The sequence below is a fragment of the Pleurodeles waltl genome, chromosome 8, assembly GCF_031143425.1.
Source record: "Pleurodeles waltl isolate 20211129_DDA chromosome 8, aPleWal1.hap1.20221129, whole genome shotgun sequence".
Taxonomy (NCBI): Eukaryota; Metazoa; Chordata; class Amphibia; order Caudata; family Salamandridae; genus Pleurodeles; species Pleurodeles waltl.
In genome coordinates, this window is record NC_090447.1 from 498,799,100 (window position 1) to 498,871,188 (window position 72,089).

Below are 72,089 nucleotides of genomic sequence, written 5' to 3' on the forward strand. Positions count from 1 at the left end.
GATCAGGTTCAGGGGGTAAACTCTGACCTGATAGGGGGTAGGTGTGCTCCCAAGGAAGTCCTGGTGTGCCAGGCAGTGGTTCAACCGCAGGGTGGTGACCCTGGGTTGGATGACCAGGTTCAGAGGGTAAACTCTGACCTGGTAGGGGGTAGGTATGCCCCCCAAGAAGTCCTGGTTTGCCAGACAGTGATCCAGTCTGTGGGTACAGGCCCTGGATTGGGAGGCCAGGTTAAGGGTGTCCCCCCTGACCTGGAGGAAGGGGCTACTGCTAACAGTGCCCCTACCATGTTGTCTTCTGGGGGGGCCGCTCCTAGTTGGGTGGTTCAGGACCCCAGAAGAGAGGGCAGGGGGAGGGAAGCCTCACCCCTGGCCCTGGTCCAACCTGAAGGTACAGACCCCAGGTTGGAGGATTAGATGCAGGTTAACATCCCTGCACTGATGGAAGAATTGTGCAGGACTGCTTCTACAAGCACCCTGACAGTTTTGGACTCTGGGGGTGCCGCTTCTGCAGGGAGGGTACAGAGCCCCAGAGGGGAGGACCAGGGTCAGGTTGTCATCCCTGACCTGGTGGAAGAGAGAGTGGTCAAAGGGTGCCAGGCACCTGGGGCTACCACCCCCGACTCTCCACAGTCACAGTGGTTAGAGAGGCCTGAGGTCGGGCTCTCATCCCTGACAGTTGTCTGGGGCCACTGTGGCTTGCTGTCCTGGTGGACAGAGTTGCCCCTGGGGGGGGGAGGACGAGAGTCACACCCCGGGGGTGGAGTGGGCAACACCACTGTGTTGGCCCTGGTGGTACTATCTGCCCATTGCAATACATCTGTGAGCAAAGTAAAGTTAGGTGTTGCACAGATGGTGTCTGTAGATGTGGAGAAGGGTTCCCCATGGGTTAGCTTAGTGGGCCCTGAGAGTATGGACAGAGGGATCCAACTGGAGTCAGGAAGGCGTAGAACTGGAACATGCCCCTGCTGTTGTGGGCCTGGGTCCTTGTTCTATCGCCCCAATCAGGGAAGTACATCAAGGTATTGATTGTTCTCCCCTGGCTTTAGGCTGGTAGGGGGTTGTGTTGGACTTTTGCTTTTGCAGGGTCATCCCCAGACTTTTTTGCCTCCTGCCTCCTATATTTTTCTGACATGTTGCTGTTGGCTTTTCAACTCTGAGCACTTTACCACTGCTAACCAGTGCTAAAGTGCATATGCTCTCCTGTTTAAATTGTATGTAAGTGGTTTATCCATGATTGGCATATTTGATTTACCAGTAAGTCCCTAGTAAGGGGCACTAGAGGTGCCAGGGCCTGTAAATCAAATGCTACTAGTGGGCCTGCAGCACTGGTTGTGCCACCCACATAAGTAGCTCTGTAATCATGTCTCAGACCTGCCACTGCAGTGTCTGTGTGTGTATTTTTACACTGTAAAGTCGACTTGGCAAGTGTACCCACTTGCCAGGCCTAAACCTTCCCTTTCCTTACATGTAAGGCACCCCTAAGGTATGCCCTAGGTAGCCCCAAGGGCAGGGTGCAGTGTATGGATAAGGTAGGACATATAGTAATGTGGTTTATATGTCCTGACAGTGAAATACTGCCAATTTCGTTTTCACTGTTGCAAGGTCTGTCTCTCTCTCATAGGATAATATGGGGGCTACCTTTAAATATGATTAAAGTGTAGATTCCCCTAGAGAAGAGATGGACAGGTGGAGTTTGGGATCCCTGAACTCACCATTTAAAAATGCATCTTTTAGTAAAGTTGATTTTGAGATTGTGAGTTTGGAAATGCCACTTTTAGAAAGTGAGCATTTTCTTGCTTAAACCATTCTGTGACTCTGCCTTGTTTGTGGATTCCCTGTCTGGGTCAGTTGACAGTTGGGTTGTTTTTCACCTCACACCAGACAGTGACACAAAGGGAGCTGGGGTGTGATCTGCATTCCTGATTAGCCATCTCTGCTAGGAGGGAGGGGTGGAGTGGTCACTCTCATCTGAAAGGACTGTGCCTGCCTCTGACAATGCTGTCTCCAGCCCCCTGGTGTGTGTCTGAGGCCTTGCCTGGGCAAGGCAGGATTTCACAAGAAGGTGTGAGTCCCCTTTGAAGGAAGGTGACTTCAAAGACTAAAATGGGTATAAGAAGGGCACCCAAACTTACAAACTTTAGAAACACTTCTGGAATCAAGGGGAACCTCTGCCTGGAGAAGAGCTGATCGCTGAGGAACAAGTGCTGCCCTGCCTGTGACTGTGCTTTGTGGAGCTTTCCTGCAGTGCTGCTTCTGCCAGAGTAAGAGGGCAAAGACTGGACTTTGTGTGCCTTCCATCTTGAAGAAGAAATCTCCAAGGGCTTGATGTAGAGCTTGCCTCCTGTTATTGAAGTCTCAGGGATAGCAAAGACTTCTTCCTGCCAGCACCTGGAGTCTCTGGAGAGACCCCTACTCTGCTCTGTGGTGCCCTTCCAGTTCCTGGGACCCTGAAAGGAGAGGCTGGCAGCCTAAGGACAAAAATACATGCACCGAGCGCCGTGCGGAGAAAAGATCGACGCGAATCCGATCGCGGCTGAGAAAACGACGCGACGCCGGCTCCGCAGCTGAGAAACGACGCCGCAGGAAACGCGACCGGAGAATCGACGCCCGGAGCAGGAGAAACGACGCGCAGCATCGCTGACGAAGGCTGAGAGATCGCAACCTGCGCCGCGGGACTTTCGGACCGTCGCGTGGCTGGCTGTTTCGACGCGCATCGCCGTGCCGAGTTGTTTTCGACGCATATAACCGTGCAGGGTTATTTTCGACGCGCACCGCCCGTGCGGGGTTATTTTTGACGCAAACCAGGTACATTTACACGCTAGCAGCGCTAGTGTGTTGTTACAACTACCTAAAGACTCTTTTTATTTTAAACCTTTAAAAAATCATAACTTGACTTGTGTATGTTGGATTTTTGTCGTTTTGGTCTTGTTTTGTCTAGATAAATATTTCCTATTTTTCTAAACTGGTGTTGTGTCATTTTGTAGTGTTTTCATTAAGTTACTGTGTGTGTTGGTACAAATACTTTACGCCCAGCACTCTGAGGTTAAGCCTACTGCTCTGCCAAGCTACCAAGGGGGTAAGCAGGGGTTAGCTGAGGGTGATTCTCTTTTATCCTAACTAGAGTGAGGGTCCTTGCTTGAACAGGGGGTAACCTGACTGTCAACCAAAGACCCCATTTCTAACAAAGTGGAACACTGCATTAATTCCTACTTGTCTGTTGACAACCAGCCCTTCGTTGTGTCCGACCGTACCTATGGCCACCCTGGGTTTAATGAATCTTAGTAACCAGGCTACCATACGTTCTGGCTTATCACCTTCAGTGTGCTGCCTAGCAAAGCATTCCTGGTATTCTACTTTGCACATTCTACTTTGTACTGCTCTATAATCTGCCCAAACATGTGTCAATTGATGCCTGGACTGGCCATCTGTGAGTGAGTTAATTTCCAATGTGTGCATCCATCCTTACATATCTATTAGTTCTTCCCGTAATGTACATTCAACCCCATATGTAGCTCTATTACAAAGGCCACAAAGTAGTATTTTGAAAGGTGTTGGATGCCTCGTCCTTCTTCTCTTTGGAATACTGATCTATGTGATACACCACCCTAGAGTGGAAAACATGATCATGGAGGGTATCCCAGTACAGCTTCCAGGTGGGAACAAATGATCGTAGGTGGTCCCATGTATAGGACATCTTTAGAGGGCAGTGGTCTGGAAGCATGTGCCCTAAGTATTCTGCATCGGCCACCCTTCAGCTACTACCATATTGCAGTGGATTAGGTCTATGCACATATGTAGGGCATGGATCCCCAAGAGGAACAAGTACTCTTGACAGTCAGGGTGAAGAGGGTGTCATCCATCGAGCAGGTGAATGTCCCATGCCCATTGTTGAAGGTGTCTTGAGGCCACGATATGTTGAGTTCCCAATAACAGCGGCATGGAACTGTACATTGAGACTCCTACCATATAATCAATGCCACCTCCCCAGATGGAAGGAGCCTGTAGGTTCATCAGTAGGGATGTGGAAAGAGCATTCAAGAATGTGGACAGGTCTGTCTTCAGTGTGTAGACAGCCAGCAGTGAGAGGAGAGCCCATCTAGTACCCTTCAATAACTAGATACCTATCCTCCAGTTCTACCCTCTTGTTATTCCCCAGAAGACACCCATTATTAGCACCCCTCTGGCATAGCTCGAGTAAGTCATACCCACTAATGAGCACTCACCAATTTGTCTGTAGTTTGGATAGCTCATGGGCCTTTAAGTGTGTCTCTTGTAGGCTTGTAAAAGGCATTTGGGCCCATATTTATACTTTTTGACGCTAAACTGCGCTAACGCAGTTTAGCGTCAAAAAATTTAGCGCCGTCTAACGCCATTCTGAAGCGCCATGCGGGCGCCGTATTTATGGAATGGCGTTAGCCGGCGCTAGCAGACCGGCGCTGCCTGGTGTGCGTGGAAAAAAACCACGTAGACCAGGCAGCGCCGGCGTAGGGGGAAAATGGCGTTAGGGCGTCTTAAAATGGGGCAAGTCAGGTTGAGGCAAAAAAATCGCCTCAACCCGATTTGCGCCATTTCTTTCGACGCCCAGACGCCATTTAAATGACTCCTGTCTTAGTAAAGACAGGAGTCATGCCCCCTTGCCCAATGGCCATGCCCAGGGGACTTATGTCCCCTGGGCATGGTCATTGGGCATAGTGGCATGTAGGGGGGCACAAATAAGGCCCCCCTATGCCACCCAAAATTTTTTTAAAAAATAAAAAATTATACTTACCTGAACTTACCTGAATGTCCCTGGGATGGGTCCCTCCATCATTGGGTGTCCTCCTGGGGTGGGCAAGGGTGGCAGGGGGGGTCCCTGGGGGCATGGGAGGGCACCTGTGGGCTCATTTTGAGCCCACAGGCCCCTTAACGCCTACCCTGACCCAGGCGTTAAAAAGTGGCGCAAATGCGGGGTTTTTTGCCCCGCCCACTCCCGGGCGTGATTTTTGCCCGGGAGTATAAATACGACGCATTTGCGTCGCCGTCATTTTTTTAGACGGGAACGCCTTCCTTGCATCTCATTAACGCAAGGAAGGCGTTCACGCAAAAAAATGACGCTATTTGCCCATACTTTGGCGCTAGACGCGTCTAACGCCAAAGTATAAATATGGCGTTAGTTTTGCGCCGAATTTGCGTCGAAAAAAACGACGCTAATTCGGCGCAAACGGAGTATAAATACGGGCCTTGATGTCTCTTTAGGTAAGCATGTATTCTGTAGCATTTTGTGAGAATGTCCATGCCCCTAACATTGCAGGCCAGGGCATTATAACAAGAGGAAATGCCACTATCAAGCCATGTCATAACTCATAAGAAGAAAAGAGAATCAATACCTGTATACCCCTCCACCCCACACCCACCACAGTCGACATGAAACAACAACACAGTGGTCAATCGTGGCTCAGCAAATTGAAAACCCCAAACTCCTCATCCCTGGCAGGGGCTACAGAACTCACCTACCATGAAATGCACATGAACAAAACCACTGTAAACTAGTCCATATGAGGGAGTGAGAGATGTGAACTACAGAAACTGTCATAAATTAGAAAACCCACTCTGAACTGCCCTGTCAAGCAAGGGCCAACTCCTCCTCCCACTTACAGACACGTGTTTATAAACTAGTCAGCAATCCTGGTTCATAGAGAGCACCGGCCTCCCCCATTCGCAATGTTGGAGGAACTGAAGCTAGGAAGGGGGCTGGAATGGGAATGGGGGGAGGTGACACCTCTATTGACAGTCATCAGACTATAATGTCCTCAGACATTGGTGTGAGTTATGGGTCTTGTCTTAAGGCATCCACCATGTCCTCCATGCCCATTCCATCCGTGTCTTGGTAGGGAGCCTCATCCTCTCATGCAGGTCCTGTCTGTAGATGGTTTTGTGAACCCAACTCCTCCACTACTGTGTGCCATGGCAGTCTGTTCTTTTGAGGGTCTGCTCCACGCTCTCTTAGTGGATTTAGGTCTGTGTCTTCAAGTCTGCCATCCTCTCTCAATGTCAGATTGGTCTGTCGACTTTGATTCCCCCTTTGAGTCGAGCCACGTCCAGGCATCAGCTCAGAACATTTAGCTTAGCTGGGAACATCAGTGAACGTTCACCTGGTTGAGACACCTCCTGACCTCCATGGATGATTCACGTCTCCTCTGGACCTCTGTTGTGTAGTATGGGAAAAGGTGGACTGTAAATTTTCAACAGACTTGAGACCTGCAGTACGTGATCTCTGTCACTATAATTAAATATCCTCACTACCACAGGTCTGAGGAGGTGCCCAAGGGGAGGTGGGTGGCTCTGGACCCTGCGGATACATTCTACAGAAAAGAAAGTTATGTTTTTTACCCATCAACACCATGTATGCCAACCAGTCGTAAATGCTGGGACCCTTCACCCTCTCTGATTCACTGTACGTATATTATTTTTACAAGACCGTCCCTTGGGATCATCTGCGTTTAATTTTAGATATTGTACCCAGCTGCTTATTGACTGGAGTTACTCCTGCATTTCCCACACAGAGGGGCACATCGATGTCAGGGCAGATTCATTGGTTCCCAAGCTGTCTGAAATGTTTTGTGGTCCACTCTGAGCAACCCCACGTTCACAACAACAGTATAAATTTTGAGCTATAGTGTAGATTTACATCAATAATTGCTTGAAGGATGGCCTTGAAATTACCAGTTTGCACCTTAACCATCACTGCAACCACTTTAGTAGGTCAGTTGATGATTATTCGCCTCGGCCATGGAGTAGATTTCACCCAGCTGACCCACCCCTAGGGCAACTAGGCTTGCACATGATTGTGTACTCAAAACCCCTGTGTCCAATCTCTAGTGCCTCATGTCACCGCTAATGGGGCCCCTTGTGGCTAGGAAATAATCCAGGAATTTCCTGTAGGTGCCCAAAAATGAGTGTGGATGTTAACATAATTTTCCCAAAAAATGTTAAAGGGTTAGGAATTACAAAGTGGTCGGTCCACTCAAGAGGGATGGGTGGTTTGCGGTGAATTGTTAGGATAGTTTAGAGGCATGGTTGAGGAAGTTGCCTTTGCAGTCTGTTGATTGTGTGACATGCTATATTGTATCACATTAAAGTGTGGCGATGAAGTTGAGGTGAGTGTCTCTTTTTTTTAGCTTGTGTTGAAGTCACTCAAGAGTGTAGTGTCAGCATGCTGGATGGAGGATATGGTGAGGAGATCTAAGAGCTGCTCCATGTGGTATTTCTTCTTCCTGAGAGGTCTGTAGAAGAGCGGGAAGGTAGTGGTCTGAGTTGCAGAGAGTGGGACATAGCATGCCAGCAACTCCATGCAGATGAGTGTTACTTGCTTACTCAGGGCAAAGTATCAGAAGGACTTATGGATGACAGCGAGGCCTCCTTTCTTCAATGGATTTTGTAGCCTGTGGACAAAAGTTTGTCTTGGGTGTGGAAGGATGTGGAGTTTAACCATATTTCTGTGAAGGAAAGGGCATTAAGCTTATGATACTTGATAAAGTCTGAGATGACTAGTGCTTGGAGTACTTCAAAGTTATCATTAATAAGCATGAGTTGGAATATTTGATCTGCACTTTGAGAGTGTGATAGTTAGTGGGATGTGTACGAAAGTAGATCTATGTGTTGTGCAAATGCTGTGTGAGTGTTTGGGTCATGTAGGACTGGGTCTGATTGTGGAGATTGGCATATAGGGTTCTGGGTGAGGCAGATTACTATATCCAGTGCTTAATTTGTAAATACAAATGTGCCAGTGCCCAAAGCCCTCCTCTTAAACATGCGGCTGCTGCAATTAAATGTGGGAACACGGAATACTGAGGCAGCACAAGCCTGAAGCCATTTCGGGCCTCTTCAGTTTATCTAAAGCTACTCCCTGCCCGTCAGCTCACTTTTGCAGCTTTCTGCTTTCTCCCTTTGTGACGCTTTTTCATTTTTCTCTTCCTCCGTCTTTCCCATATGTGTGTTTTGGTCACAGCAAATGCTTGAGGCAGAAGAAAATATGCATTTTTAATGAATAGTAAATAGTACAAAGCCTGTGGTACTAATATCTGCTGAAGCTCCTACTCACCCAATTAACATTAAGGAGAGTCAACTTGGTGAAAATCCTGTGCACTAATGGGCAGCAAAGACCTCTAAGGAAAAATGTGCACAACTAGGCTTCTTACGGTTCACAGTTTGTAGATGTATTCAAACATCAAATTAATTATCACATAATTTAAGAAGTTGATTAGAATTAGAAGCTAATTCGTTCATAAATGCAATAATGTAATGTCTTTTTTAGAAATTAATGAACCACAACACATAAGATAGTAGTAAAATTTGATAACAATAAGCCCCTAATGTAAACATTAAATTTGACTATGGACAAAAGGACCACACACATCTAGCCTTCTCAAGTACAACAGCAAAATGCTAAGTAACTTGGATAAGCCGAATGAATGAGTGCATTGAATTAACTCCTCCCAAACAGCACATCTTTTTTATGCTCTAGACAATGAAAGCATAGTTTAATAGCAATGCTAAATATTACTTGCACAGCAAACTGATCAAACTATTCGTTTTCAATCCACTATAAATAGCATCTACTTGCACATAATTTTCATTAGCTACTAACGTGCTCGATTTTGTTGCACCAAGGAAATAAACAAGAAATGCAACTTAATACAACTACAGATTCTGCACGACCATATCGAAAAAAGCAGCTGCAGGGATTCAGCACATAACCCAGAAATGTTTCAAAATACACCCTTCAGCCTAGCAAACCAGAAAAAATGGGAAAATGTTATTTTACATGTACAGAGGCAGAGCGTGACTACAGCTGAAGTTTGTTGATTTTCTGAAAACACAAATGAAAAACAATGCCTGTTCACCGCATTTAAAGCCACACTAATATCATGCAAAATAATATACCTTGGTTATGCTCACTGAACCAAACCTACATTAAGCACTATTTTCTAATATTTCCATTACTATAAACCTTTCATCAGAACAGGCAGCTAAATATTTTCCAGTAATGACGCATAGTATCACAGTCTTAGATAAATTTTGTCAGTCAGAAAAAAAACCTAGGAGCAGCCAGTTGATGATACACACCCATGTAATACAGCAAATGTGGTTTGCCCAAAACACCACCAACTAATGGTTTGCTGTACTATGCTGTGGTGGTTATAAGACTGATGTGTTTGCTATGCTGAATAATTTCACAACATCTCTATTCAGAGGTTAAATGAAAGAAGCAGTAGTGAATCAAGTGAGGTGGTGATGAAGGGGCAGATAAGAGTGGGGAGGCTATAACAGTAAACTTTATGTTCTCAATTCATTCCATCCCAGCTACGACAGAAAAGTAGCACTGGCTGCAGGGTTCAGTGTCAGAATGTAGATGCACACAAAATCGATATAAAAATATCAGAAATTCAACATTGTTAACAAAAATATTGCTTTCCTATATATAACTAATAAAACCACAAATATTGGGAATAAAAATATCGGTGTTAAAAATGTTGTTTTTTACTTATATCAAAAACAAAAATACCAGAGCCAAAAATTTCATTATTTTTAAACAAACATATGGTTAGTCAGAATCAGAATCAGATTGATGTTTATTCACAGCATTTCTGCCGCATAAAAGAATATATAAACATACAGATAAAAATCCACTGTAAAAACAATAGTAAAAACAAAGAAAAGACGGCAACCAGGTGTCAATGCATTATATCGGCCATTTTCATACAATTATAAATAAAATGGGGGAAAATTCAGTTCCTACGGCCACAAAGCAGTGTGCATTGATTGATAGACTAAGCCTCCATACCACCTATCTGCAACTGCACTCTTCCTTGTTTTCATTGTCTTCCATATACACAGTGCCACAGTATAGCAGATCAAGAAACCGCGCAGTTGCTGCAGAAAAAGTAGGGCCGGCCTGCACTGGCGGAAACAAGGGTAAAATCAAGTTCCTCCTAGTCAGTTCATAGAAAGTGAAAAAGAACATGATGTGCAAATTAGGCTGGATTGACAGCCTATCGCAGGGACAAGGGCCTAGATCTGACTTTGAGTAGCAGCCAGCAGGGTAGCAAACTATGAGAGGAACTATAAAGCAGAGTCTTGTTAGGACAAAGCGATGTTGCTGGTTCTGGATTAATAAGAGGTAAGGTTGAAGGCTATCCTAAAAGGAGACCATCGCCTTAGGCCTATCGGATCTCACTCCCATTGTCTCAGCATTAGCAACAAACAATCTCTCAGCTTTGCCTTAGAGCAGTCTTTGCAGGAGACTGTGGAGGTGAATAAGTCCGCTGGCCCAATTTCCTCCAACGTTGCTCTCACATAAGCAAACCATGGGTTGTCATCAACTGCATGCAGTGTCAGGCTGTCCTCAATGATAAGTCTATTAAAGGGATGGACTACCTTACCCAAATGGAATGCCAGAGCAATAGGGGGGCTGGTTTGATTTTATCTGCTATATAGGGAGCACCCAGCTCATTATGTATCATGGAGTTACGAGAACTACTTGAGACCGCTAAGAGCTTTGTGAAGACACTATTTTCTACTAATTGAATGTGGTTTATATCACCCATGCCCCAGACCGTCGCCTCGTTTGTGGCAATCGCCACTGCTTTAGTAGTGTAGATGGTAAAGAGTTCTTTTAGTGATTTAGAGCCTACTTTTTTGCATAATCTCTGTAATCTCATGTTTGTTTTCTCTAACATAGCACATCTAATTCCAGTCATTGCTGTCCATGAATATTTACTATCAAATAACACCCCAGGCAAGAGAAGGAGGTGCTATCCTTCACTCACATACTATTCACAAAATGTACTAGTTGCTCCTTGGGCCCCTTCCCACAGATCATCATGAAGGTTTTACTTTTATTTACATAGAGACCCAAATCATGCATAAAGATAACATAATCATCCCCTTACCCCCATCATGTGTGTGCCGTAGCTAAGATACGGTGCACCATGGTGCAGGGTAGGGGGCAATAGCATCATTTTTCATGACGCTATTGATGTACTCTGCAGGAGTAGTGCCAAAATATTGGTGCTACTCCTGCAGAGTACATAGGGGCCCATTATAAATAATGAAAGCCCCCTTTTAATGTCTGCTCTGAGCAGGTGTTAAAAGTGGCATACAAAATGACACAAGGAAATCTGTTAGATTTCCTTGTGCCATTTTTTCAGCCTCCCTATTGGGGGAATGCCCCTTTTGAAGACAAAATGCCTGGGCCAGGCAGAATGTAGCGCAAAGGTTTACAATGCATGCATTGTGCCACTTTATAAATATGGCATGAGGATTTTGGCCTCGATGAGCCACATTACCGTAAAAAAAATGACACTAATTTGGCACGATGTGGCACTAGGGGCTTATAAATATGTCCCTTATTCTATTGTAGACATACAGTTTACACCCATAATTTTCTTGGCCAGCCTTCCCCCTAAGCACACCCACCTTGTTCATCATCAAGAGTTTAGATTTTATCAAGGTAGAGTTGAGTGTGCTACCATGAGTATCATGTGAAAAGTAGGTAAGGGGCTCTCCTTTGTTGTCTATTATGCCACAAACTGATTAGGCAATTATTGGGCAAGAGTGGACACTAAGATCACCTACCCAGAGGGGCTCCTTGGGCTTATAGTGGGTATTCGTGATACCATTGATCACTCCCTCAAGGGCTGTCACCACCTATGGAGGCTTCCCATCAAAGCAGTTGTTATAATAATGAATAATCAACAGATCCCAGTTGCTTGAGAAATCAAATAACAAACAATGATAGAATTCTGAGTTGTTATAGAATTGTAGGCTCTCTCCCAGAAAATAATTTATAACAACAGTAACCAGACCCCCCCTTGGCCCTGCCAGCCTTGTATGATTAGCCATCAACTACAATAATATCCCAATCATAATTCCATTATCATGATTAAACATAGAAATAATTTGTTTTTTATGCTAAACAAAATATTAAAATAAACAGTAAAAAATCTATACACTCATTCTTACAAAACAAATTACATGCCAAAATAATTATAAATCACCCTAAATAAAAATATAAAACAAACATACATAAACTGCATTTATAAACATCATGCATCTATATATATATATATATGTATATATATATATACAAATATATCTAGAAAAAAACAGGAATGTAAAAAATGGGCGATACTCAAGCCCCAGCCATGCACAGTTTTATCTTCAATATTTTTACTTCTAATGTGTCATTGATATTTTTATTGATGTTATAAATGTTATCATGAGTGCTGTAATATCTGGGGTAATTAGCAGTGCACGGGAAAGGCACGAGTTAAAGTTACCTTAGGCCACGAGTTATAATTACTAGAAATAACTCTAACTATATAACTACTGAATTTCTCTGGTTTTGTGTGAGTAAATTCAGAGCCTTACTATAAAGCCCCCTTAATTATTTTAGTTCAACCCCAGGGAGGGAATTTAAATGAATAGCCCTGGGGATTTAGTGGTCCCCGGGACTGCTGGGGGGGCACTTTGATTGTTTAGCCCCCTAAGGTAACTATAACTCCAGCCTTCACCATGCACAGCTAATCACTCCACACTGATGAGAACTTGTATGGCATCTTTGATATTTTCACTGCAACATTTGAAACAAAATTATTGATAAGAAAACTGTGCATGGCAAGGGCACGAGTTATAGTTGTCTTAGGGTGTGAGTTACAGCTACTTTAAAGAAGTCTATAACGTCCCTGTAACCTTTGTTTTTTCAGTAAAAAAAAAATATATATATATATATATCCTGAAACAAAAATGGTCTGAAAGTTGCTGGGCGGCGCACTCCACTGCCAGTTCCAGTGACGGAGAGGACCAGTCTCGAAGAATACAAATCACCAAAAGTATTCACTGCACTCCACAAAGTTTCAATAGTGCATATTTATTCCAAAATAACAACCACCAACGCGTTTCAACTCCCTCAGGAGTCTTGTTCACAGTGAGTGAGTCCCTTTTCCCTTTTACTATTTATACCCCATGGTGTTACATCATACACAATGCTTTATGGATAGTGTAGATTCCAATTAAAAATAAATTTTATTTTTTTCTAAATTTCAATTAAAAATAAAAAATAAAAATACCATTCTCAATGTATAGTGCTCTTTACGTGTGTTCTCTTATGTGGTGCTATTCCTTTCTGATTCATGATTTCTTACTGATTACATTTGCTACTGATTAATTACTTCACTATGATTATTGAAGCTGTACATGTATGACAATATTAACCCTTTAACATCTATTTCATTTTTCACATATGTATTTAAAGAATTAATGTCAGTTTAATGTTTCAGCATTTTCTTAGTCAAACATTTCTATATATCTACAATGATCTTGAGATTTGTTGATTTCATTCATTATTATAGTTTTAGCAATCTTTGTCTTTTTTCACTTAATTAATTCTATTCTGCATAAGTATCAATGAACATCAATTCTCTTCAACTTGATAAATGTCATTGTTTGACAAGAATATATTGTGATTTAGTAATGTTTAAACAATAGCCACCCTGCATAGATGCCATTGTTACCATGTGTTTATCCATATTGCAGAGTCACAAATGCACATGTAATTCCTCGTCCATATTCAGCCCGTAGGGCATCTTTGTACGGAGCTGGATAATAAATTTACTCTCCATTTGTCTTAACTTTCTAATTCTGTCCCCTCCTCTCTCACTCCTTTTCATTTGCGCTATACCCATGAATCGTAACAATCTCCAATCATTGGTATGTGAATTCACAAAATGTTTTGCCATTGTATAGCTCATATCTTGATTGGTAATGGCTCTAGTATGTTCCAAAATCCTTTTCTTCAATGGACAGATTGTGCTTCCAATGTATCTCAAGCCACATTCACATTCAAGCATATAAACTACATATTGACTGTCACAAGTAATTCTTTGTGAAATGTGTATAGTTTTGCCACTGTAATCCATATAAGTTTTACTATTTCTTGCAATTTGACACACTTTGCATTTATTGCATTTGTAGAAGCCAATTGTCTCGTTCTTTAGCCAATTCCTTATAATTGGTTCCTCATAATGGCTTTTTACCAATATGTCTTTCAATGAGCGTGACTTCCTATATGATATTTGTGGTTTGCCACCTATTATCCTTGCCAAATCTCGATCACTTCTCAATATCTTCCAATGTTTTCTGAATATTGATTCTATGTCCTTACTTTCTTTACTGTAAGTGAGAATTAGGCGAGGACACATATCCTCCTTGTCACTTCCTCTTTTTACACCTTTATCTATCAATATTTCCTGTCGAGAAATCCTCTTAGCCCTCTTCTCACTTGATTCAATGTTTGTTCTTAGATACCCACGCCGCATAAAACGTTTTTGTACCATACTGAATTGATTCTCCATTTCTTTATCATTTGAGCAGTTCCGTCTCATTCTTAAGAATTCGCCAAATGGGATACTCTTTATCAATAGTTTTGGGTGGAAACTGCTCCCATGTAAGACACTTTTAGTGGAAGTCGCTTTCCTAAATACAGTTGTGTTAATTTGATCGTTATCTACATATACTCTAACATCCAAAAAATCAATTTGTTTGTCACTAATATCATAGGTGAAACTCAAGCCACATTCATTTTCATTCAGAATTTTAAAGAGCTGGAGTCCACACTTGCTTTTTATTTTTTTGCCACGAATCTCACAAACTCGTGGTATAAGAATAATTTAAAACTAATGTTTTTTTGCTCTGGGAGGGTCCCTTTGGGAATGCTTTGTGGCCAGAGATATACAAATTAGAATTTCCTTAAATTTCTCAACAACTACTGAACGGATTTACACCAATGAACAAAAAGCACAATCTGCATTCTTAAAGCTAGCTTTCTGCCAAATTTGGTGTAATACCGTTCAGTGGTTCAGGCTGTAGACGTGTTGACACATCCTAAGGGAATTAACATGGGAAACATAACAATTTTTGAGCCCCCTTTTTCTCAGCCCCGACTTGACGGATCACCCAGATACTTTCCATGAGCACCACGAATCACTGGGAGTCTGTTTTGGGAAAACTTTGTGATTCAGCAAGCAGTGACAAAGGCAGAGGCAAGTCAAAAAACACTTCTTCGAAGGAAACATGGTCCTATCTATAACTACCTACTGGCCAGTAGGAGGGTATGTATATATATATATTTTTATATATATATATATATATAAATATATTTATTGATGTAACCCTGTAATGTATTGCTTATGACCTCACATTTTACATCACTCATGCCATAGTCAGCGACATCACTGATTATAGCATCAAGTGAGTGTAAGTGGTTGTATGGATGTGTGAGTGGGAGTGTGAGTGGCAGTGCAGGTAAGTTGTTGTGTGTGTGTGCTTATATGGGTGAGTGATGGAGTGAGTTTGTCACTGTATCAGTGAGTGAGTGGGTGAGTCAGTGAGTGTACGTGTGAGTAAGTGGATGTAACAGTGGGTTTATGCATCAGTGTGTAGATGTGTCAGTAACTTTATGGAAGACTGAGTGAATGTGTGAGTAGCTGTATCAGTTAGTCACTGGGTGAGTCAGTGTCTGCACTGGAGAGTGAGTGGATGCATAGGTTCCTGCATGGATGACTGAGTCGGTGTGTGTGTGCTTTTATGGATGAGTGATTGGGAATGGTAGTGACTGTATCAGTGAGTTAGTCGTTGAGTAAGTGCCTGTATAGGTGACTGAGTGGGTGTCTGAGTGGCTGTATACGTACATGACAGGCGTTATCAGTGACTGTATGGGAGATTAAGTGGATGTGTGAGTAGTTCTATCGCCGCCCGCCAAGCGGGAACCGCCAGAAGACTGTACCGCGGTCAAAAGACCGCAGCGGTCATTCTGGGTTTCCCACTGGGCTGGCGGGCGACCGCCGAAAGTCCGCCCGCCAGCCCAGCGGGAAACACCCTTCCCACGAGGACGCCGGCTCAGAATGGAGCCGGCGGAGTGGGAAGGTGCGATGGGTGCAGTTGCACCCGTCGCAAATTTCAGTGTCTGCAAAGCAGACACTGAAATTCTTCGTGGGGCCCTCTTACGGGGGCCCCTGCAGTGCCCATGCCATTGGCATGGGCACTGCAGGGGCCCCCAGGGGCCCCGCGGCACCCCCTACCGCCATCCTGTTCCTGGCAGGAGACCCGCCAGGAACAGGATGGCGGTAGGGGGTGTCAGAATCCCCATGGCGGCGGAGCGCGCTCCGCCGCCATGGAGGATTCTCAAGGGCAGCGGGAAGTCGGCGGTACACCGCCGACTTTCCGTTTCTGGCTGCGGCTGAACCGCTGCGGTCAGAATGTCCAGCGGTGCACCGCCAGCCTGTTGGCGGTGCTACCGCCGACCTCCGCCATGGCGGTAATTACCGCCAGGGTCAGAATGACCCCCTTGGTGTTTTAGCATCTGCTTGGGGGAGTGACGGGGTGTGTCAGTGATTGTACGGGTGAGTGACTAGATGTGGTAGTTGTTATACAGGTGATTTACTACGTGTGTAAGTGTCTGTGTCAGGAGGTGAGTGGCTGTGTCTGTGACTAAATAGCTGAGTATGTGGGTGTGTGACTACTTGTATTGGTAAGTTTGAGTTTATCAATTTGAAAAGCATGACCAAATGCCCAGGGGTGTCTCGGCATTGCTACAAGTGCCTAGAATTGAGATCTACCACTTAGTGATAAATATAAAGTGATTACAAAGAGATTATTAAGGACTTTCCTAAGAGATAGCCAGATTGGCTGATTTTCCAAGTGAACTGCTGCTTAGTGCTCCGTAGAAAAATTAAAAAAACATTAGGCAGATTTAAGAAAAGTGGTGCTGCACCCAGTGCAGTGCCACTTTCCTTGCACCCGTTACCACTACCATGTGTGCATCGTTTTTAAAATACTTAAAATCTGCAAAAAAAAGGGGTGAACCATCTAAGAAGAACATACACCTAAGCAGAAAGAAGAAAAGTAGTAGCACAATTTTATATGTAAATAACAAACATATAAACATTTAAAATTTGTAATTCTTTGTAGAATTATACTATTTTCAGACATAATGACAGAAAGAGTAAGAAATATAACATCAGAGAAAGGAAAGCAATTATTAAGTCACGTGAGCTACACCTACAACCAATAAAGTGCATTGATGGACACTGTAAATTGAAAATGTACTAAATATTACTCTAATGCAGGCTATGTGAGGGCCACTACAAAATATAATGTTGTAGTTAACGGAACGGAGCATAACCATCCCTCAAATGTAACAAATAGAAGGGAGGTGTTGCTGGATATAACAGAGTCAAACACTTCTTTCCGGGAGTCTACAACAAAAATCCTAAAAGATTAATTCCCAAATCTCCCAAACATATTAAAGGCTAACAACAAACTATGCCCACTTTAAAACGTTTAAATGCATTACCTAAAAAGCCACTAGTGCTACACCTCCTGCCCCTAAAATATAGCAAGGTATAGAAATACCTGAATACTTAAACAGAACACATATTGAAGAACCGTTCCTGTGATATGATAACCTAAACAATGAAAGACAAATCCCAATATTTCCTAAGCCATTGTCAAACCTGGATGATGAATGTAATCTTCAAAATGTGCCCCAAACCATTCACTAAGTAATACACCATACATTGTCAATATCATAACACAAATACCCCTTTTTTATATGCCCTCTTACCAAATAAACAAAGTAGCACTTATAACTAGCATTTAAACTACATTAAACATAAACAATATTAGCCACAAAAAATAATCATAGACTTAAAACAAGCTGTGATTCAAACCATTTTAGAAGTTTACACACACACACACACACACACAGCCATACAAGGCTTTTTATTACCCTTTCAATTAAAGTATATGGAGACATCTCTGACAACCTGCACTGTGTGGAATACGCTAGTCAATTTGCCTTTGGAAAAAGAAATATATGGAACTAGTCCATGTCCTTGTCATTGAGGTAGCCAACATCTAAAATGTTCTGATAGAAAGCCCTTTCTACCAACAAAACAAACTCAAAATAGGCCTCCAATGGATTATTTTGATACTGACTGACTACATTGCTGGGGATGCAAACACCAACCTAAATACCAAATACCATGGTGGAATATCTATAACAGCCACTTGGCAGGGAAAGCCAAAACAAACAGCGTAGTAGAAGGATGGCACAGTGCCTTCCAATCCACACTAGGCAAAATCCAACATACACTATATACATTTATAGAAGCCCTACAAAAACAACAAAACTATAATCTGTAGAAAAGTACCCTTTTGTGTATAGTGACCTCCCATTTTTTGCCTCCTCCAATGCTGATGATTATGACTCTGATCAGCGTCCCTATTAATGGGGATGAACCACATCCGAAGAAGAATCGGGCCACCTCAAAAAGAGCAAAGTCGACAGCTCGGCTGCATCTATTACTACAAGTTCTGGGGGGATGGCTTTGCTGATATCATAGTTACGTCAATGAACCACACTACGGCTTATGAAGCAGCTAGTTGTGATATAGCAGGATCTAGAGATGACAGCTCTTTTAGGATGCCCTAAAAGCAGACAGCTTCCGCCATCATTTTCAAGTCATCAAGATTCTATTTATTTCTCTGATTGCTTGGACATGAGGCCAGAGGATCCCAGGGGTGCTTCTGGGCTGACAGACCAGCTCCATCTAAGGCCACCATCCTGTTTTCCAACGTCTCTATCTGAGTGCACAACTGCCAAATTACTTTTTAAGCTGGAATACTGCTTCAGAGGTGCCCGTGACATCTTGAATAGAGGGAACATTTTAAGACTTTTCAAAGCTATTCCGGAGTTGAGTGGCATTGGATCTGGTGATATCATTCCCATTGAATTTCTTCCCCAAAAGGGCTTACAGACAGAGGAAGCCACTCTGGTAACATTGGTCTATGTTGCTCTAGCACAGTAAATTCTTGCTCGAGAAGATATATTTTATTCTTGGGGTATTATGATCACTCCCCATAAGAATCTTGGCTACCCTGTATTGTTGTCTTAACCATCAAGTCCTAAGGCCCTCCTTGAGTTGAAGCCATTTTCAATTTTGAAAGGTGCTTAGGGCAGCTCCATTACACATAGTGGTAAAGGAAGGACAGATGCTGATAACCAGCTGGGAGCTAATTGGGATTGGTTGCCTTCAGCCCTACTGCATTGTTGATCCAAATGATCACTGTGGGAGGTGTCTCCTTTGCAAAAGCATGATCCCCTGGCATTATATTCTTGAAATATCAGCGGGCACTCATTAGATTGAATACGTGGATTTATTGTTATTCTTAAATTGTTATGAAATAATTGCTCTACAGGAAACATGAGTGGAGACAAGCTGTCCGTTGCCAGGGTTTTTGGAAATTTGAAAATCTGCTCATTGAGAGTATAAAAGTGGCCATGCTAGGGTTGGGTTATCTATTTATGTTGCTGCTAAATTAAAAGGTTGCATTATGCCACTTGTTTGGGAGGAAAACTGGGTTCAAAGTATTAAGATTAGTAATTGGAGATTGCAGCAAACCCTTTTTGTGATAAATGTTTACATTGCTCCAGGATCAAAAGAAAAAAGGGGGGAGTTGAATCGTCTGATGCAAATTCTGGGTGATTTAGCAGATGGTCATCCCTATTTTGATTATTTGGTGACTGCGGACTTTAACACAAATTTGTTTCAAGATACCTCAGAAGTGCTCGAGGGTCCTGATATTGTAACTATCTGCTAGTTCTTGAACCGTTGAGGCCAAGGGACTGCTCTGTTAGCCCCTTGGGTGAGTATGTGGTAATGCATTTAAACAGCATGGGATTCAAAGTTCTGAACGGCTGTTTACCATGTTTACCACAAGACACTCCCCGAGTTGGACAAGATGTGATGGGCAGACATGTTCCTATTTGGATTATACTATCTGCAAATGGAAATGTTCCCCTTCATTGAGGAATGTTCATTATCCACTCAGTGTGAGAGTGACCATTGCCCCCAGACTGTAGTTATAAAATCTAGCCTTCATTACCATGCTGTGGCTCTGGCTGTGGGTGGTGGCGTATGTATTAAAACTTTGAAGCATATAAAATGGAGTTCCTCCGCTGATGGCGCAGTAATGGCTGAATGTGTTAACTACCTATACTCTTTAGTGGCAGGTAGTGTGTCTCCAATTAAGCTATGGGCCAATTTTGTCTCCTTCTTATGGTCAAGATTTCATAGACCTGTAAATAACTCTATTTCAACTATACAATATACAATTTGCTAAAGAGTTAAATAAAGCTTGTAATAAAGCTGCTAGGGCAAGCAGGAAGACCTCTAAGTCAAAGGCCTTACTGATTACGTTTAAGGAATTGCAAAAAGACTACAGGAAGGCCACTTATGAAGAATATCAGAGACACTCTCATCTTTTTGGACAAAGCTTATAAGTGCCAGCAAGGACTCGAATTCAGGAACATTTTGGTCCCTTGTTAATAAACTAACAAAAAGTCAAGGGGGGTTTGGTACTATTAACATCTCAGAGGGCGAATGGGCTTCCTTTTTGGCCAGACATTTTTCTGTAAGCATGCCTGAAGAAAACCAGCTAGGCATGGGGATGCAGACCTTCACAGTAGCAATGATTAAATTCCAGCTTCAGCCATTGGGGCCCGTACCCTCAATCATAAGTCATGACTTTTTCTTTGCATAGTCTTAGTCGCGTTTTTTCCAGGGAAAAATGGGATGGGGCTCTGGGCCCCAATGGCCTTCCGGAGGTGCTGTCCAAACAGGATGAAACTGCTGAAAGCACTGCTTGATAATGAGGCTTAGTAGTATGACAGCAGTCTGTTAGAAGATCTATGATCCTGTCGGAATCAAAGGGTTTAATTCCAATATGCCAAACAGGGTTTTCTGCTGCATCAGGCACATCCACCAATTTATTAGCTCTAAATATTTTGATGGACAAGGCAATTTTATCAGGTTCTGTGCTGCACTGCTGCTTTGTAGATTTTAAGGCAGCTTTCGATCGGGTCCCCAGGTATTCCCTGGGGGTCAAATTACAAAATTGGGGAATCCCATTGGTGCTCCTGGGAGCTATAATATAGTTACATACTCAATCCTGGGCCCGCAATAAACTTGGAGATCGCCGCTCCCTCTCCAGGAAAATTTCCACTTTTTGTAGTGTGAAGCAGGGATGCGTGCTTGCTCCCCTGCTTTTCAATTTGTTTATTGCAGACTTTTTATCTGCTCTTGATGTTGTCAGTTCTCATCCCTCCAAGATTGGTGGTCTTCGGCTTACTCAGCTGGTTTACACTGATGATCTGGCAATGTTCAGCTATACCAGGTCAGGCCTACAACAGCTGCTTAACCAACTCGCTTTTTACAAAGCCTTAAACTATTTGGAAGTAAATCTGTTAAAAACAAAAGTGGTTTCCTCTGGTAGGAAAGGGCTCTTGGGAAGCATCTGGTATTATAAGAGCAACAAACTTATTTTAGACCACTGTTATAAATTATTTGGGGTGCATTTTGATGCCAGGTGATGTTTTGTTAGGCAGAGAAAGAAGGTTGAAGTCAAAGCCGTGGCTCTGCAAGTGTCTCTTTCAAAATTATTTTAAACTCTTAGGGGGCCAAAAGTGTTTCCTCTATTGGATGTCATGAGAGCAAAGATTATCCCCTGCGCAGGTTCGGCTCGAATTTGGCCTTTTAGATCAGCGGACAGTAGGTGTGGGTGCCTTCTTGAAACTTTGTCATGAGCAACGAAGGGCAAAAGAGGGAGTTTGGAGTCAGTTTTGTGGCTCAAAATTAGCTGACTGAGGCAAAAGGGTCACACTCCTGTAAACAATTATTGAGAGTTGAGGATCTTTGGGCTAATAATCCACCACATTCACTTTTTAAATTTAAAAGAGTGTTCAGCATTGGTTCTTTCACCCAGATCGTGCTCTCCTTACCAAACGTAAACATGCCTGAACGGTAATCAATACGTTCTGGACAACCACCCCAGCTAGTTCTTATGGTATTCTTATGAATGAGAAATTTGTGGCCCTAGGATGAGTGACTGGGCTTTCTTGAAGCATTTACCCACTTGGCTACTCAACCCTGGGGAGGGTGTAATGTGTAGGGTTTGTGGTAGCTGGGAAGAATATTTTGAACATGTGGTCTGTCTTTTTCCAGCTTTGCGGAAGGAGTGTAGATCCTTGCTGCGGAACAAGTGGAATGAATTAGGGATCGGCTTCTGCCGGCAGTCCGCCATCAAGTCCTTGGATCCAGACAATTTGATGTTGAATGTTTTGTTGACCAAACTTATTAAGGCTGCTCAAGTCAAGTTTGATAAGGGCACAGCGAGCAGTGATTAATGGTGTATGAAAAATATTCTCTGCTCTTGCTCTTTCAGGCTTGAACCAATTCTGCACAGTTGTTGAGTTTTTATGGTTTTTGTCATACTGATGACTGCTATTCTATGATAGACTAACCAAAGCATGTAAGCACTTTAGGGATTTATGCAGTCGTCCACTCCATGTCAATGCATTAGAAATTAAATATGTGTATTACTCATGGGGGGTGTATGGCATGTAGGGAAGTATTTTATGGATCCTTTAAGTTATTTTAGTAACAATTATGTGCAATTCATATCCCGTAGTTTGGATCTTCTGCTATTATTAGATTGTTCCTATTTTTACGTTAATGTGTCTTTTTTGTATATTATTCAATGCAATTTAGTATCTTGCTGTGATTACAATGTTTGATAGCATTGTGTTTTATTGGTAGCACAGGGGTTTCAATTTGTGTATGTGTCAAGACGTGGTTGTCTATTTGTATTTCCACTATTTGATTGTTCTTGGTTTTAAATTGTAATTGATTTTACTAACTGTATACAAAATGTACATACATATTCAACTCTGTTAGTGCACTAGGGCCTGCTAATCAGGCCCCAGTGCTCCTGCTTTCACCTTAAACTGAGTTGTTGAAGTGGTAATTCTTTAATTGACCAAAAAATTACCCCCTTATAAGTCCCTAGTAAAGAGTACCCAGGGCATAGGTGGTGAAGGGGTCCTGTGGGCTGCAGCAATAGTTTGTACCACCCTGGACATCTCAACCATCCCAAACAAACTACTGATAGCAGGTCTGCCATTGCAGGAGCAGTGCAAACCACTTGAGTTTGATATGCCCTCACCATGAGTGGCACAGTCCAATGCACTACCTTACCTATTTGTCAGACACCCCTAAGGAAAGCCTCTGCAGTCCAGAAGACAGGGTGCATTATATTTAAAGTACAGGCATGTAAGCACAAGCTTACATATCTCTACAGTGTCTTTTCTATTATAGTACACTATAAGTGATAGCTGGGCCATAGGATAGCATGGGCATTGCACCCGGGCAGACCAAGGTTGCTAGCTCCATTATGGGACTACCTAAACATGTTGAGTTTGGTGTCAAACAATGTGCTCTCCCTCCGCTGACACAGATCTGGTGTTGAGGGATGGCTGGCATGTACCCATGTGGCAACTTAGAAGTTGGAGAGTCTGGATACTCCCAGGAGTCAGAGACAAAGACTGAGGCAAGAAGAAGGTCACACCTCCCGCCCCCCAGTTGGGCTAGTGAATAGGCACTGCAGGATGGTGAGTTTCAAAGGCTGCACTGAGGAGGAAACAGCCCTCCCCCTGCCCCCTGGCATAGTTGCACATGTACAGGTGGGAAATTAGATATGCAATGTAGTGCACACCCCCTGCAGGTTGACCACACCTTTAGGGTGAGCAGCCCAGTCTCTGCACTGAATTTGGATTTCTGCCATCTTAGGAGTGGCAGAATAGAGGGTTCTGGGTAGCAAAATGTGACCCAACCAACCGGATGTGGTCCCCTCAGAGGTGGATTAGCTGCAGACATTAGCTGCCCATTGGCCACTAGCCTCCATAGCTCTAACTTCACTAAATCCAGGATTTAAGGGACACCCCTGACACCAAAATCCCAGATCTGAACAACTGCTTTCAAAGAACGATGAAGAGGAGCCCTGTGTACCCGACAACCTGACTTTGACCACTGCAACAAAGCAAAAGAGGGATATTCTGTCCCTGAAGCAACAGACAGGGTACTGCATGAAGTACCCTCATCCTTGGCTCAAACTCAGCACTCCTGAACAGAGGGACCCCCGTGGATGCCAGAAGAACCTCAGTCTCCCCTAAACTAGTAGCACTAGTCTCCTACAAACTGCAGGTAAAAACACTCACAGGAGGAGAAGAGTCACTGGTCATCCGGCCCTCCATGGGATCACCCAAATCCAAGAGGTCCAGTGTCTTCTGGGATTTGTAGTCTTACATTCCCCAAAGTTTCAGGCTGCTATGTCTCTCCCTCAGACCCCGTGAAGTTCCCAAAACTTTTTGTCACCTTTATCGCTGCCAGGGCTTGTTGGTTGCCAGCCTGCTATCTAACCCTCACACTCAATGCTGCAACTGCAGGGCACACTGTGCAGCCGGCATCTGACACTGACAACTTAGCCCCTGTTGAGTCTTTGCATCTTCTTCTCTGCAGTATCATGTGAGTGGTAAAATCAGCACAAGTCCCACTCAGCACCACGGACAGCTGGGAAAATTCTGTCCCGGATGCCACAGACCAGGTAAGAGTGAACTGACTGGCTTGGTCCTAGGACTTGAACAACCGTAGCCCTGTAAGGGTTTCATGTAACTCAACCTATAAATGGTAGTTTTTCATTAGTGGTCTTTCTCTATTGACTTCAACGTAACGTTTAAATTCCATTTTTGCTGTGATTGAATTTTGCTTCTAAAATCTATAACTTATTTTGGTGTCTAAATTAAGATCATAATAAACTCTATTTTTATAAATTGGTGTTGGATTTCTTCCAAGTAATGTTAATTACTTGTTGTCCATGTGGGTGCTCTAAAATGCTGAACACATGGTCCTCTATTAAAGCCTGACTGCATTTGCCACACTACAGGACTGAGCTAAGAATTTATTAGTGTGAATCCAAGGACCTTCTATGGGGTATTGTGAGAGTTTTACAGGGTGAAGAGTAACCTGCACACCACATAATGCTCCACTTTCCTACACCATCAGCTATGAATGGAGTAATCTGTAACCCAAATTGCAACTAAACGTAGCAAACAAACCAAAAGAATGTACAACATGCTACAATTTAAAGTAAAACTCTTCAGAAACAACAAAGGAGTACATTACTTTGAAATAAAAGCAAAAGCTTAGTATAACATAAATACTATCCTACAAAACTCTCAAAAGAGTATAGCATAATCATAACCAACACTAGAAATAGTTTTGTATCTAAATAATAAGCATAATACTTTATCACATCAGTCAAAACATTAAGGGCCTCATTACGAGTTTGGTGGTCGGACCGCCAAACCGACATGTTGGTGGTCCTAAAAAGACCGCCATGTTGGGGATCTGACAGACCGCCCTACTATGAATTACACAGGCAGGACCGTCGACTGCCAACCAAAAGAGGAAGACCGATAGCCGCACGGTGGCCTGGAAATAGGCAGCCTGACCTCCAGCGCCAACAGCACAGTGACCAACCACTGATCGTATTACAAGCACATAGTCACTATGGGGGACACCCATGGCGGTCAGCCAATGGCAGTCTGAACCGCGGCCGTTTTCGGTCACCAAAGTAATACTCAACTGCACACTGGATGGATTTGAAAACAACACAGCTGACACACATTGCCACGATGGATACACCTGCAAAGGACATTGTAAAACACACTTTTTTCACACACCACAACATATTTTCACTGCAAGACCCAGTAAGACAGAGCAAATTTACTAATCCAGACACCATAAATTATGAACCCCTTTTTTTAATGTCCCATACAGCACCCTGCATACACTTCACTTTATTCACACCTTATTAAACCACCCCTGTTTAGTAGATCACTTTCACCTGTTTTTATATATTTGTTTTGTCTTTCCACCATGGTACATTCAAAAAGTCCCTGTTTTTCAGAAGATGAGTTGAGAGTCATGGTGGTTGAAATCATAAGAGTGGAGCCACAATTGTTTGGAGCACAAGTCCAGAACACTCCTCCCAGTTGGAAAATGGAAATGGGGGACAAGATAGTCAACAGAGTCAATGCTGTAGGCACCACTATGCACACAAAGGAGGACATCAGAAAGAGGTGGAACGACCTCAGGGGCAAGGTCCATTCCCTGATCTCCAGGCACCAGCTACAGGCCAAGAAGAATGGTGGTGGCCTCTCAGTGCCCCATTATATATCTTTCCGTGAGAGGAGAAGGTCTTGGCCATCCTGTATCCTGAGGGCTTGACAGGAGTACCTTGGGAAGTAGAGTCTGGTAAGTCACAACACTGAAAATATGTCAGGACTCCAGTAGTGCGTGGGCGCAATTGCCCATATATTGAATCCACCATCTCGGTGAAACCACGCACATTGTGTGGTAAAAGTCATCTGCCCAGACATTTGGGCCATTGGTGGTTTCATTGCTTTCGTGAACATTTGCCACCTTGAACATTAGATGTCACCTTGAACATTAGAGGAACATTAGAGCAAGATATCTGCACTCTTATCGTTTGCAAATACACGTTGTAATGGGCATGGAAACGGGAAAGTCAAGAAAGACTTCATTTCTCAGCTTCCTCTGCAGAAAACTACTTTGGGTGTGGTCAGGTTATAAATACCTGCCACACCCGGTTAACCGACGCTACCTGTTCTGAGCGTCTTTGGAGAACGGGTCCCTTTCGGGTCCCTGCCTGAAGTTTCTCCATCCTGTCTGTATTTGCGAGCGGCCGGCTCGCGGCGGGAAGAACTTTCCTTTAGGGCATTCTTACCCTCACGGTGAACTCCGAGTTCGGAGTTTATTTAGATTAAGAAAATGTTCTGAACGAGTATCTTTGCAACATTGTTTTCTGTTGGCAGTTATTTTCCATGTGACTCAAATTAACCATTCTTTCCTTGTAGCATTTGCCTTTTGAAGTTGAATACACAATTGCTCGTGTATATTCCGCTAATTCTGTGCAATTCAAAGTAATCATGTTCTCAGACACTTTCTTTGCGAAAGTCGGCTACACAATTGCTTATGTTTATTTCATTTAAGCTAAGGTGTAATTTTCCTACATTTTAAAAGCGCTGATTTAAGGTTATACGATCATTTGAGTTTCTATGATATTTCTTGGCTGAAGAAAGTGACATTGTGCTAGGTTTACATTTTCTTGTCAAAATCGGAGTAAGTTTAATTCATCAGAAAGAATAATAATATAATTTCAATTCACCTGAGTGACATTAAAGAATTCTAATGTCAATGTATGACTAATAATTATACAGGCAATATTTTTGCAGCACATTTTGACATACCACGTTTTTGGATTTCTGGATTAACAGTCATACAGAATTTTATTTCTTTGGACAGAAATAGAGATTAGTGAAAACTTTGAGATACAGTGAATTGTTGTTGAACATCATTTACTGCATGTACTGTATTAACCTTTTCCTTTCCAGATCTCCCTCCTGGCTGTACCTTTCCGACTACCCCTTCGTCCGGCCGGGCCCCTCTAAAGTTCAGCGCCATAACGGCATCTGACTTTGGTGTTGCCTGGAAGTGGGACCCTTATCAGCATTGTGAAGATCCCGAGAACTTGGACCTCCTGACAGAATAGGAAGCCCACGAGTTTCCTCTTCTCTTGATCTGCACGATAGCTGGCAAGATGGCTACCTTAGATACAGTGATGCAGGCATTAACGCAATTACAAAAAGAACTACAGGAGTCTAGGAACTAAACTGCAGCTTTAGTTACTAAAGTCACTCACTTACAAACTAAGGTGGATGGTCCTGGAGGTGTACCTTTGCCGCGTTTACCCTCATCTCCCACCAATGTATCTGTCAATGTTCCTACGCAAATACCATTAGCCGCTCCTGAGAGATTTTCTGGAGATGCCAATAAAGCCTGGATATTTCTTACCCAAGTGGAGTTACATTTCACTTGTCGTCCGGCTGCTTTCCCTGATCCACAGTCCAGGATTGCTTTTTTAATTTCGTACTTGTCAGGAGACGCAGCCAGTTGGGCAGTTCCCCTAGTGAGACAAGATAGTCCTTTGCTTTACAATTGGCATTGAATTGTTGACGAATTTGAGAAGGTGTTTGATCGACGAGCAGTTACCATGTCAGCGGATAAAGAACTATTGGAACTACGACAAGGAAACAAAGACCTTATTTCTTATCTCTCACAATTCAATCGGTTAGTGGTTGAGACAGCTTGGCCCGAGGAAAAAAGAGCTGTGCTTTTTTATCAAGGCCTTAAGGAGGAATTAAAAGACGTTTTGGCTCAAATTGATCCTTAACCTAAAACATGCACAGATTTGATAAATCTAACTCTAACACTTGATCGTAGACTTTCTGAAAGAAAAGGGGATAAGAAAAGACCTGAACCTGGCACTTGGCGTCAAGATAGATATCGCCCCTCTCTTTCCTGTACTTCCTCAGATACTGTTAGTGAACCTATGGAAATTGGAACACTTTGCCAACCATTATCAAAAGAAGAAAAAGAACAAAGACGTCGTAAAGGTCTATGTTTATATTGTGGAAAGAAGGGACACTTCGTAAGGGATTGTTCAGTAAAACCCAAAACCAAAACAGATTATTTTCCTAATACCAAAAGTTAAATTGCTTCGGTAGGAAATATTGAGGAAAACTAACAAACCCAAGAGATAGAGAAGGGAATCCCTTGTATGTTCCCACAATCCCTTCTGTACATTCCTGTTCAAATCAACACAATAGACATTTTCATATACCAATACAGCTTTTGATTATGGATACATGGCAGAAGGCTTTTGCTCTAATAGATTCAGGAGCCACTGGAAATTTTGTAGATTCCCAAACTGCACACTGATTACAACTCATGTGTAAAAAAAAGGTAATAACTGAAATTGTACAGGCTGTAGATGGCAGTGAACTTGCTGGAGGTCCAATCATCTCTCACACTTCGTCAATTCAACTGGCATGTTATAATTCCAATGGCAATCAACATTTAGAACAAATACAGTTTGATGTGATTAAAGCCCCCCAATATGGTTTCATTCTGGGTATGCCTTGGTTAAAATTACATAACCCACACATAGATTGGAAAAAGGAGACTCTACCTTCTCATCATCCTATTGCTCCAATACTTGTCTTATCACTAAACAAGTTATTCAACAAATAGCAACAGCTGCGGAAAAAATAGTAACATTGCCTTCTCAGTATGCCACATATGCAGATGTATTTAGTGAGCAAGAAGCAAGTACACTACCGCCCCATCGTCCTTATGATTGCCAAATAGATTTGACACCTGGATCTGTGATCCCTAATTGTAGAATCTATGCCCTTTATGAAAATGAAAATCAATATTTACGGGAATATCTTGACCACTGTTTAAAAAACAAGTTAATTAGACCATCATGATCTCCAGCAGCTTCCCCCCTGTTCTTCGTTACCGAGGCCAATGGAGAGTTAAGACCTTGCATTGATTATAGAGCCCTGAATAAAATCACGATAAAAAATAAATATCCTTTGCCTTTGATTCCTGTGCTATTGGATCAAGTAAAGGACGCTGTCATCTATACGAAACTTGATCTTAGAGGGACATATCATTTGGTCCGTATACGAGAAGGAGACGGATGGAAGACAGCTTTTAAAATGCGCTATGGCTTGTTCGAGTACCAAGTAATGCCCTTCGGCCTCTGCAATGCTCCTGCTGCATTTCAATATTTTCTCAATTACGTTTTAAGAGAATATATGGATCTATTTGTCATTGTCTATATTGATGATATTCTAATCTATTCCAGTGCAAAAGAAGACCATGAAGAACATGTGAAAAAGGTACTCTTAACATTACGAAAACATCACCTATACTGTAAACTTAGTAAATGTGAGTTTCATACAGAAGAAGTGGAGTTTTTGGGCGTCACTTTAACACCCAAGGGGATGCAAATGACTGACCCAAAAATTCAAGCTGTTATTGATTGGCCCACACCGAAATCTGTTCGAAATGTTCAGTGTTTACTAGGTTTCGCCAATTTTGATTGGCGTTTCAATGGTTGCACACACATCCAGTAGCAGGCCACCCAGGACCTCAAAAAACCTTAGAACTTATGAAGAGATATTTTTGGTGTCCGACTTTAACCAAAGATATTAAACAAATGACTGATTTATGCGAGACTTGCGCACGTTGTAAAAGCTCTCATGTTAAGACAAAAGGGCTATTAATACCTTTACCAACTCTTGATTACCCATGGGAACATAGCTCAATGGACTTCATTTCAGGTCTCCCTGAAGTCAACCGGGTAAACACAGAATTAGTAGTCATAGACAGTCTCACTAAATATGCTTATTTTATAGCTTGCAAAGGACTTCCCACATCAAGTGTCCTAGTCAATCTCATTCTGCAAAATATTGTGCGTCTACATGGTCTTCCAAAGGTTATACTGTCCTACAGAGGATCTCAGTTCTCAGCACATTTCTGGCAGAAATGGTGCCAGGCTTTACACATAGATTCTAATCTATCTACAAATTACCATCCACAAACTGATGGTCAGACCGAAAGATTAAATCAGACTTTAAAACAATATCTATGCTGTTACGCAGCAGAAGATCCTTCTTCTTTGCCAACACTTCTCTGGCTTGCCGAGTTAGCCTATAATAATTCTTGTCATTCTTTCAACAAAAACACTCCATTCTATGGTCTTTATGGTTTACACCCACACATTTTACCTGTTGATTTACCAAGTTCCACACCAGAAATGCCTGCAGTAGAAGGGATGCTATCGCATTTAAAAAAAGTCCATTTACAACTTCAGAAAAATCTTCAACAAGCCAAGGTAAGATACAAAAAACAATATGACAAAAAAACATCAACCTGGCCCAGAATACAAAGTGAAAGACATGGTTTGGTTGTCCACAAAAGATTTGACTTTCAAAGATAAAAATATGTTTCATCCAAAATTCATAGGGCCCTATGAAATACTTCGATGCCTCAATCCCGTAACATACAAATTGAAGTTACCCCCGTCCTTACGGATTCATCCTGTTTTTCACACTTCATTACTTAAACCTGCTATTGCAAAGTGTAACACACGTCCACCCACTATTCTTGTTCAGGACCAATGGGAATATGAAGTGCGGTCCATTCGAGATTCTCAGTTCCGTGGCAATTCTTTATGGTATTTAGTGGCTTGGAAGGGCTATGGTCCCGAAGAGGACTCTTGGGAGCCTGCTTCACAAATCCATGCCCCACGGTTGATACGTCAATTTCATCTACGCTATCCCAACAAACCAGGTCCGCGCCTGCGCCTGGGGAGAGGGTGTACTGTCAGGACTCCAGTAGTGCGCGGGCGCAATTGCCCATATATTGAAGCCACCATTTCGGTGAAACCACGCACATTGTGTGGTAAATGTCATCTGCCCAGACATTTGGGCCAATGGTGGTTTCATTGCTTTCGTGAACATTTGCCACCTTGAACATTAGATGTCATCTTGAACATTAGAGGAACATTAGAGCAAGATATCTGCACTCCTATCGTTGGAAAATACACGTTGTAATGGGCATGGAAACGGGAAAGTCAAGAAAGACTTCATTTCCCAGCTTCCTCTGCAGAAAACTACTTTGGGTGTGGTCAGGTTATAAATACCTGCCACACCCGGTTAACCGACGCTTCCTGTTCTGAGCGTCTTTGGAGAACGAGTCCCTTTCGGGTCTCTGCCTGAAGTTTCTCCATCCTGTCTGTATTTGCGAGCGGCCGCCTCGCGGCGGGAAGAACTTTCCTTTAGGGCATTCTTACCCTCACGGTGAACTCCGAGTTCGGAGTTTATTTAGATTAAGAAAATGTTCTGAACGAGTATCTTTGCAACATTGTTTTCTGTTGGCAGTTATTTTCCATGTGACTCAAATTAACCATTCTTTCCTTGTAGCATTTGCCTTTTGAAGTTGAATACACAATTGCTCGTGTATATTCCGCTAATTCTGTGCAATTCAAAGTAATCATGTTCTCAGACACTTTCTTTGCGAAAGTCGGCTACACAATTGCTTATGTTTATTTCATTTAAGCTAAGGTGTAATTTTCCTACATTTTAAAAGCGCTGATTTAAGGTTATACGATCATTTGAGTTTCTATGATATTTCTTGGCTGAAGAAAGTGACATTGTGCTAGGTTTACATTTTCTTGTCAAAATCGGAGTAAGTTTAATTCATCAGAAAGAATAATAATATAATTTCAATTCACCTGAGTGACATTAAAGAATTCTAATGTCAATGTATGACTAATAATTATACAGGCAATATTTTTGCAGCACATTTTGACATACCACGTTTTTGGATTTCTGGAGTAACAGTCATACAGAATTTTATTTCTTTGGACAGAAATAGAGATTAGTGAAAACTTTGAGATACAGTGAATTGTTGTTGAACATCATTTACTGCATGTACTGTATTAACCTTTTCCTTTCCAGATCTCCCTCCTGGCTGTACCTTTCCGACTACCCCTTCGTCCGGCCGGGCCCCTCTAAAGTTCAGCGCCATAACGGCATCTGACTTTGGTGTTGCCTGGAAGTGGGACCCTTATCAGCATTGTGAAGATCCCGAGAACTTGGACCTCCTGACAGAATAGGAAGCCCACGAGTTTCCTCTTCTCTTGATCTGCACGATAGCTGGCAAGATGGCTACCTTAGATACAGTGATGCAGGCATTAACGCAATTACAAAAAGAACTACAGGAGTCTAGGAACTAAACTGCAGCTTTAGTTACTAAAGTCACTCACTTACAAACTAAGGTGGATGGTCCTGGAGGTGTACCTTTGCCGCGTTTACCCTCATCTCCCACCAATGTATCTGTCAATGTTCCTACGCAAATACCATTAGCCGCTCCTGAGAGATTTTCTGGAGATGCCAATAAAGCCTGGATATTTCTTACCCAAGTGGAGTTACATTTCACTTGTCGTCCGGCTGCTTTCCCTGATCCACAGTCCAGGATTGCTTTTTTAATTTCATACTTGTCAGGAGACGCAGCCAGTTGGGCATTTCCCCTAGTGAGACAAGATAGTCCTTTGCTTTACAATTGGCATTGAATTGTTGACGAATTTGAGAAGGTGTTTGATCGACGAGCAGTTACCATGTCAGCGGATAAAGAACTATTGGAACTACGACAAGGAAACAAAGACCTTATTTCTTATCTCTCACAATTCAATCGGTTAGTGGTTGAGACAGCTTGGCCCGAGGAAAAAAGAGCTGTGCTTTTTTATCAAGGCCTTAAGGAGGAATTAAAAGACGTTTTGGCTCAAATTGATCCTTAACCTAAAACATGCACAGATTTGATAAATCTAACTCTAACACTTGATCGTAGACTTTCTGAAAGAAAAGGGGATAAGAAAAGACCTGGCACTTGGCGTCAAGATAGATATCGCCCCTCTCTTTCCTGTACTTCCTCAGATACTGTTAGTGAACCTATGGAAATTGGAACACTTTGCCAACCATTATCAAAAGAAGAAAAAGAACAAAGACGTCGTAAAGGTCTATGTTTATATTGTGGAAAGAAGGGACACTTCGTAAGGGATTGTTCAGTAAAACCCAAAACCAAAACAGATTATTTTCCTAATACCAAAAGTCAAATTGCTTCGGTAGGAAATATTGAGGAAAACTAACAAACCCAAGAGATAGAGAAGGGAATCCCTTGGATGTTCCCACAATCCCTTCTGTACATTCCTGTTCAAATCAACACAATAGACATTTTCATATACCAATACAGCTTTTGATTATGGATACATGGCAGAAGGCTTTTGCTCTAATAGATTCAGGAGCCACTGGAAATTTTGTAGATTCCCAAACTGCACACTGATTACAACTCATGTGTAAAAAAAAGGTAATAACTGAAATTGTACAGGCTGTAGATGGCAGTGAACTTGCTGGAGGTCCAATCATCTCTCACACTTCGTCAATTCAACTGGCATGTTATAATTCCAATGGCAATCAACATTTAGAACAAATACAGTTTGATGTGATTAAAGCCCCCCAATATGGTTTCATTCTGGGTATGCCTTGGTTAAAATTACATAACCCACACATAGATTGGAAAAAGGAGACTCTACCTTCTCATCATCCTATTGCTCCAATACTTGTCTTATCACTAAACAAGTTATTCAACAAATAGCAACAGCTGCGGAAAAAATAGTAACATTGCCTTCTCAGTATGCCACATATGCAGATGTATTTAGTGAGCAAGAAGCAAGTACACTACCGCCCCATCGTCCTTATGATTGCCAAATAGATTTGACACCTGGATCTGTGATCCCTAATTGTAGAATCTATGCCCTTTATGAAAATGAAAATCAATATTTACGGGAATATCTTGACCACTGTTTAAAAAACAAGTTAATTAGACCATCATGATCTCCAGCAGCTTCCCCCCTGTTCTTCGTTACCGAGGCCAATGGAGAGTTAAGACCTTGCATTGATTATAGAGCCCTGAATAAAATCACGATAAAAAATAAATATCCTTTGCCTTTGATTCCTGTGCTATTGGATCAAGTAAAGGACGCTGTCATCTATACGAAACTTGATCTTAGAGGGACATATCATTTGGTCCGTATACGAGAAGGAGACGGATGGAAGACAGCTTTTAAAATGCGCTATGGCTTGTTCGAGTACCAAGTAATGCCCTTCGGCCTCTGCAATGCTCCTGCTGCATTTCAATATTTTCTCAATTACGTTTTAAGAGAATATATGGATCTATTTGTCATTGTCTATATTGATGATATTCTAATCTATTCCAGTGCAAAAGAAGACCATGAAGAACATGTGAAAAAGGTACTCTTAACATTACGAAAACATCACCTATACTGTAAACTTAGTAAATGTGAGTTTCATACAGAAGAAGTGGAGTTTTTGGGCGTCACTTTAACACCCAAGGGGATGCAAATGACTGACCAAAAAATTCAAGCTGTTATTGATTGGCCCACACCGAAATCTGTTCGAAATGTTCAGTGTTTACTAGGTTTCGCCAATTTTGATTGGCATTTCAATGGTTGCACACACATCCAGTAGCAGGCCACCCAGGACCTCAAAAAACCTTAGAACTTATGAAGAGATATTTTTGGTGTCCGACTTTAACCAAAGATATTAAACAAATGACTGATTTATGCGAGACTTGCGCACGTTGTAAAAGCTCTCATGTTAAGACAAAAGGGCTATTAATACCTTTACCAACTCTTGATTACCCATGGGAACATAGCTCAATGGACTTCATTTCAGGTCTCCCTGAAGTCAACCGGGTAAACACAGAATTAGTAGTCATAGACAGTCTCACTAAATATGCTTATTTTATAGCTTGCAAAGGACTTCCCACATCAAGAGTCCTAGTCAATCTCATTCTGCAAAATATTGTGCGTCTACATGGTCTTCCAAAGGTTATACTGTCCTACAGAGGATCTCAGTTCTCAGCACATTTCTGGCAGAAATGGTGCCAGGCTTTACACATAGATTCTAATCTATCTACAAATTACCATCCACAAACTGATGGTCAGACCGAAAGATTAAATCAGACTTTAAAACAATATCTATGCTGTTACGCAGCAGAAGATCCTTCTTCTTTGCCAACACTTCTCTGGCTTGCCGAGTTAGCCTATAATAATTCTTGTCATTCTTTCAACAAAAACACTCCATTCTATGGTCTTTATGGTTTACACCCACACATTTTACCTGTTGATTTACCAAGTTCCACACCAGAAATGCCTGCAGTAGAAGGGATGCTATCGCATTTAAAAAAAAGTCCATTTACAACTTCAGAAAAATCTTCAACAAGCCAAGGTAAGATACAAAAAACAATATGACAAAAAAACATCAACCTGGCCCAGAATACAAAGTGAAAGACATGGTTTGGTTGTCCACAAAAGATTTGACTTTCAAAGATAAAAATATGTTTCATCCAAAATTCATAGGGCCCTATGAAATACTTCGATGCCTCAATCCCGTAACATACAAATTGAAGTTACCCCCGTCCTTACGGATTCATCCTGTTTTTCACACTTCATTACTTAAACCTGCTATTGCAAAGTGTAACACACATCCACCCACTATTCTTGTTCAGGACCAATGGGAATATGAAGTGCGGTCCATTCGAGATTCTCAGTTCCGTGGCAATTCTTTATGGTATTTAGTGGCTTGGAAGGGCTATGGTCCCGAAGAGGACTCTTGGGAGCCTGCTTCACAAATCCATGCCCCACGGTTGATACGTCAATTTCATCTACGCTATCCCAACAAACCAGGTCCGCGCCTGCGCCTGGGGAGAGGGTGTACTGTCAGGACTCCAGTAGTGCGCGGGCGCAATTGCCCATATTTTGAAGCCACCATTTCGGTGAAACCACGCACATTGTGTGGTAAATGTCATCTGCCCAGACATTTGGGCCAATGGTGGTTTCATTGCTTTCGTGAACATTTGCCACCTTGAACATTAGATGTCATCTTGAACATTAGAGGAACATTAGAGCAAGATATCTGCACTCCTATCGTTTGAAAATACACGTTGTAATGGGCATGGAAACGGGAAAGTCAAGAAAGACTTCATTTCCCAGCTTCCTCTGCAGAAAACTACTTTGGGTGTGGTCAGGTTATAAATACCTGCCACACCCGGTTAACCGACGCTTCCTGTTCTGAGCGTCTTTGGAGAACGGGTCCCTTTCGGGTCTCTGCCTGAAGTTTCTCCATCCTGTCTGTATTTGCGAGCGGCCGCCTCGCGGCGGGAAGAACTTTCCTTTAGGGCATTCTTACCCTCACGGTGAACTCCGAGTTCGGAGTTTATTTAGATTAAGAAAATGTTCTGAACGAGTATCTTTGCAACATTGTTTTCTGTTGGCAGTTATTTTCCATGTGACTCAAATTAACCATTCTTTCCTTGTAGCATTTGCCTTTTGAAGTTGAATACACAATTGCTCGTGTATATTCCGCTAATTCTGTGCAATTCAAAGTAATCATGTTCTCAGACACTTTCTTTGCGAAAGTCGGCTACACAATTGCTTATGTTTATTTCATTTAAGCTAAGGTGTAATTTTCCTACATTTTAAAAGCGCTGATTTAAGGTTATACGATCATTTGAGTTTCTATGATATTTCTTGGCTGAAGAAAGTGACATTGTGCTAGGTTTACATTTTCTTGTCAAAATCGGAGTAAGTTTAATTCATCAGAAAGAATAATAATATAATTTCAATTCACCTGAGTGACATTAAAGAATTCTAATGTCAATGTATGACTAATAATTATACAGGCAATATTTTTGCAGCACATTTTGACATACCACGTTTTTGGATTTCTGGAGTAACAGTCATACAGAATTTTATTTCTTTGGACAGAAATAGAGATTAGTGAAAACTTTGAGATACAGTGAATTGTTGTTGAACATCATTTACTGCATGTACTGTATTAACCTTTTCCTTTCCAGATCTCCCTCCTGGCTGTACCTTTCCGACTACCCCTTCGTCCGGCCGGGCCCCTCTAAAGTTCAGCGCCATAACGGCATCTGACTTTGGTGTTGCCTGGAAGTGGGACCCTTATCAGCATTGTGAAGATCCCGAGAACTTGGACCTCCTGACAGAATAGGAAGCCCACGAGTTTCCTCTTCTCTTGATCTGCACGATAGCTGGCAAGATGGCTACCTTAGATACAGTGATGCAGGCATTAACGCAATTACAAAAAGAACTACAGGAGTCTAGGAACTAAACTGCAGCTTTAGTTACTAAAGTCACTCACTTACAAACTAAGGTGGATGGTCCTGGAGGTGTACCTTTGCCGCGTTTACCCTCATCTCCCACCAATGTATCTGTCAATGTTCCTACGCAAATACCATTAGCCGCTCCTGAGAGATTTTCTGGAGATGCCAATAAAGCCTGGATATTTCTTACCCAAGTGGAGTTACATTTCACTTGTCGTCCGGCTGCTTTCCCTGATCCACAGTCCAGGATTGCTTTTTTAATTTCGTACTTGTCAGGAGACGCAGCCAGTTGGGCAGTTCCCCTAGTGAGACAAGATAGTCCTTTGCTTTACAATTGGCATTGAATTGTTGACGAATTTGAGAAGGTGTTTGATCGACGAGCAGTTACCATGTCAGCGGATAAAGAACTATTGGAACTACGACAAGGAAACAAAGACCTTATTTCTTATCTCTCACAATTCAATCGGTTAGTGGTTGAGACAGCTTGGCCCGAGGAAAAAAGAGCTGTGCTTTTTTATCAAGGCCTTAAGGAGGAATTAAAAGACGTTTTGGCTCAAATTGATCCTTAACCTAAAACATGCACAGATTTGATAAATCTAACTCTAACACTTGATCGTAGACTTTCTGAAAGAAAAGGGGATAAGAAAAGACCTGAACCTGGCACTTGGCGTCAAGATAGATATCGCCCCTCTCTTTCCTGTACTTCCTCAGATACTGTTAGTGAACCTATGGAAATTGGAACACTTTGCCAACCATTATCAAAAGAAGAAAAAGAACAAAGACGTCGTAAAGGTCTATGTTTATATTGTGGAAAGAAGGGACACTTCGTAAGGGATTGTTCAGTAAAACCCAAAACCAAAACAGATTATTTTCCTAATACCAAAAGTCAAATTGCTTCGGTAGGAAATATTGAGGAAAACTAACAAACCCAAGAGATAGAGAAGGGAATCCCTTGGATGTTCCCACAATCCCTTCTGTACATTCCTGTTCAAATCAACACAATAGACATTTTCATATACCAATACAGCTTTTGATTATGGATACATGGCAGAAGGCTTTTGCTCTAATAGATTCAGGAGCCACTGGAAATTTTGTAGATTCCCAAACTGCACACTGATTACAACTCATGTGTAAAAAAAAGGTAATAACTGAAATTGTACAGGCTGTAGATGGCAGTGAACTTGCTGGAGGTCCAATCATCTCTCACACTTCGTCAATTCAACTGGCATGTTATAATTCCAATGGCAATCAACATTTAGAACAAATACAGTTTGATGTGATTAAAGCCCCCCAATATGGTTTCATTCTGGGTATGCCTTGGTTAAAATTACATAACCCACACATAGATTGGAAAAAGGAGACTCTACCTTCTCATCATCCTATTGCTCCAATACTTGTCTTATCACTAAACAAGTTATTCAACAAATAGCAACAGCTGCGGAAAAAATAGTAACATTGCCTTCTCAGTATGCCACATATGCAGATGTATTTAGTGAGCAAGAAGCAAGTACACTACCGCCCCATCGTCCTTATGATTGCCAAATAGATTTGACACCTGGATCTGTGATCCCTAATTGTAGAATCTATGCCCTTTATGAAAATGAAAATCAATATTTACGGGAATATCTTGACCACTGTTTAAAAAACAAGTTAATTAGACCATCATGATCTCCAGCAGCTTCCCCCCTGTTCTTCGTTACCGAGGCCAATGGAGAGTTAAGACCTTGCATTGATTATAGAGCCCTGAATAAAATCACGATAAAAAATAAATATCCTTTGCCTTTGATTCCTGTGCTATTGGATCAAGTAAAGGACGCTGTCATCTATACGAAACTTGATCTTAGAGGGACATATCATTTGGTCCGTATACGAGAAGGAGACGGATGGAAGACAGCTTTTAAAATGCGCTATGGCTTGTTCGAGTACCAAGTAATGCCCTTCGGCCTCTGCAATGCTCCTGCTGCATTTCAATATTTTCTCAATTACGTTTTAAGAGAATATATGGATCTATTTGTCATTGTCTATATTGATGATATTCTAATCTATTCCAGTGCAAAAGAAGACCATGAAGAACATGTGAAAAAGGTACTCTTAACATTACGAAAACATCACCTATACTGTAAACTTAGTAAATGTGAGTTTCATACAGAAGAAGTGGAGTTTTTGGGCGTCACTTTAACACCCAAGGGGATGCAAATGACTGACCAAAAAATTCAAGCTGTTATTGATTGGCCCACACCGAAATCTGTTTGAAATGTTCAGTGTTTACTAGGTTTCGCCAATTTTGATTGGCGTTTCAATGGTTGCACACACATCCAGTAGCAGGCCACCCAGGACCTCAAAAAACCTTAGAACTTATGAAGAGATATTTTTGGTGTCCGACTTTAACCAAAGATATTAAACAAATGACTGATTTATGCGAGACTTGCGCACGTTGTAAAAGCTCTCATGTTAAGACAAAAGGGCTATTAATACCTTTACCAACTCTTGATTACCCATGGGAACATAGCTCAATGGACTTCATTTCAGGTCTCCCTGAAGTCAACCGGGTAAACACAGAATTAGTAGTCATAGACAGTCTCACTAAATATGCTTATTTTATAGCTTGCAAAGGACTTCCCACATCAAGTGTCCTAGTCAATCTCATTCTGCAAAATATTGTGCGTCTACATGGTCTTCCAAAGGTTATACTGTCCTACAGAGGATCTCAGTTCTCAGCACATTTCTGGCAGAAATGGTGCCAGGCTTTACACATAGATTCTAATCTATCTACAAATTACCATCCACAAACTGATGGTCAGACCGAAAGATTAAATCAGACTTTAAAACAATATCTATGCTGTTACGCAGCAGAAGATCCTTCTTCTTTGCCAACACTTCTCTGGCTTGCCGAGTTAGCCTATAATAATTCTTGTCATTCTTTCAACAAAAACACTCCATTCTATGGTCTTTATGGTTTACACCCACACATTTTACCTGTTGATTTATCAAGTTCCACACCAGAAATGCCTGCAGTAGAAGGGATGCTATCGCATTTAAAAAAAGTCCATTTACAACTTCAGAAAAATCTTCAACAAGCCAAGGTAAGATACAAAAAACAATATGACAAAAAAACATCAACCTGGCCCAGAATACAAAGTGAAAGACATGGTTTGGTTGTCCACAAAAGATTTGACTTTCAAAGATAAAAATATGTTTCATCCAAAATTCATAGGGCCCTATGAAATACTTCGATGCCTCAATCCCGTAACATACAAATTGAAGTTACCCCCGTCCTTACGGATTCATCCTGTTTTTCACACTTCATTACTTAAACCTGCTATTGCAAAGTGTAACACACGTCCACCCACTATTCTTGTTCAGGACCAATGGGAATATGAAGTGCGGTCCATTCGAGATTCTCAGTTCCGTGGCAATTCTTTATGGTATTTAGTGGCTTGGAAGGGCTATGGTCCCGAAGAGGACTCTTGGGAGCCTGCTTCACAAATCCATGCCCCACGGTTGATACGTCAATTTCATCTACGCTATCCCAACAAACCAGGTCCGCGCCTGCGCCTGGGGAGAGGGTGTACTGTCAGGACTCCAGTAGTGCGCGGGCGCAATTGCCCATATATTGAAGCCACCATTTCGGTGAAACCACGCACATTGTGTGGTAAATGTCATCTGCCCAGACATTTGGGCCAATGGTGGTTTCATTGCTTTCGTGAACATTTGCCACCTTGAACATTAGATGTCATCTTGAACATTAGAGGAACATTAGAGCAAGATATCTGCACTCCTATCGTTTGAAAATACACGTTGTAATGGGCATGGAAACGGGAAAGTCAAGAAAGACTTCATTTCCCAGCTTCCTCTGCAGAAAACTACTTTGGGTGTGGTCAGGTTATAAATACCTGCAACACCCGGTTAACCAACGCTTCCTATTCTGAGCGTCTTTGGAGAACGGGTCCCTTTCGCGTCTCTGCCTGAGGTTTCTCCATCCTGTCTGTATTTGCGAGCGGCCGGCTCGTGGCGGGAAGAACTTTCCTTTAGGGCATTCTTGCCCTCTCAGTGAACTCCGAGTTCGGAGTTTATTTAGATTAAGAAAATGTTCTGAACGAGTCCCTTTGCAACATTGTTTTCTGTAGGCAGTTATTTTCCGTGAGACTCAAATTAACTATTCTTTCCTTGTAGCATTTGCCTTTTGAAGTTGAATACACAATTGCTTGTGTATATTCCGCTAATTCTGTGCAATTCAAAGTAATCATGTTCTCAGACACTTTCTTTGCGAAAGTCGGCTACACAATTGCTTATGTTTATTTTGTTTAAGCTAAGGTGTAAATTTCCTACATTTTAAAAGCGCTGATTTAAGGTTATACGATCGTTTGAGTTTCTATGATATTTCTTAGCTGAACAAAGTGACATTGTGCTGGGTTTATATTTTCTTGTCAAAATCGGAGTAAGTTTAATTCATCAGAAAGATTAATAACATAATTTCAATTCACCTGTGTGGCGTTAAAGAATTCTAATGTCAATGTATGACTAATAATTATACAGGCAATATTTTTGCAGCACATTTTGACATACCGCGTTTTTGGATTTCTGGAGTAACAGTCATACAGAATTTTGTTTCTTTGGACAGAAAGAGAGGTTAGTGAAAACTTTGAGAGACAGTGAATTGTTGTTGAACATCATTTACTGCGTGTGCTGTATTAACCTTTTCCTTTCCAGATCTCCCTCCTGGCTGTACCTTTCCGACTACCCCTTCCCCCGGCCGGGCCCCTCTAAAGTTCAGCGCCATAACGGCATCTGACTTTAGTGTGTTGCCTGGAAGTGGGACCCTTATCAGCATCGTGCAGATCCTGAGAACTTGGACCTCCTGACAAAATATCACCAAAGCGTTGTTTCATGCATGATCATAGCTCACCTTTTGCCACTTTTACTGTTACTCAACTCACCAGCCCAGTGTTCACTTGTCGAGAGATCCCTGTTTGTGAACTCCCAATTGATGTGTACTCAGCTGGGATTAGAACATTTGTCAAGTGTGTGCAGCACAGCAAGTTACATGACTACAGCTTCCAGAAGGCACTGTTATTGTTACTCAAACTATGAGCACAGTGTTTCCTTCCCCAAATACCCTTGTTTGTTAACTCCCAAATAAAGAATTTGCTGCTGAGGTGTTAACATTTTTATAGGGTGCGCAGTACAGGGACTGACCTAACTGCAACCCCCACGAGGCACTGTTCTAATAACTCCAACCCCCAGCACAGTGGCCTCTCCTCCAAATACTCCTGTTTGTGAACTTCCAATTGAAGTGTACTCACCTGGGAAGATACCATGGGCTAACTGTTGGGAGGTAGAGGAAGTGACATGACTACCACTCACATGAGACACTGTTACTCAAACCACCAGCCCAATGTTTCCTTCTCCAGATTCCCTTGTCTGTAAACTCACAAATAAGGTGTACTCACCTGGAGGGACAGCATTTGGATGGTGTGTGTAAGAAAGAGACTGCCACGAATGCAACTCCCATGAGGCTCTGATACTGTTACCCCAACCACCACCATGACATTTACTCATCTGGGGGAAGACATTTGTATAGTGTGTGTAGTAGAGAGAGTGATCTGAATGCAAAGCACAATAGGCCCTGTTCCAGTAACTTCAAACACCAGTACAGTGTTCCCTTGTCCAAAGACCCCTGTTTGTCAACTCAAAAATGCAATGTATTCATCTAGGGGGTATGACATTGGTCAAGTGTGTGAAGTAGATAGAAAAAACTGACTGCAAGTCACAGAAGACACTGTTTCAGCAACTCAAAACACCAGAACAGTGGACATTTTAACAAAGAGCTCAGTTTGTCAAATCAGAAGGTAGGTTTACTCAGATATGAGGATACCATTTGTATAGTGTGTGTAATAGATGGAGTGACCTGACTGCTAAGGCCAGGAGGCTCTGCTTCTCTTACTCCAGGCACATGTCAAGAACCCATATGCCCAAATAGTCATGTCTGTAAAATCCCAATTGAAGTTCACTCACCTGGGACGATACCATATGAAAAATGATGGGAAGTAGAGGGAGTTCCCAGAATGCAAATCCCAATTGGCCCTGTTTCCCTAACTCCTAAAACAAAATCAGTTTCACTTGCCCAAATCCATCTAGTAGACTCCCAATGAACCCTACACACCTGGGAGAATGAGAATTGTCAAGTCTGTGCAGAAGAGACAGGGACATGAGTATAACTAACAGCAGGTACTGTTTCCCAAGTTTTAAACATCACACCAGTGGTCACTTGATCAAATACCCTTCGCTGCTAAGTCAGATTTGAGGTTTACTCATCTGGGAGTGACCAGGATACAGATCATGGCCAACTCTGAGATGTTTTTGGCTATCTAGCTTCATCTTGACCTACTAACCCAAGATTAAACTAATGAGGACAGGCACGACAGCTTACCTAGTTTGTAAAACAATGATGCCAAAAGCCTCAAGATGTATCAGCAGAATGGTATTGGCAGAAGACACATTGGCATGAGAGAGCGTAGTTTAAACATTACCTATTCTAGATGTGAAATGATTATATTTAACAATGCTACATTAATAATATTATTCATTGAAACATATTTTAAACATGCAAGAATTATTGTACGCATATACTAATGTCATTTATAAGAAATAATTGTTTGCATTATGAATTGATCGAATACATTAACACGTACGAAGATCGCATTTTATTAGAATCCATAAGTCTTAAGTTAGCGTGAGCTGAAGAATTAGCTGTGCAACTCTCATATTAAAGCATATTTTTCTGTTTCTCCAGTGTGCTGTCTTGCAAAAGGCCATGACCCAGCATTTGTTCTTTTCTACGTTTTTGCAACATTAATGGTTTTTCCCATTCGCATGCTAGCTGCTTTAGTATAGAGTTATACACTTTTGCAACAGAATATGGACACTTTCAAGGACGTTCGACCATGGAAAAGAACTTTTGACCCAAAGAGTGTGCCAAAGAATGAAGTAACTCCGGATGTGCCACCTACGAAAAATGTCAATAATGAAGCCCAATCAAAATATTATAAACTATCTTAAGATGACAAATGCATTACCTAATGTATGATTTGATTGGTCACAGATAATGAAGAAAGTGACTTTCCAATAGAATTTTGGGTGAAGGTATTGCAAAAAGTGGATAAAAACCCATGACACAGAGGGTTCGAGAGACTTAGGTAGGGAATGATATTGATTGCATCCAGAAAATCTGTCACTCTGTTTGGTGACTTGATACTTAATAAAATGATCCTTACTCTTAGCTGCCCCATTACGCTTTCTTCCTTATGAGAGAAGTGTCCCCTGCCCTTAGACTAGATAGACTGACGGTGATTCAACTGATGCCCTGAAGACGAAGTCCGAACCTGTATGCTGACCTATTCCGAGGAGGGTAAATATGCCTGATGCTATTGAAATTCGTCTATTTGCTTTTTATTTCTAGGTACCAACTGCTGTATTTTTGATTAGTGGCCTTAGTTAGATGTTTTCTAAATTGATGTTCTAAATTGTTTTTGCATGAAGTCCAACTTGCTAATGCTAATTAGTGGATAGGCTAGGACTCACCTTGACTGACATGATGAACGTGACTGACATGGTGAAATGCTGAACTGCGTCGTATATGCTATTCAACATAATTGATTTGTGGCTTAATGTTTGTCATCTTCACATTGTCTAAATCCGATTATAATTGCCATATCGTGACTATGCTCTTTTGCTTCTTAGTTTTGAGATTAATATATCTGCTATTAGATTGTAATCAACAGGGAATAAAATTCACAAAACTTCAATAAGGTGTGGTTATTCATGACTGAAAGGTCATGGTTGCGCTGACAGTTTTAACAAATGTCTAAACTGAAATATATTGTGGTGATATATGTTGATAACATTATTGACATATTGCTTGACATATTAATCAGTTACCTCGTCTTACGGTGTCTCACCACTGGATCAAAAGATTCATCGGCCTAAAACGAGTCCTAATGTGTAGAAATTAACATAGAAGGACGCGTTATCAGTTCTGGTAGCAGAGCGACGTTTGGCCCTTGGGGGCCCCGAGACGAAGATTCATTGTTTAATTTGTTTTACTGTGATAATGCAATTTGGAGGTATAATGGGTTGCTAAGCTTGCCATTGCTTTCCTGAGATCTTGGAGCCTGACTGACTAAATGAAGTTGGGAATGTTCTTGGTGCCATAGTATGAGTGGTTAGGGTCTTTGCGCTTGCCTAAAGCTTATGCATCTTGCAGATGGTTGAGGAAATTTGTGTGTATTTAGGTCAAATTAAGAGTTGTTTAGCAGGAGTAGGCGTACTCCACAGTATGAGAGTAGGGAAGTCGGCGTACTTCATGTAAATGTAGCCCTTGTTGCTCAAAAGTATCCACGTGGTTGGTTATTGTGTACGGACCTGTTGAGGTCTAAGACTCCGGAGTATGAAGATAAATGTGGTTTATGTTGTAATCTGTGCGGTTTAGTAGGTCAATCGGGCGTGGTTGACAAGTCGAGTTTGAGTCATAACGCATGAATGAAAACTTCGATGGAGATTTGACAAATTCTAAAGTGCACTAGAAGGAGTCATTGACAAGTCTAGAGTAGAATTTGCGGGCCGAATTCTGCTTGCGTATGAGGGAACTGATAAGGAGAGAGTAGCGGCTGAGGCTTCAAGTGAAATCTCCGTAAAGTTCTGAAGCGAATGTGTTACCCTTCCTGTAGTAAACCGACAGATTGTGTTGTCATTTTAGATGCTCGCAATAAATTGCATTAGTTTGTGAGAGTTGTAAGGGTTAGTAAGGAGCGGACAAGCCGCAAGACTTTGTCAGCTGCTGTGTGTGTGAGTGACGTCAGTGGTGCCGCGCTGAGATAGGTCAGATGTTGAGAGGGGTCACGCACGGATTGGCTGCCGTCCGTGAGAGGCAAATAGGTTGAGAAAGGGCGGGTGAAGAGTGTCCTGGGAATTAAGCCATTTTTGGTTAAATACAAATCAAGAGAATTACAAAAATGAATTTTGTCAAAGCATTCAAGAGCGCTCTAAAGGGAGACGTGTACATTGTAGCAACTGATGGGGAACCTACACCACCTGAGGGTACTCCAGCTTATACGGTTATGGAAGAGAAAGGTGTCGCGCCTTGTTTATGGATGAAACACTGGTGCAAATTAACAGCAAAAGAAGGGTGTTTAGCGTTTCCAGAACATGGGACGTTCAATCCAAAGGTACTAGAAAATCTGAGGTGGATGTTAAGTACACAACAGCCACCTCCAAGACCGGCACAATATGAGACTTTAGCGATTTGGGACTTAATGGCTCTTAAACATAGACAAGAAAGGTTTCAAAGAAGGCTGAAAAGGGCAGAAAAATCTTATGCAGAAGCTAGGTGGGACAACAAGAGCAAAATGTGGAGAAGGGGAATTGTAGATGGGTTGAAGTTATTTCCAGCAATAACTCAGGAAGAGGAAAAACAAGGAAAGAAAGCCTCCTGTAAAACTGATAAAGACTCAGGCAATTCTAAAGAAAATAAAAGATTCTGGGAAGAATACGATGACTCAGACGATGAGGAATTTATGGATAGGTTGTTACATGATCGTCCGCCACCGTATGCGGTGAGTGACAGCGCTCCAAGCACTAGCTTGGGTTCTGGGGACCAGACACAAGAAAAGGGAGTTACTGATACGGCACAGACTAGCGATACAGCTTTGATACAGAATAGTGTCAGTGTACCCACTGCACCCGACATGCCGATACAGTTGCAACCGCCACCACAGATAAAGAGAATCTACCCTGATGTTCCAGTGCTTGAGACTACCACAAATTTGATAGTGCCGCCAGACCCGATATGCACAAAGCCAAAGTTAATACAGATTGAATCAACCCCGAAGTTAATGTCCCAACCCCCACAGTTGATACCAGGATATAACCCTGTAGCGGGACCGCCATTAGTACCTGTTCCGGGGATATTGGAACAGACTTATGGTGTTGCTGCTCCAAGGAGTCTGGGTCCAGGTCAGACACCTGCCGCTATATCGCTACCTATTACTGTTGGTCCCCCAGTGCCGTTATATGCACAAGGTAAAACAGGGGTGTGTTAACAGGGAGTGATGACACAGGAAGCGATAAGAGGAGGGCCTATGGGGACTCCACAGATAATGGCCCCTGGAGAGCAAGCAAATGAGCTACCGACACCCCTAATGGACCTTAGTCCAGTGGGGGCACCTCTCGAAGCAATGCGTCAAGCAGGATTAGGAGTTTTAACTCCCCAGACCATGAGCACAAATACCTCGCATTCTCCAATGATACATGCAGGGAACACTTCACTACAGGGATTTACAGTACAACAGTTAAACGAATGGTTAGAGAAAACCTATACTTCGCAAAAGACTGCAGTGACCACCACAGTCGAACCTGAGAAAGAGAAACAAGATGAATACTTGAACTTTGTACGACTAGGGGCAGAAGCTGCTGAGTTAGTAGAAGAGACAATGGGAGTAAATAGATTGGAATCATACACAGAGGCAGAATTTAGATATTTGTGTCCCAAAATTACTAAGGAGGTAGGCAAAGTACATTAGAGATTGGCAAACCTAGCAGACAAATACAATATCGATATCGGAAACACTAAGGGGCATATTTATACTCCGTTTGCGCCGGAATTGCGTCGTTTTTTTTTACACAATTCCGACGCAAAACAAACTCCATATTTATACTTTGGCGTTAGACGCGTCTAGCGCCAAAGTCCATGGAGTTAGCGTCATTTTTTAGCGTGGACACCTACTTTGCGTTAATTATATGCAAGGTAGGCGTTCCCGTCTAAAAAATCGACTCCGAGGCATGTGCGTCGGATTTATACTCCCGGGCAAAATTCACACCCGGGAGTGGGCGGGTCAAAAAAAATGACGTACGGCCGCTTTTGCGCTGTTTTTTAGCGCCTGGAAAAGGCAGGCGTTAAGGGACCTGTGGGCTCTGAAGGAGCCCAGAGGTGCCCTCCCATGCCCCCAGGGACACCCCCTGTCACCCTTGCCCACCCCAGGAGGACACCCAAGGCTGGAGGGACCCATCCCAGGGACATTAAGGTAAGTTCAGGTAAGTGTTTTTTTTTAAAAAAATTGTGGCATAGGGGGGCCTGATTTGTGCCCCCCTACATGCCACTATGCCCAATGACCATGCCCAGGGGACAGAAGTCCCCTGGGCATGGCCATTGGGCAAGGGGGCATGACTCCTGTCTTTCCTAAGACAGGAGTCATTTCTATGGGGGTTGGGAGTGAAATAAAATGGCGCAAATGGGGTTGAGGCGAAAAAATTGCCTCAACCTGACTTGCCCCATTTCTTGACGCCCAAGCCCCATATCCCCCTACGCCGGCGCTGCCTGGTGTACGTCATTTTTTTTAACGCACACCAGACGGCGCCGCCGGCTAACGCCGGCTAACGTCATTCGATAAATACGGCGCTAAACATTTGAAAAGGAGTTACAGATTAGATTTCGATTCAAAAGATTTCGAACACATGAGATCTGCAGGCATGAAGGCACATTTGAGAGAATTGTTGCAGAGTGCACAAATTTGGGGTGCCTTGGAGAAATGGGAAGGCAGATGGGCAAAGAAAAGAGATAAGGTGAAGAGTGATAGTCCAGGGTCTAATCAAGCTAGGACCTCACCTAATCTGGATTCAGTAAAAATATTGCCTATGAGAGAGACGGCTGATGGTGTTTTAGCACATGTGCCATGGACTAGAGGAGACATTCTATCTTTTACAAATGATTATCCTAGGCTAAGAGAGAAGCCGATCGAGTGGTATCAACAAACGGATAGGTTTGTGAAGCTTGCAAAGTGTCTCTGGGAAGATTTGAATACTTTGTTTGAGATCATTGTTCCGCCGGATTTGTGGCTTGAGTGCAAAAGAGGGGTAGATTGGCCGACAAAGGAGCCGGCAAGAGATAAGGTGACCGGAGCGCCTTCAGAAGAGGTGATGAAATATTATCATAAAGTGATTGAGTATCTGAAGCAAAAGGTGTCGCCGAAGGTGACTGATTGGCAGAAAATCGACTGGACCTCTCAAGAGGTTAAAGAGTCAATACATGCTTATTATGAGAGATTGTTGAAAGCGTTCAAGCATTATAGTGGTACTGAGACAATTGAACCGAAGGACATGAATCACCTTGTGTTCAGATTTGTTGAAGGGCTGAGACCGGAAGTTAGCCAAATGATTAAGAATCATTTGATTTGTTGGCAAGCAAAGCCTATTGATGAGGTGCTGCAGTATGCGAAATACTGTAGTGACGAGATTGAGTTGAAGCAGAAAAAGCTGAAAGAGAAAGTGATGGTGATGCAGATAAGGGCTGCACAGGCAGGAATACAGGGAAATGGAGTTCAGCAAATGATACAACAGCAACCGCAAATGAATGGTGCGTTTCAGGCTCAGCCTTGAGGCAGAGATCGAGGGTTTGTGAACCGCGGTTCGGACATGAATACTGTTGTTATTCAAAATGATGTTCAAGGATTGAAAAAGATGTCGCCATGCCACGCGTGCGGGGGCGTGGGGCATTGGAAACGGGAGTGTCCGAATGTAGTGCAGGATGGTGCAGTTCAGCAGAGCACTAATGTTGGTACATTGCAAAATTTACGAGGTCCAAAGATGAGACATCAAAATCCGAATTTTCAGAATCATTTGGTACAAATGCAAGGGGTACAGCCTATGCAGCAGATGCAAATGCCACGTTTTCAGTCAATACCAACACAACCAGTGCAGCAGCAGATTCCCATGGTGCCTAGACAGCAAATGCAATTACCAATGGCCCTGATGGGACAGCAACAGGTGATGCTTCCTCAGCAGGTCACAGGTCAGGTAACAAGTCAAAATAACACTGTACAACAGTTCCCATTACGAGGTGAAAATGGCATGAATGAGGATTGGTCAGATGATAGCTCAGACAGTGAAGAGTGTAGGCTTGCAGCATCCCTAGAGGTAGATCAGAGAGGCCCATATGTAGAGGGAAAAGTAATGGGCTATAGGGTTTTGTTTTTGGTTGACACAGGAGCTACACGCTCTACAGTTCGAAGTGCAGAAGTCCCAAGATTACCTCTTTCAGGGCGAACCATACGAGTGGTTGGAGTAGCAAATCATTATCTGACTAACCCGATTACTGATCCGGTGCAAGTTGAAATTGGCAACTTCCAAGGGCTGCATAGATTTGTTGTATGCGATTCAAGTCCAGTATCCTTACTAGGAAGGGACTTACTGTGTAAGACAAAATGTTCAATTACCTGTTCCAATGGTGGAATTGAGGTGCAGACAAACAGTGACGATGAGGGAGATGAGAGTCATTTCATAGAGGAAGAAACAGGGACAAATGAAGATTACCCTTTGATTACTTTGTTTCCAATGCATACCTTGATTGACTTACCTGTTGAATTACAAGGGACAGTGACAGAGAAAGTATGGGATTTGACTGGGAAGGAAGTCGGATTAATAAAAGGGGTAGAACCAGTTAAAGTCCAAATGCAGTGTTCCCACAGGTGTCACAGTATCACATGACCCAAGATGTCCTCATTGAGGTGTCACAAATAATTGCAGATTTTCTCAGACAGGGAGTCTTGAAAGAAGTCTTCAGCAGTCCATGTAACTCACCCATCATGGGTTTAAAAAAGCCCTGTGGAAAAGTTGGAATTGTGCAAGACTTACAAAAAATAAATGAAATTGTGGTAAAATGTTGCCCTGTAGTACCTAACCCAGCGGTAATAATGTTCCAGGTTCCCTGTGATGCTGAATGGTTTACTGTAATAGACCTGTCACAAGCTTTCTTTTCGATACCTCTCCATGAAGATAGCCAATTTTTGTTCTGTTTTAAATTCCTGGATAAGGTGTACAGTTGGTGCAGAATTCCACAAGGATTCTCAGAATCACCATCCATTTCAATCAGATATTAAAAAAGGATTTGGAAGCCCTTGTACTGCCTTTTAATTCGACTCTTGTGCAGTACATCGATGATTTGTTAATTGCGTCCAAAACCAGAGACAGTTGTAAATACGATACCATTGCATTACGGAATCATCTGGGAAAGAATGGGCACAAGGTGTCACCCAGAAAATTACAATATTGTCAGAAAGAAGTGAAATACTTGGGACATTTGATTGAGAAAGGGTCCAGAAGAATATCAAAGGAAAGAATAACAGCAGTTTTGCAAATTAATCCTCCAACGACAAAAAGAGATGTCAGGATGTTTTTGGGAATGGTGGGCTACTGTCGCCAGTGGATACCCAACTTCTCAATCATCTCAAAGCCATTGATAAAATTGACAGGAAAAGAAGTCAAAGATGAGCCATACACAATAACTTTGTCAAAAGAGGAGCTTGAGTCATTCGTAGAATTAAAAGAATGCATGTGCAGGGCACCAGCATTGGGAATGCCAGACTACAAAAAGCCTTTTCTGTTGTTTTGTCATGAACGTGATGCTTGTTCTTTGTCTGTCTTAACACAGGTCCACGGAGATGCAAATCGCCCTGTAGCATATTTTTCTGCTACTTTGGACCCTGTCGCAGCAGCCTTACCGGGTTGTTTGCGGGCAGTTGCAGCAGTTGGTCAGAGCCTTTTACAATGCGAAGGCATAGTCATGGGATACCCACTAACAGTAATGGTTCCTCATTCAGTTGATATTCTTCTGACACGAACTAAGTCTCAACACATGACAAATGCACGTCTAACCAGATATGAAACGATCATATTAGGGTCGTCAAATGTCACCCTTAAAAGATGCACTGTGCTGAACCCGGCAACCTTACTTCCTAATGAAAACACTGAAGTCAAAGACGGGGAAGAATTTGAGCATGATTGTCTTGAGGTGACAGAGTTATACACCAAACCTCGCCCAGATATTCAGGACACTCAATTGAAAGAAAATGACTGCATTATGTTCGTTGATGGGTCCTGTCTTAGGGACTCTGCCGGAACATTAAGAGCTGGTTACGCAGTATGTACCATAACTGGCATCGTCGAAGCTTCCTGGCTCGAGAGAGTGTTCTCTGCACAAGTGGCAGAATTAATTGCCCTTACTAAGGCATGCCACACAGCTGTAAATTTGAAAGTTACTATTTATACGACAGCAGATACGGATTCGGAATTGTGCATGACTTTGGCCCACATTGGTCACAGAGGGGTTTCATGACTTCCTCTGGTTCCCCTGTGAAAAATGGTGAACAAATAAGAGATTTGTTGCATGCGATTCAGTTACCTTAAGAAATTGCCGTGGTGAAGTGCAGTGCTCACATCGGGTCACAAGATTTTGTGTATATGGGAAATGGATATGCAGATCAAGTTGCAAGATTTTGTGCATTGAACTGTATATCGTTTAAAGAACAATGGGAGTTGTTACCACAATCTGAGAATGACACACAGTTGAATATGGCATTACGAGTAGTTGACACCTTAGATGAACTGAAAACATTACAAGGTTGTGAGAGCAAAGAGGAGAAGCGCTCTTGGCAGAGAATGCAATGTCTACAAAGAGCTGATGATTTATGGGTTTCAGAAGAGGGAAAATTGGTCCTGCCAAATAGCCTTTTGTCACCGTTTACCCGACTATACCATGGACAGGCACATCTAGGAAGGGATGCCATGATCAGATCCTTTAAAATTGATTGGCTCAATCCAAAATTCAGACATGCCGCAGAAATCACTTGCCACAGGTGCGTCATCTGTCAACAGATGAACGCTGGAAAAGGAACTGTGATAACTTTGAGCCACATTGGGAGAGCTGGAGGTCCATTCAACAAAATGCAAATGGATTTTATCGAAATGCCTGTTTGTGGGGGATTGAAGTACGTGTTGGTGATTGTGTGTGTTTTCAGTCATTGGATTGAGGCATATCCTACACGTAGGAATGACAGTCTTACAGTTGCAAAACTACTACTTAGGGAACTGATACCAAGGTTCGGGTTCCCGGGTTCCCGGTTTCTATAGAATCAGATATGGGAAGACACTTTGACAATGAGGTGATCAAACTTCTGTGTGCCGCACTCAACATTGAACAAAAGCTGCATTGTAGCTATCACCCTGAAGAATCAGGACTAGTTGAGCAGATGAATGGTACTCTGAAAACAAGAATGGCAAAAATGTGTGCAGCGACAAACATGAAGTGGCCAGATGCCTTACCTCTAGTACTGATGTCTATGAGAAATACCCCAGACAAGAGAACAGGACTATCCCCCCATGAAATCCTCATTGGCAGAGCAATGAGATTACCAGCTGTACCTGCAAATGCACTAGTGAATATTACAGATGATATGGTGTTGGATTACTGCAAAGGTTTGGCTGACGTGATTCGCTCTTTTTCTCACCAGGTGGAAGCTAACGCGTTGCCACCAATTGGCGATCCAGGCCACTCTCTGCAAGCTGGAGATTGGGTGGTTGCCAAGAAGCACGTGAGAAAGTCGTGTCTAGAGCCACGCTGGAAAGGGCCGTATCAAGTAATATTGACGACCACCACCGCTGTGAAATGTGCTGGGGTTCCCAACTGGATGCATGCCAGTCACACGAAAAGGGTAACGTGTCCTGTTGAAGAGGAACTTGAAGCTTCCGGTACAGCAACTTCAGGAAGAGAAGTCTCAGGGTCAGAGATCAGTCAAGAAGGAACTGAGACTGCGGAAGAGCCCACTGAGAACAGCCTTGTCCCTCAAGCTATCAATGAGTTCAAGAGAGGTGACAGAGTGCCTATCTCAGTAGAGGCAGCAGGAGAACTAAGCCAAGGAGAGGTTCTCCCAGAAGTAGACAAATACGTGTTAGAATCTGAACCCAACACTGAACCAGAAGAAGAAAGAGAAGGAGAAACTGTAGATACAAATCAAAACGTGTCAGAATCTCCTGAACCAGTTGCAGGCCCGTCAAGAGAAAACACCATATCACAAGAGGAGGGTGCTGTCCAACGTTCTGAAGGAAAGCGTCGAGAAAAGACACAATGGATGCGAAAGATTGTTATGTATGTACTAAAATTCCTTCATCTGTGCAGGAGGGAGTTACTTATCATAGCCTCCCACTTACTTATGGAATTAGTTGCAGCTTGCTACAAACAAGATTCTATAATCAAGAGCATGTGCAATACTTTTATTCAAATTTAGATGCTGTGTTTTCTTTTGTGCCTGTGATTGAATTTTTGAATAAATTAGCTAAAGAGCATGATATAAAGATAGTTAGAGGATTCTTTGAGCCAACACTTACATTTGGAACTGCTTATGCACATCGCAACAATTTGACTTGCTTATTGTTGCCTGTAGAAAAGAGCTTTCTAGATCACACAGATGATAGACGCAAAGTACTAAAAGAAAGGTTAGAAAAAGGATTAGAAAAACACACCTATGCAAATGATTATGCTTATACTGCAATCAAAACACAAGGTAAATTAGCTATAGATGAATTACACGTAGGTAGGCTTTGTGTATATAGACCAAAATCTGATCAAGACAATTTGTTTGTAGGTACGAGTGAATGTAGGCATGTGTTTTTGTTTCAGAGTAAATGGACCTTTATGTTAAATGGACAAGATCCGGTGATTCCTGGAATCTATTACATTTGTGGGCTAAATGCTTATTACCGTGTCCCTAAGGGATGGTATGGGACGTGTTATTTGGGGATAGTGTTCCCAAAAGATATACCAGATTGATGACTTAAAACAAATACCTAAGACGACTGAATTACAACATTCTAGACAAAAACGAGAATCAGTGGCGGCTGTCATTGGTGATATATTTGGAGCTATAATCCCGTCAGTAGGGGTTATCTTGAATTCTATGAAAATACAAAAGTTGTCTACTATTGTGGATAACATGTTGACAAACTTCACAGGAGCCATACTCCTGATGGATACTGAACTTGCTGCAGAAAGAGCTATGACTCTTCAAAATCAGCTTGCTTTAGACATTCTTTTAGCAAAGAGTGGAGGAGTTTGCAAAATGCTTAATGAGCGTCATTGTTGCTCATTTATTCCAGATAACAGTAAGAAAATTAGAAGCATGCTTACTAACCTTACTAGAGATAGTACAGATTTGAAGGATTTAAAAGAACTTGGTGTTTGGGAGAAATTTGGAAAGGGAATTGCCTGAGTGGGAAGCTGGTTTACCAACATTTGGAATGGGGTACTTGCAAAAATTATGATGGGTCTATTAATTGTTTTGGTTTGTCTATTAGGATTATGGGGAATATGTAAAATAAATGACAAAGTAAAAAGAAATTGGACCAAAAGAACCAGAAGGAATGAAGAAAGTGAAAGAGGGAAAATGTTCAATGAAATATGGGAGAGTTCTCATAAAGGGCAAGATGTTGAAATGCGTATCATGCGCAAGGTGAAAAACTAGATCAAAGAAAATTTTGTGATGACGAGCGTCATCAGAGGAGGGACTGAGAGAGCATAGTTTAAACATTACCTATTCTAGATGTGAAATGCTTATATTTAACAATGCTACATTAATAATATTATTCATTGAAACGTATTTTAAACATGCAAGAATTATTGTACGCATATACTAATGTCATTTATAAGAAATAATTGTTTGCATTATGAATTGACCGAATACATTAACACAGACGAAGATCGCATTTTATTAGAATCCATAAGTCTTAAGTTAGCGTGAGCTGAAGAATTAGCTGTGCAACTCTCATATTAAAGCATATTTTTCTGTTTCTCCAGTGTGCTGTCTTGCAAAAGGCCATGACCCAGCATTTGTTCTTTTCTACGTTTTTGCAACATTAATGGTTTTTCCCATTCGCATGCTAGCTGCTTTAGTATAGAGTTATACACTTTTGCAACAGAATATGGACACTTTCAAGGACGTTCGACCATGGAAAAGAGAACTTTTGACCCGAAGAGTGTGCCAAAGAATGAAGTAACCCCGGATGTGCCACCTACGAAAAACGTCAATTATGAAGACCAATCAAAATATTATAAACTATCTTAAGATGACAAATACATTACTTAATGTATAATTTGATAGGTTACAGATAATGAAGAAAGTGACTGTCCAACAGAATTTTGGGGGAAGGTTTTGCAAAAAGTGGATAAAAACCCATGACACAAGGGTTCGAGAGACCTAGGTAGGGAATGATATTGATTGCATCCAGAAACTCTGTCACTCTGTTTGGTGACTTGAGACTTAATAAAATTATCCTTACTCTTAGCTGCCCAATTACGCTTTCTTCCTTATGAGGGAAGTGTCCCCTGCCCTTAGACTAGATAGACTGACGGTGATTCAACTGATGCCCTGAAGACGAAGTCTGAACCTGTATGCTGACCTATTCCGAGGAGGGTAAATATGCCTGATGCTATTGAAATTCGTCTATTTGCTTTTTCTTTCTAGGTACCAACTGCTGTATTTTTGATTAGTGGCCTTAGTTAGATGTTTTCTAAATTGATGTTCTAAATAGTTTTTGCATGAAGTCCAACATGCTAATGCTAATTAGTGGATAGGCTAGGACTCACCTTGACTGACGTGACGATCGTGACTGACATGGTGAAATGCTGAACTGCGTCGTATATGCTATTCAACATAATTGATTTGTGGCTTAATGTTTGTCATCTTCACATTGTCTAAATCCGATTATAATTGCCATATCGTGACTATGCTCTTTTGCTTCTTAGTTTTGAGATTAATATATCTGCTATTAGATTGTAATCAATAAGGAATAAAATTCACAAAACTTCAATAAGGTGTGGTTATTCATGACTGAAAGGTCATGGTTGTGCCGACAGTTTTAGCAAATGTCTAAACTGAAATATATTGTGGTGATATATGTTGATAACATTTTTGACATATTGCTTGACATATTAATCAGTTACCTCGTCTTACGGTGTCTCACCACTGGGTCAAAAGTTTCATCGGATTAAAACGAGTCCTAATGTGTATAAATTAACATAGAAGGATGCGTTATCAGGCACTTCAGTAATCACATGATGACTCCTGTCACATATGCTACAAACTCCTGGGTTCGCCTAGATGATATTCCACTAGGCCTCAAAATGGGCCGAAAACCTAGCTTTCCTAGCCACTGTTTAGCCAGCACTGGTGGCAAGATGACATTCTCATGCCATCCCCCCAAGGGACAATGTTTTGCACATCTCAGCAGCTGTTTTAGGCAGGGAGACCTAGCATGCGCCACGAATCTCATGTCATTACAACCAATACCATGTGTACATTTCACAATAGTATTACTTGCAAATCAAATATGCAAAATGTCACTTGAAATGTTTGGAGGTACAAAACAACCAGTAACATTTCATCTTTAACATCAACAGGTCGAGCTGCCACTGGCCACACAGAGGCCACTGAAGAAACTGCCACTACACTTGTGGATGGAACCCTCGGTGTTGAAGATTCTTCTGAACATCTGGACATATAGGACAATTTTGGCCCATCTGGTCAACCTAGTCAGACACCAACAGTGAGTCTCACTGTGGCCACTATATCATCTCCCAGCCCGTTTGCCTCAACATCACGGACAACTATGTGACCCCCCCAACCTGTGTCTCTAGCACAGTGTCAACCATCTTATGCCTCCCACTCCAGGATCCTGAGTCATAGAAAAACACCTCTGACAATGATGTTCCAGGAATGTAGGAAAGTACCATCTTTCTTGGCATGTTACCCCCATGTGTACCTGTATGCCAGTATGTTTTTGCCTGTCTCACTGGGATCCTGCTGGTCAGGACCCCAGTGCTCATAGTTTGTGGCCTAATGTGTGTGTTGTGAATACTGCTAAACTGTGCCACTGAGGCTCTGCTAATCAGAACCTCAGTGCTAATGCTCTCTCTGCTTTTAAATGTGTCACTATAGGCTGGTGACTCCATTTACCAATTTCAATTGGCACACTGGACCCCCCTTATAAGTCCCTAGTATATGGTACCTAGGTACCCAGGGCACTGGGGTTCCAGAAGATCTTTCAGCCTTCGGAGTGGTAGCCTCCCCCAGACTCTGGAAATGCTTTGAAGGGCACAGGTGGTGCCCTCCTTGCAGAAGTCAGTCTACACCGGTTCAGGGACCCCCAGTCCCTGCTCTTGCGTGAAACTGGACAATGGAAAGGGGAGTGACCACTCCCCTGTCCATCACCACCCCAGGGGTGGTGCCCAGAGTACCTCCAGTGTCTCCCAGAATTCATCCATCTTGCTTTCCAAGGTGTGGGGACACTCTGAAGGCCTCTGATTGGCCAGTGCCAGCCGGTGACGTCAGAGACCCCTCCTGATAGGTCCATACCTGATAAGATAGTCAATCCCCCTCTCAGGGATATTTAGGGTCTCTCCTGTGGGTTTGTCGTCAGATTCTACTTGCAGGTTTAGACCAGGAAACCTCGGCAACTAGTACTTTATCCTCTGACCTCGGATCAACCGCAGACTGCTACAGGAACCGCTGTAACAGCAACAAAGTATCTAAAAGGGCTACTTTTCCTCTGCAACTTCAGCTCCAGCCAACAACTGCAACAGTTTCCATGGTGTGCATGCTCTGGGGACTCCCTGTCTTCACCTTGCACCAGAAGGACCAAAGAAATCTCCAGTGGAGTGACGGAGTCACTTCCCTGCTCTTGCAGGCACCTTCTAAGTCGACAACCAGTTCTCTTGGTCTCCTCTCTTGGCAACGAGCATGCTCCTTGGAACACAGGTGGTGGGCACCTTCTACACAGACTGTCCTAAGGTCCTGCTTTTCTCAATTTGGAGGAGGTAAGAGCTTGCCTTCCCCGAGTACGACAGTAACCCTGTGCACCACGCCTTCACCTCCTGAGGCCTCCGTGCACTATTTGCAAAATTCCTTCATGCACAGCCAGGTCCAAGTCCCCAGCACTCTATCCTGTGACGCTCAACTCACTGAGTTGACCTCCGGCAGTGTGGGACCTTCCTTTGTAGTGCTGCACCAACCGTATTTTGCACCTCCTTTGTCCCCATGTCCTGGGACTCTTGTGGGTGCTGTTTGCTCGACTGAGGGCTCTCCTCAAGGTCCCTCCTGGGTCCAGACAGTACCACTTTGATGCAAAACTGGACTTTGCCAGAACCATTGCTTGTTGGACGAATCCAGCACCAAAACTTGCCTCCATCCAGCATCTCTTCATGAGACATCGATTGCATCACACAGGAACCCGCTGACATCTTCCTTGGGTGCATATCTGCAGTCTTTGTAAAACCGGGGACTCTTCTTTTGCACCCTCTTCTAGGTTGGCTCTGGCTCCTGTCCTTCCTGGAACTTCTTCCGACTTCTGGACATGGTCTCCTTCCTTTGTAGGTCTTCAGATCCAGGAATCCACGATTTGTTGTTTGCATTCTTGCTTGGTTCTTGCAATAACTCTAATCATGACTTGTAGTGTGTCCTAAGGAAACTTGCAGTACTTTACTCCTACTTTCCTGGGCTCTGGGGTAGGGTATTTTACTTACCTTTGCTGTATTCTTATTCTTCCAGTGATTCTCTACACACCACACTTGTCTAGGGGGGAATTCGTGATTCGCATTCCACTTTCTTAGTATATGCTTTGTGTTGCTCATAGACCTAATTTCTCCCATTACATTGTTTGCACTATCCTATGTATAATTACCTACCTTATTTTGGTGTCTGGTGTATATATTGTGTATAATACTTACCTCCAGAAGGAGGATTGCCTCTAGGATATTTTTGGCCTTGTGTCACCCAAATAAACTACCTTTATTTTTGGTAACAGTATTGGCTTTACTTGTGCATAAGTACTGTGGCCCATATTTATACTTTTTGACGCAAAACTGCGCTAACGCAGTTTTGCGTCAAAAGAATAAGCGCCGGCTAACGCCATTCTGAAGCGCCATGCGGGCGCCGTATTTAAGCAATGACGTTAGCCGGCGTTAGTCGCTGGCGCTGCCTGGTGTGCGTGGAAAAAAACGACGTACACCAGGCAGCGCCGGCGTAGGGGGATATGGGGCTTGGGCGTCAAGAAATGGGGCAAGTCAGGTTGAGGCAATTTTTTCGCCTCAACCCGATTTGCGCCATTTTTTTTCACTCCCAACCCCCATAGAAATGACTCCTGTCTTAGCAAAGACAGGAGTCATGCCCCCTTGCCCAATGGCCATGCCCAGGGGACTTCTGTCCCCTGGGCATGGTCATTGGGCATAGTGGCATGTAGGGGGGCACAAATCAGGCCCCCCTATGCCACAAAAAAAAAAAAAAAAAACACTTACCTGAACTTACCTTAATGTCCCTGGGATGGGTCCCTCCAGCCTTGGGTGTCCTCCTGGGGTGGGCAAGGGTGACAGGGGGTGTCCCTGGGGGCATGGGAGGGCACCTCTGGGCTCCTTCAGAGCCCACAGGTCCCTTAACGCCTGCCTTTTGCAGGCGCTAAAAAACGGCGCAAAAGCGGCCGTACATCATTTTTTTTGACCCGCCACTCCCGGGCGTGAATTTTGCCCGGGAGTATAAATCCGACGCACATGCCTCGGAGTCGATTTTTTAGACGTGAATGCCTACCTTGCATCTCATTAACGCAAAGTAGGTGTTCACGCTAAAAAATGACGCAAACTCCATGGACTTTGGCGCTAGACGCATCTAACGCCAAAGTATAAATATGGAGTTAGTTTTGCGTCGAAATTGCGTAAAAAAAAACGACGCAATTCCTGCGCAAACGGAGTATAAATATGCCCCTGTGTGACTATAAGTGGTATTGCGGGAGCTTTGCATGTCTGCTAGTTCAGCCTAAGCTGCTTTGCTATAGCTACCTCTATCAGCCTAAGCTGCTAGAACACTACTACATTTAACTAATAAGGGATAACTGGACCTGATATAAGGTGTAAGTACCCAAGGTACCCACTACAAACCAGGCCAGCCTCCTACAAGGGACCAGTAGGAGAGGGCACCGTGTGGCAAGGGGACAGGCCTGTGGTGGTAGAGTGCATGGGAGGGATGCTGTGGGCCAGTGGGGTGAGGCCACTGGGGCAGATCTTGGCCAGGACATCATCAGTCATATCTTGTGGGTATATCAGGAGTAAGAAGGAGTGATGGGCCAGATACAATTTGAACTCTGGGAAATAAAGCAGCTGCAGAGGGACTTCCATCGGGAAATGCATGAACAGTGGGAGGCACACAATACAAACATGGCGTCCCTACCAGGGGTGCTGAGAAACATTAACGCTACTTGAGCAGGGAGCAACAACAACAATCTATTCATCCTTTGGAGCATCTACACCAGGCCCTTCATCAGTGCCAAGAACTGGAAAGGAGGCCCTGTCAGGGGAAGAACCAGCCCCAGGCATCCCTGCCTCTGTAGAAGCACACACAAGAGGTGACGTCCAGTTAATGATGAAACACATCTAGAGCTACATATATGTCATACTACAAGAGAGTTTAACCAATGTGAAGAGTGAATGCCTTGCTCACAATTGATGACTACGTGATTCATGCCCACATGATGAAACACATGACACAAAATCAGTCCGACACAGCACACCAAACAAGTCCAATAGGCACCTCTGACCTTCCACCAAACGCTGTGCAAGCTGCCTTAGCACAGGTCTCATATACCCCAAATCAACGATCTACATTACCTGGAACAATCCATGTCCACTCTGTATGTCAGAACAGCATCAGATACCTGCCAATGTCACAACTCTGAGATGCCCACATGAGGATGTTGAAGGTATCTGTATAAAGACAAAACAAGGAGTATAGGCTAGGGGTGGATGAGGATCTCTACTCCGCTGGTGGAGCTAACAGAGTTTTGTGGCACTCCACTCTTTGCTTGGAGCAAGGAGTTCACCCAAAAACTCTGCTAACCCTGCCAGCGGAGCCGAGCTCACCACGTGTGCCCTACAGCCCTGTTATGGGCTACAAGGCGCAAGCACAGACTGTCTGAGCTGGTGATGTGTAGCCCATAACTGGGCTGCAGTGCACACTGACCAGACGTTGATGGAGCTGCTCACTGGCAGATCCGGAATGGATTCAGGGCACAGGGGGCAGATGCAGGCAGAGAGCTAGGTTGCGGCACTGGCAACGAGGACCTCCTGAGAGAACCCAGGAAAGTCCTCATTTTTTCTTTGATGTGTACACTACTGCACAAGAAGCCTGAAATGGCAGCATTTTTCAGGCCAGAGCCGTAGGCAGCGAAAGCTTCCTTTTCAGGCTTCTTGTGGACCGGCCTGCCTAGGCCTCTTGTCCACAGGAATGCCCCATGTGCAGTGCACAAGAGGCCTGAAACAGCAGCTTTCACTGCCTACGGCCCTCTCCTGAATGTGCCCCACCTGGAAGCACTAAGAAGGGTCGGGCCTGGCTAACCAGGCTAACCAGGCCCATCCTTGCTTAGGGCCTCTGAGATGGGGCGCATTCAGGAGAGGGTGCCACTCCGCGATACACGTTACTCTGCCTCTAAGGAATTCCTACGATTTTTTATCAACTGCGCGGAATTCCTTGGAGTGGGACTCCGTGATCTCCGCACAGGCCTAGTATAGGCATGGAAACATTCCTATTAAACAAATCACATAGCAAACATCTGGAAAGAAAATTACATTGCAAAGAGACTGAAACAAACAAAAAAGCATCATCAAGGTGGGTATATGTCAAAAGCTAACTCTTCAAGCACACTTCGGCTGAATACTGCAGAGTATCAGCTTCCTAGTTGTTGCCAAAATTCTCAACCCCACACATTTTCAGACCTACAGTACATTGTACAGTTACAGTCATTTATCATATAACATATTTTCACTCACGAAAAGTAGCTGTTGATGAGCTCTTCCTGCAAGTCAGCTCCTTCGGTCTTCTCCACTGTCATCCTCACTTGGTATTTCAGGAGTCTCACCCAGTGGCACTGAAGGCTCCCCCTCCTCTGGGATGTATGGGATATTCCGCCACACGGAAATGTTGTAGCGCATGGAGCATGCCACAGTGATCTGACACACTTTTCCAGGTGAGTAGAAGAGGGCTCCACTAGTCCTGTCCAGATACCTAAATCTGACCTTCAGGAGCCCAAAAGCAAGCTCCCTTACCCATCTTGTTGTTCCATGGGCCTCACTGAAGTGTACTTCCCCTGTCATAGTTGGATTTATTTTTGGCGTCAACAACTAAGGGCAGTTTGGATATACAGAGTCTCCTGTTAAGTAATGGGACATATGTGCAAGGAGTCACTCACTTCATGATTGTAGCACCAGACACTGCACACACACAAACAGAACAGGTATGACTTACAACCCAGCCCTATCTGGGTAGAGTTGTGACATTAGCTGGTGTATGGTGCTGTTCTGCATTATGAAGGAATCATGGACTGAATCCGGATAATGGGCACAGACCTGTAAAATGTAGAGATCCGCCAAACAGACAACTTGCACATTGATGGAATGGAAGTTCTTACTGTGCGGTACACTTGTTCATTGGCCTGCGGTGGGACTGAGCCTACATGTGTGCCATCAATGGGCCCCCACCTCATGTGAGATGTATGCAAAACTGTAAAAGTCAGACTTCACATGGGCTAAATCCTCACATCAGGGAAACTGGATATTGCTGTCCAGGTGTTTCAACATTGATGAGAGGACATCCTTCAACACCAGACTCAGCATAGGTTGGGACCTGCCAGCTGATAGGGCCACTGTATGTTGGAAGGACTCTGTGGCTAGGAAGTGCAACACTGGCATGACTTGTAGAATGGGTGGTATGCTGTTGCATAAATAATAGCTGGCATCAGATCTGGCTCCAGCTGACAACATAAGTCCACTATTGTTTGTCTATTCAGATGGTAGAGCAGGATTATGTGGTGTTCTTCTATGGTCTGAAAGCCTGGCAGTGGATGGTAGACATGAGATTGTCACATCCTCCCTCTCCCTGAGTACCTATGTAAGACATGACTTCTAACATTAGTTATTGTGTCCACAGCAACATACATTATGCATGTCAATGGCATCATGTGATAAGGCATTTCTGAATTGATATACATGGCAACTAGTACACATCGCATCTGCAAATAACACAAGGGTCACATGTGGACAGCAAGATTTCCACATGTGGTCACAACATGTATATGTACCAAACTCAAAGGTATGCAATGTAATTGCCCCTCAAAATGTGACTGGATATTCCTACAGCCAAAATGACTGTTGGAGGTGGTGGACTGTGCCCCACTGTTAAATGCCATCTGTGCCCTGCAACATACTACAGTGTGTTTGAGCAGTAGGACCTACAATACAAGACAGGATAAGCCTGTTTGTGAGGTCAAAATACCTTTGCACAGATGTTACACAGTTAATATAGCCCAATATAGCATTTCAGGCTGCCAAAATGATAATTGCCTGACCTACTCCAGTGAACATTAGGAACCGCCCACAACTGCCAGTGAAAGTCGTCATGGTTGTTGGTGGTTGCAACTGTGGTGGACACAGCCATAGGCTTATATTGTCCGACAGAGGTGATCCCTCATACCTGGTGGACGTGACAGTCATGTTCTGCAGATTCACTCACTTGACTCCTGACACTGCTGCCAGCAATACCTCCATGACCTGACCTGCTGTGTGCTGCTCCTGGGAGCAATCATACCATGTCCAGCAAGTGATAAGACTCCTGCCTTCTCTCCAGAGGAGCTGGAGAGTCTAGTGATTGAGGGCCTACCGCTGTATGGACAGTTCTATGGTGCACCAGAGGAGAAGATAAGTCCCTCAAGTGTACAATTTTCTCTGTACTTCACCATCCTTTTCCTCCTCATAGGCTAGATTGTGCCATGTGTAACACAGTAGATGAGTGATTGTATGTGTAGAGATGTGATGTGTTGTATACTGATGTGCCATGCTTATTGGCCCAGGGACCTGGGACACAACTGTGTACAATCCACAAATCACTTGCTCTTCAGGGATGACATACAACTGTGTACAGTGATCAATCAAGTACTGTTTGTTGTTGTGGTGTTTGGAAATTCTATGCAGCAGACCACTTCTCCTCAATGTTACTGGACAAAGGTAAGTAAGTGATGGATCACTGTCCTCAGCCATGTGCTTGGATAAATTAGTATATTGGCATCTCCCACCCAGAGGCTATTTGTCTTCAGTGTATGATGGGTGCTGATGCCTTACTGCAGTTTATAATGTGACGATGGATATCAAACATGTGAAGGAGCCTACATTGTACTTTGGGTGCAGTTATAGATCAATGTTTTCCCTTGGTAAGTGAGGGATGTCCAATGATATGAGTTATGTGTCATCACTGTTGCCAACATTCCTTGTGGTTACATGTCAGTATGTACCCCTTTCCTTTCTTGAAAAACATCTGTAAGATGCTGTTTAATGCATGGTCTACCTGTGCTGATGGGATGATGTCTGTATTTCCTCACATATATGTGCATGGCAAACTGTATGTGGACAAAGTATTTACAACGGAGGTAAATTTCTTGTTGTGCCACATGCAGGAATGTATTTATTGGCTGGCCCATTCCTTCATGGGTCATAGTATGTCATTTGGCATTGACTACTGCAGTAGCAATGAGGGACATGACAGGTAGGCCTCGAGTTTTGAGTCACAATGTGCATTTCTATGCCATTAATGTGACTGCATGTAGCAAAGTGCACTGCACATGCATGATCTGTAAGTTTTGTGACCTGACTGTTGGCATGTATCCTGGAGTGACTTGCCGTTATATTGACATCACATGTGTTTGGGTATAAGAATTCATTCACAGACAGACATCTGGGTCTGCATGGCCATAATGGAGACAATGATGTAGCTTCCAATTGGGCAGCATGTTGATGGCCTTCAACAAGTACTTGCAAATGTGAGGGCCTCTCCAACATCCAAGGGACGAATGGCATCTACTGATGCACTCAGAGTATGTCATTGTAAGGGGTGCCAGACATTAGTGGTGATTAACCTGGGGCTTGCTGATTCATTGTGTTGTGGATTTTGGAGACATCTCTCCCTGGCATATTGCACATGATGTCTACAGTATCTATTTCCATGCCACATGTGTGGCCTATGTGATCAACATCAGTACCACCTCCATGGCTCTATTGGGACAACTATCACTTGGTGAAGTGTGCATTGTTAATACATTTCCAGTGTGACATGAGTATTTCCATGTCACCTTCTCCAGGCTATTTGTACTTTTGCTAGCAACATGGCAGGATTTTGGAACGTCATTATGTATGTGACAAATAGATTTGTGCATGAATTGTGTGAGATCTGTGTGAATGCATTTGGTGTGAGCCTTCTATTGTATGACCACAGGTAACTGAGGTATGCTCCATGGGGAAAAGCTTTGAGGGTGATGAGATCTTTCAGGGTGATGAGGTCTCCTGCTTGTTGAACCGTTACTGAGATTGCACAACTTCAGCCATGCAACTGTAGTTGTCTGAGATCCTGATTTTCCTGTGAGCAACTGTTGACATTCAGATGGCATGCATGCATATGGTATGGGACATATGGGCCACTGAGGTGGAGTTTGTTGCTGGGCCCTACTTTATATAATGGTAATGTCTGTTAATCACAGCTGTTGTTCAGGTGTAATCATGGACATTTGATGACCTTATTTCTCTTTGTGTTTGCAACACCAGCGAAGGAGATGAGGAACAGACGAGTGGGGAAGCATCGGGCCATGGGAACTCATGTCAAGACACCACGGACACAGAGGGACCCAGTGGCCCGGAGGTTGAGGTGAATGCCATGGGGAAACCGGAACATCCTCTTCATCATCGGATTCTTCCTCTAGTAGTTATTTCCTAGTGGTGCAGACCCTTCAGGGCACCCCCCTGTACCATGTTTGTCCGGCACCCCCAATTCTATCACTGCCCTCCCTGTTGCTCCCCACCCATTTTGTCATGCCTGCTTACAGAAGAGGGTGGGCGTCACCTTTGCCGGAGGCAGCTCCCCTCAGCCACGGTTAACCCTGCTGACCTCAGTGAGGAGACTATTGACCCCCTGAAGAGTATCTCTGTGGGTCAGACAGCCATTGTGAATGCCATCCAGGGATTGGCAACCCAAATCCAGCAAACAAATGCATTCTTTGAAGGCACTCATGGTGCAATGTCTGGTCTACAGAGATCTTTTCAGGCCCATGTCCTCCACACAGATGGCAGCCAGTCACCCCCACCTTCCGTCCTTATTCCATCTCCCGCTTCTTAATACAAAATCCCCCTCCCCTACCTACCCACAGCACACAGACTGATTTGCATGTATCCACCTCAACACACAAGAGCAGTACACACAGACACAAGCACCACAAAACACATTGTCACACAAGCAAACAATAGACACCCACAGACACAACAACAGTCACCACTTCCCCAGGCACCCTACCATCCCCAGGGTAACACACACAACATCCAGCATACCCACAGGCACCACCACAACAGTCAGTGACATCCCAAACACACTCAGCATACCCGCAGATGCCACCCCAACAGACACCCACACATCCAGTACAACCATTATTCCCGCAGATACCACACAGACACACACATCCACCACTACCACCATACACAAAAAGCAGTCCATCTCTCTGAAACCCAAGACCAAATCCCCCCTCCCAAATCTGACCCCTCACTGCCAAAGATGATCCCTGAGGTGCCTGCCTACCCATCCGATGCCCCTTTCTGTTGAGGTTCCATGGCAGCTAGGTGTCAAGTGATGGGACCATGATGTGCCTGTGCCAATGATTATGGACTGGCCAATGGCCTTGTACTATTGAACGTTGTTTTAAATAAACCCAAATAGTTGTTTTTTAAGTTTACATTTGTCCTGAAATTCCTTTTCTACCTATATGTTGTCCCTGTGTGACTTGTGTTGTCTGCATACAGTTTTGTGTGTTTCAACCTGCTTGCTGATCCATTTCTGTTGTTTGCAGTGTCTGACTTTGTGGGCAGTGGTGGTGTCCGCCAAGACAAGGGTATGTATAGATTGTATGGATATATGGGTGTAAATGCAATGGTTGTGTCATGGCATTGTATACTGTTTGTTATGGTAAATATTTCATCTTGTGTTATCTACTGTGAGCATGTATGATGCTATATTTGTCCCCGTGATACTGCTCATGGATTCATCTAATGTATGGGAGCTTAAGTTTTATTTGTGCAGACATGGAGTGTGTTAAATTGTGTGATCTTTGTTTGCATTTGCCTGTGCAAGTGTCCATTTAGCTGTGTCTATCTTGCAGCTAGTTCATGTCCCATGCAGTTGGAGTTGTATGTGCTTTGTTGACTTGCACTTCCACATTATTCAGATAGGCATGTCATCGGTTCTAGTATTGTTTGTCCCAGAGACACCTGATGGGCCAGTTCCTGTGCAAATGTTGTTTTAGGAGCCTGTGCGAGGTGATATGTGTCTCAGTGCTTCCTCCTTCAATGATTGTTCATGCTGGCCCCATCCCTATCGTACAGGTATTGTTTGCATAGTGAACTTTGGATTTGTGTTTTTCTAACTATTGGTCATCCCATTGTCCTTCCATTGTGTTGCAATATGTGTGATGTGTGTGTCTATTGCAGGACTGTTTACTGGTAGTGGTGTATGTGTCCCATGCGTCATCCATTCATATGTGTATTGAATGTGACGACAGTCCATGGCATGTGTGAGTTGTATTTGTAGATGTGATGTTGATGTGTTGTTGGTGTTGTGTGAGGCAATGTTGTGTACACTTCACTGTCCCTGTGCCTGAGGTGAGCAGACGTGTTTTTGTGTAGTTTTGCAGGGCAGTGTGAGTGAGCAGCCCAAAGGGGGCGCATTGTGACTGTGCATGTGTCCTTCTTTGTGCCTAATTCTGATGCAGGACACAATGACAAGCATACTTGGTGCCCATAGTGTGACCCCCATATGATGGTGCAATGATCTCCTGCTACGGTTAATAACACAGGTAGGTGTGTGTACCTATGGTCGGTTACCCTTGAGGGTGTGGATTTTGTGCATCTTCGATGTTTATCAGCAGCGCCAGGACGTGCGTGATGGGCTCCATGATGGCACTAGATGTGTAAGGGTGCCTGCAGGTGAGTGTCTCCCTTTATACTCCCTGGTTCTGCCTGCTGAGACATGGTGGTTGGGCCACATTGGCGGTGTGCAACCTCATAATGTGTCCGGGGGCAACACTGTCTCTGGTGTCCTGTTTGTGCTGCCTCATGATTGTGGCGGTCTGTGCTTCCTAGCGGTGCCGGCAGGACCACGGGGGTCTTTGCTCCTTAGGCCCCAATAAATTGTAATACGGCGGTCCGACCGCCAACTCAACAGTGGTTGGACAGCTAAAGCCAACATGGAAGGAGGAAGCACCAAACTCTTAATGAGGCCCTAAGTAAAATTCCAATTTTAAATAAGACGGATATAATAAAATAAAATTTATATTATGAACATAAAAATTTAAACCTCACATACCAAAAGCCGCAAACAACAACCTCAATTCATTGTGAGTAATAATTTCAACACATACAATACACAATTCATGGAAAAATCACAGAACATTTACAGAAGTGATGAAATATACTGGATTGTTTTCCCAAAAGGCCTAAAAATGCAAAACTAAAAACCTATCCTATAGAGAAACATGGAAGCAATCCAAAGTGTCTACAAATCAGAAAAAAATCTGAGAAAGTGTTTAAAAAGAAGCACTAATGGAAACCCTGAACAAAAAGGAAATAAAAGTAAAAAAATATTGCTTTATCAAAACCAAAGCAGATTTCTTTAAAACAATTGCTAAATTTAAATGCCCATAGGACACCTTCCCTGCACTTGAATGCTAGAAAACAGATTAAAAATGACACAATTAGACTACAAAATAGAAGGTCATAGTAAAATCACCACAGGACCGCCAATGCCGCGGGGAGGATGCCACCACCCTGCCAGCATCTTCCCCACCAGTCGTATTACAATGTTCCCATCGGGCTGACCTGCAAGAAACATTGTATTATGACGTTCCCACCAGGCTGACCAGTGGGAACAGTGCTATGGTATTGGTCTTGGCTCCCTTAAGGGAGCCGAGGCCAGTTCCATAGGAGACCAGCACCCTTGGAATGTGCACTGTCTGCTAAGCAGACAGTGTGCCTTCTGAGGGTGCTGGGCAGGGGAATGGAACCCTGCACTGCCCATGCCATGGCCCCTGATACTGGCTTTCCACCAGCCTTTACATGGTGGGGTGACCACCATGGAAAGACTGGTGGAAAGCTGAGTTGTAACCAGTACGGTGACGTGTTCAGCTCCACTGTGGCTGACCACAACTCAGACAACAGTCAGCCCATTGGGAACAATGTTCCTGGTGGTGACGGCGGTCCCACCCAACAGGGTCATAATGTGTCAGTGGGACCACCAGGAGTGCGGCAGGCCCACCACCACCATAAAGATGCCCTATCTCCCAATTCAAATGAAAGTAAGTTAAAGATGTTTAAAAATGGTTTGAAAATTATAAATAAGTATTAAATGTGTACAATTTGTTACAGCCAAGAATTGCAAAAAAATTTAAAGTGTAAATTAAATAATAGTATAAAAATATAAAAGTATTTAATATAAATTAAAAAAGTTTCTTAAAATTATGTTAAAATATGCATATGGTAAAATATGTTAAACAATTAAAAAAAAACTGAAAAATACACAGCATACAATACTATATATATATATATATCATTTTAATTGTTTATTTAATAAAAATGTATTATAAATTGTTTTATTCATCTTTGTCTTAATGTTTTAAGAATTAAAATGATATATTTTTCTAAATGTAAATATGTACATTAAATAAACTTTATTCTATGAGAATATATAAATAATGTTAATTATTACAAATATGCAACCAACTACTATGTTAGTTTTTCTTTCTAAACATCAGCAGTACTAATTACATAACATAAACTACTCCACCTACATAGAAATACATTTTAAAAAAGGTATTTAACACTTAAATGATTTAATTAAAAGTTCCCACTCCAATGTAAACCATTTTGGGGAGTGTTGGACGCTAAAGGGGTAACATTTACAATTTCCACTCCAATCAATAACATTTTGGAGAAGGTGTTGAACACTGAAGGGGGAACATTGACTTTTTCCACTGCAATCTAAGCCAAGTTGTGGAAGATACCAGGCCTATTGTGTACCGGCCTGCCCTGTGTGCACTGCACACAGGACAGGCCGGTGCACAGGAGGCCTGAAACTGCAGGTTTCACTGCCTATGGCCCTGGCCTGAATTCAGGCCAGGGTCGTAGGTAGCAAAAGCTGCCATTTATAACCTTGTTTGTGCACCAGTGTGCACAAACAACAACAAAAAAGAGAAGAGGGCTTACCTGGGTCTCCCGGGGGTCTTCCTCTCCGATGAGTCCACCTCTCAGCGCAGCTGCCTCCCTCCTCTGCTCCAGTGCACGCTGCAGTCCAGTTATGGGCTGCACAGCGCAAGTGTAGATTGTCTGCGCTTGCTCCATGCAGCCCATACTGTGCTGCAGCGCACACCGAGTGAGCTCTGCTGGCAGGGATAGCGGAGTTTTCTGGACAACTCGTCATTCCAAATGGAGTGGAGCTCAAAAAACTCTGTTTGCTCCTC